Genomic DNA, 72,089 nt, shown 5'->3' with positions numbered 1-72,089 from the left:
GTAATTCGCCTTATCGACATAGAAATATGTGCTTCTTTACGATAAGTTGATACCCATTATGTTTCAGTTACTACCGTATTGCTTTACCAGCAATTTCCATAAATATACAAATACAAGAAGGAAATATTAATGAATAAATTTAAATAATTTCTGTGAATGAAGTGATATGACCCATATTCTAAACAGACATTTTTTGCTATTCTTAATAATGCTAATTTGAAATTCAAATCCGACATAAAATTGTAGAAGTGTATTTTACCTTCACCTATATATAGTCTTACATTTATTCATAAATACGGAAAGTGAAGGTTAAAGTCAAGTTAAAATTACATTGGTCTCTTCCAGGATGATTGCAACGGTTCTGTGTTTAATTTGACAGAGATCTTTGGTACAACCAAACGGTTGCGTGTTTTGTCTTTCCAACAAACAAATAATTGGAAACAAGTCAATAAATTACTTAACTAAAATGCTTATTCTTGATTATTGTCAAAATTCATTTGAAATATAATTAGCAAAATGAGTCTGTCTGTCTATCTGTCTATACAAAGACATGTTATTGTAATAGTGTCATAAAATGTGCTTACTGAAATAACACCTGTTAAGAACGGATGTCATAAATATATAAATTTAAGTGACAAAGACATCTCAAACTTGCACAAAATATTACTTGAAATTTACACTTTAAAACACTGGCATTTCTACATTTAGTTGCATCAAGCATGTCTCCGTGTAATAGGTATCATTTGGTGTGTTCGCTGGAATCATTATTATGCCCTTTTCCGTTGACTAATTTAGAGAAAGATATTTGTTATTGCAGACTACGGTGTCAGGAAGTGCTTATTGAAGTTCAGAACGAGCTTATCAACTTGTTTTACTGTTGTTCATTTTTCTGTGTGTATTTTTTTGTTCTTCATGTGTTCTGTTGTGTTACAAATGTCGTCTTTTGTTGATTGTTGAATGTTGATTCACCTTTGAGTCTTCAATATTGTCAGTACTACAATGTCAGAAAGTCATTATTATTTCCTTTATGACACAGTCAGGAAATGGTTATCAAATCGTTCCCAATATTTTCCAGTTAGTTGCGACGATATGAACAACAATCTGACTGCCTGATAAACTTGGCAACCACATTTTGAGTTATCAAACTTATAACAATATCCAAATTCAAAGGTGGGTTCCAAGTTGCTTACAACAATATCGGCCAGTAGTTATCAAAATATTAACTACAATGTCAGAAATTTGTTATTTAGTTGTTTGCTACAATGTCAGTTCTTTACTATAGTGTCAGTTCTTTACTACACTGTCAGTTCATTATTACAATGTCAGTTCTATACTATATTTAAGATCGCGACTATAAGATGTGTGTTAAATTGCCAGAAAGTGTTCATCAAATTCTTTACAATAATGTCATAAAATGGTTATCAAAATTTTTACCATAACTCGTTATCAAATTTTTCGCACCATTATCAGTTTAATAATTGTTGTCTTGTTATGATGTCAGAACGCATTTGATGTTTATACACAGTACTGTCAGTAAAGGTGTAACCACTTATGTCAGTGCTTCTGTAAACCACACACCCAGAAGAACAGAGAATCTTACAATATTGATGAAAATAAAATTATCAATAATGAAAAACTTCACGTGGAATTCAGGTTGAAAAAATATGAAAAGATTCAATACAATTTTGAGTGACTGCGTTTATAATTAAATGAATCAAAAAGTTATTATAAACGCATTCATCTCCCCTATACGTGCAAAATACATTGCCTAATCTTATTCCCATTTCATTTACCCATCAAACATCCATTACAAATTTAAGGCGCTTAAAAGAGCCTTTTAAACAGTCGTTAAACAGAAAATGTTTCAATTTTGTAAGACATCCATGCAACATTGTAGTTGTTTTTGATTTCGTCTATGTTTCCATTTTTTTTGTTTTGCAGACTGCATTGGGGTGAGAAAATTACTCTGAAGCCCTGGCTTTGGTAGACGGAATAGAAGAGAAGATTGGTGATCCATCATAAGAGAGAAATGCGATTCTCCCGCCAATAGCTGCAACATTGTACCTACAATGTGCATGTAAGCTTTTGACGAAACTAAAGGCAATGACGTCAATGCTCGATTACACGGTTTGGAACAGGAAGTTTTCAGAATTCGAAGTTATCTACACCAATGAAGATTATATTTTAATGCAAAAACATGGTTAAATATAAAACAATGAAAGTCATTGTTAAATAATAAAGATGTTCTGTGAAATTGAGACATTCCAATAAAATCAATAATATACCATCTAAAATTTGCATAAGTAGTATCGCCATTGGTTTATGTGCAGGCAGTATAGTAGCGGGTTTAACACCTTTGATGTCTGTTAATTACCATGAACTTCAATGTTTATGGGGAGCGGAGGCAGAAGTTTCCAGTACGACAAAAAAAAAAAAAAAATACTAGAAGAACAGAAGGTCCTTTGAAACCACGACATTTGCTGGTTGAACAAGTTATAGATTGTCCATCAACATCTGATCTTAAGGGTTTGTGGTAGTGGAGAGCCCGAAGTTCTACAAAAGTAAAATATGTAAAAACCAACGTTTAGGTGGTCAGTTGAAAACTCGACAACTAATTGCTATACAAGTTTTAAAATATGAACTGACTATTGTGCAGAAAGCATTTGTTGTAAAAATATAATCCCATATTTAATCCATTTTGTATTGAATTCTACTTCTTCATAACGGCGTTTATAGACCAATTACGCGTCGCTTGTTATTTCTGCATGCCTTTATCGCTCTAACAGCAGTTTCTCAGACTTCCACATCAATTGAAGCAAAATGAAATAATTCTCAACATTCTGATGCCCATTACGTGTTATTATTGGCAATTTATCAATTTATATTCTTCTTCCTCAGTAAACTTTCAAATCAATAATTTTGTCACTATTCTACAATCAATTACCCCTATTTGATGCGATGCATCGGCCGCCAAATGGCTCAATTAACCACTAATCATAACGCTTGAAGCCAAGGGCTCAACGATTATCAGGAATCTAATGGAGAAATTAGATTATAACAAGTAAGGAGTTAATTCCATGCCTCTTGGGAAGGCAGATAAAAGAATTTGACAGTTTTGCCGCGTGAGCTTGGCCAGATATCGGTTATTATGATGTGGAAATCATGATTTGTGTGTCAATGTTCCTTGCCTGGAAATTAAATGTAGGATGAGTAAGCACGCGATGACTTTTGGGCTTTGAAACTTTTTTCTGTATAATGTTCATAGCGACATACTAGGCACTGACATTACAATTATATCTTTACATTATCTCATACTTTCAGGACAGAACACGATTACGTCAAATAAAATAGAAAAAAAAAACTAAAATTTGATCATACAAAAATGATAGCTTTGAAAATATGAAAGGTAATCAGTAGGTAATATACAGTTTATATTCAAGTTCAATCAAACGATAGATTGCAAACTTTCAGTAAATTTCTAGATGATCTTTTAGGGTGTTTACAGAAGTCCCACGCAGTAAACCAAGTTTCGTTTACAAAAAGAAATGTCGTTCATTAGAGATCACAAATTCATCTTTTTCTTTAAAAATGAATGTTGGTTTGTAATTTGTTTAAGTAGTAAGAAGATTATAGCGGTAATCAAAAGAATGTAATCCAGGGACAAAGACCAGACATGGAAAACAGACATACACAACAAAGAACATAAAGTAACTAAAATCATACATACAAAGTAACAAAAGTAAATGAGCAACTCGGACTCCACTAAAAACTTGGAGCATGGACCAGATGCACCGGTAGGGTAAGCGTCCTCTGCTTTTCTAGAAACACCTGCCGAGTTGCTCATAAAAAGTCAAGTCCGGGATAGACAAACGAGGAAAGGAAAACCATGACCCGTTGAACAAATCAGCCCACATGGTGCTGATGGACACACCATAACGATCCACGAGTTCACGATGACGACCATAAAACTTCTGTAGTGATGACTTCAATCTTGTAGCAACATAACCCTGTTCCAGAAGCCCATTCGTTAGAGTTCTAGCGCGATACAAAAAGTCTGCGCAGTCTCGGCAAGCTCTGGCATAACGCATGAGTTGTGATATGAACACTCCATACGCAGGAGCTGAAGGGATGCTGCCACAGATGAAAGGAAAGTTGACAATTCTAAATGAAAAGTCATCACGTTTGTCGTAAAGTTTGGTCAATAGTTTGAATTGAAATGTTCCTAAGAAGATAAATCTAGGGTAAGGGACATAACTCATGAAATCAGTGATATGTTTGTATTATATTCAATTTCACCAAAGCCTTTCAAGCTTTCGTTTTAAGCAGAATAAAATGAATCCAAGTTAATTAGATGCTTACATAAGATTGATGAAAATGCTGAATATAAACCTTCCAATGATCTTTAAGAATAGTGTCCCTTACCCTAGGTCTACCTCCTTAATTCATATGATTTGTTAGGGAAGTTTGAACATATATTCTGAGTGGTCCCCTTTTAGATAAAAACCTTGCTCACTCAGAAATCATAATGTCTTTAACACCATATTGTGACCAAAATATGATGGGATCAATTTGATTTTTACTCTGTAACGCCATATCATGGAATCTTCCCGGTTTCTACTTGGACTCTTAAAAATAATTTGTGGAAATGCTAGAACAGTGGATATAGTTACATTTACATTGATTTTGTTGCTGCTGAAAAGTAAAGAAATGAAAAACTGATTAACCCACAAAGTTAAATATAAAACGTGGCAAAACGAATCTCAAAAGTACCGGATATAATCCTATTAAATTTATGACAGGTACATGTTATCACTTTTTTCAATTTATGTGTCATACTGTGGTAGGAGCGTCTTCGTCTTCACAGTTGGACTTAAGTTGTGCTTGATGGTCCATATCTTTTTGAAGATGCGAAAAACCTCTTTGCTGCCGGCAAGTGTCAGAAAAACACAGTGATAATAAGATACTTGCTTTTGAAAGAGAACATGTATTGGTTTATGGTAATTTAGATTTGCCATTTCAAGAGGTCAATTTAATTGTGCTTACTTTAGTGTAATCTCAAAGTGGGTTAAAAATTGTACGTAAAAGCATCGAAGTCTTTTTTCTCATGTGTACACCATGCAGTAATTTAATAAAAATGGTGTCAATGATGTTTCCAATGAAGGAGGAGAATATACTGTCGATAAGGTCACTCTGTGTGATTTTATTAACATAAAAGGCATGGTCCAAATGAAAAATATTTAGTTCATGTAGCGAAAAACAACAGTCAAAGAATAAGAGAGACAAAAATATTTATACTATAGACAGTACAAAAAACCTAACCAAACAATCAAACAAAAGAAAACATAAAACGACCACCAGAAATAAAAGTAAATTTAGAAAAAAAGTGGAAAAAGCTAGTATACCAACAATGAAAATATTCCAGTTTTGCCAAAATGAGACCACCAAATTTTGTAAAACAATTATCTAACCGCAACCTACAATCACACCATGGTCGAAGTAATTTGGAATGTTTCTATCTGGATCGAAGTTAAGTTATTTGTTGCTTTTTTCGTTCAAGAGAATCGAAAAAGAAGTATGGATGACCTCTTTAATTAGACTAGCAGGTTGTTTTTATCCGTCATATCAGTCGTAGTTTCGCAGCATAATAATATAAAGAAGGTGAAACCCTAAACGCTCCCGAAAAACATATAAATTCAAACACCCAAGTCCTTTCATAATTAGTCAGTCCTGTTATTATTAGCTTCCAAATAGGTACATGTAAATGGGTCATGACATACGGTTTTAATTGTCATAATGCATTATTCTATTATCGTGGTCTGAAATAACTATGGGCCGATAAAGTCCAGCTATGGTAAGGGACTGTGGGTTGTAATGGTCCGAAATGTTTTTGGGTCGAATTGTCCGGTATTGATTACGCCCTTGGGACAAGAATTTTTTTTTTTCAATCACAAAAATCATTAAATCATGTTTCCATATTTGAGTTATCATATGTCTTCTCAGACATGTCCGCTTGCTATTTAATGCTGTTTATAATATGTCCAATTGGGCATATTATAAACAGCATGATTTAATGATTTTTGTTGTGATTGAAAAACAATCCTGGTCCTAAGGGCCTATGCCATTTTCGTAAACATTCGAATGCCATGTTTTTACATGTACCATACATATCTTAGAGAAAGCCCAGATTCGATTTGTATTTAATCATCGAAGCTACATGTAGTTTATGTTTCCTTGACTGGAGTGGTCCTCACTCGCATTTACCAAGTATACGAAAATGAAGCTGCCATTATACTGTTTCAAGCTCCCGATTTTATATGTACAAACCGGATATGGATGCTTTTTCTGTCCATAAGTGTGCATGACCCAGTTGTAAGCCCCCTTCGGGTAGAAATAATAGTATAGATCATAGCACCTTCCCAATGATACAGCCACTGTAAATCGAATCTACCGTGTAGTTATTTCTGAAATTTATTCTTTAGACAAATACATGACATCGTATTTTATTGTAACAATTATCACGGGTATGCATGTTAAAGTAATACAATGTTTTAAAATTGAGAACTTTGTTGTAGTTTCAGAATTCTGAATTTAGGATCACATCAGAAAATACCGCCGAAATGTAAAGAAAAACATGATTTCAGCCAAAAACAAAATTATAAATTGCTTCGTTTCAAATTCATTTGTGGAAGGAGTGTAATCGTATGCTCCATCCATCTGAATATACGTTTAGAAGCGGTTTACATATAAGGCGTCATCTGTAAGAGCTTAATATCATCAAAATGAAGGTTTAAAAAATACACATTTGTGAAAAATATCCCACGTATTTCATCATTTCCCAATCTAAACAACTATAGATATTTGAAGCTGAGGTCATCTCCGATCTTACACCATAGTTTGTTCAAGGTAAACATGCATTCAACATCAACAGTATCGCCATACCTCACCGTAATACAAAGCTTTGTCAACACTGAGTCCAACAACTCTATCAATGGCCTATAATTGTAGTATCATGTCTAGCGTACGATCATCAATAACGTCTTTAATCCCATGTGTCAGGTATTCCACCCATCTTCACATGCAGTCCAACATTCTTTTCAGTTCTTAACTTAACTTTAAAGGTGAGTTTCAATACAAACATTCGGTATTCTCTTATCAAATACCCACCTGTGGATGGTAAACAATATTCCGTCTTCGTGTTGTGGTCAATTGGTTTTCGTATAGACGATTTTAAAAAAATATTTTACGGATTTGATTTTTAAAGGTACTTTAAAGAAATGAAAGTGATATCAAGGGAAGTTGTCTGGATTCGAACAAAAAACATAATCTAGGTATAACGATTAGAGATAGAAAATAGACACATACTAAATACACACACGTGGAAACAAAGTAAACGAGCATTCCGACCTACACTAAAACGATAGAAAAATAGCCCAATATATGCATAGGTTAGTTGCAAAATTTGAGGCAAAAAGACCTAAAGACAGCTCCTTTTTAATTTGGAAATAATTGCACTTCAGTTTAAAAAAAATGATGTTAGTGATAAAAAAATATCTAGCTGTGCCTAATGGTAAGTTTATCTCGCATTAACTTATAGACCTGGGTCTCGATACAGATGCCTAGTTGAGCATTACCTTCTTCCAAATAAAAAGAACTTAACGTCAAATAAATTATCCATGCCATACGACCTAGTAGCATTTCAGATAAGTACAATCGGTCTTACTCAAATAAATGAATCCAAACGTATTTGTTTCCCCAAATGTAACATCAGTCATGCACTTTTAAACTTCTTAAACTCCAAGGAAAATACCAACTGTTTATAACAGCACCACAGTGTGCATACAACTGCCTTTTTTAGACAGATGGTTGAGCAATATCAAGGGCAGATAATCGATCTCCTGGTTTTGTTTATTGATTGATTGTTTGTAGAATTAGCTTTTGCCGATCAATCATTTTGTCAAGTGGTTAGGATGGATCTTTTCAGGTCCTCACATCTTAGTATGACCCCTGTCGTGCCTTGAAATGGAACTGATTTATGTGCGGAGCAACTTTTTAATCCGGATAATTTGTTTTTGTTGTGTCTTCCGTACATCAATCATTTAATTAACTCGTCGATCGTTTACATTGGTGGTATTTTGATTTAAGGGAAAACATTGATAGGTTTTCATTTTCTTTTTGTCTAACTTTCCATCTTCATTGAGAAATTTAAGGGTTCAAAAATTGATATTAATTAGGTCATTATTATAAGTTTCTTCTTTTTTAGGTACAAACAAAGTGTATTCGTCTTTGAGATTCTATTTAATTAGCAGTCTTTGTAAGAATCATGCAAAATCTGAAAAATGTGATACACCCCAAAAAAGGCTACGTATTTTTATTTTTGTAATTAAGTTGTTTTATGGGTCTACACTATGAAATGAGTGATTATTCATTCAAATCTGCCTGCTCTTAGGAGATAATCACATTGAAAATCCAGTAGATTCTATTATATGTGAGCGTCATTTACAGACTTATCTCCCTTAATTTTGAAATCTACAGTGCATTCTATATACTTTTTATCTCCTAAGAGCACGGGTTATATGAAAAACCACGTGTTATTTTCTGTTTACTATGACATTTCAAACAAAATATCAAAAATAAAAATATGTAGGTTTTTTACCCATGAATCACATTTTGCATGATTCTTAGCTGGAGTCCTACTATTAATAAATAATACTTCTGTATTTATCTCTGAAGAACACCATTTTTTAATAGTTCGATATTGCTTTAAAGTCTCATCATGTGATCCTATGAATTTACGAGAATTGGTGCTAAACTCTGTCGAATTCAAAAGCATCGGAAATTGTCTGTTATTGAGTAAAGAATATATAATTCTATTAACGAAATCCTTAATATGAAGATTAAAAAAGAAACGCTTAAAACGCTTAACTATTGCTACACTGCAAGACGTTAAGAACTGGTACCACATAAACAAAATATTCAAATATTCTGATAACTAGGCACCGTTTTGTGTTACCCGGATATTGTGAACTAAATGCAAACCGGTCATAGTATTGAATGATTTCAACTACAGACATTCCGTTCAAATAGACCGAGAATGAGGCTTACAAGCCTATAATCTTACGACATGCATCAAATCTACGTAAAAACGTCTTAGTACATATATAAGGTTAGGACTACTTGTCAATGCCCTAGTAATGGTCAATGTTAAAGTCATAAGAAGAAAAGCCCAACGGGTGATATAAAACACCGTATTAATTTCCCATTATTTATTCTATATGATCTCCGACCATGCTTAACCTTTGACCCACACCGTTTGACCTACTGCCACTTGTACCATACGATTTCATAGAACTATTAGATATATATTTTTCAGACTCGTTCCTCTTCTGTCAGCTTGAGGGGTTCATGTTGCACATCTACAGTTAATACATTCTATAAAATAAAACAATTACCGGTTTGAAATCAAAACGTACCAGTATCACTCTCCTGTAAATAATTATATCCGCAAATTCAGTATCAGTACTTAACCCGCATTTTGACGCAAATTGATAAAAATTCGTGGATTTGTAACGAGGAGTGCTCATTTGCAAAACACATCTCGGACCTTTAACTTCGTCCTCTACCCTTGATGACAGACTCTGCCATACAGAATATGGGAAAAAATAACTAGGCAAGGGTATTACTCCTAACAAATCTGCTAAGCGTTGTACTGTTCTCATTTGCATAAAGAGTTTAGTACTGAGTGTTGGAGAGGTGATTAAGTTTTGAAATGCGTTGCAGACTAATACAAAGTGTACCAGGAATCGGTTATAGGACATGCGCAGGTCTTTGTACCAACAGTCAAATGAAACTCCAAAACCTGAAAGTCAAGGTAGAAAGACGGACAACGGAAAAATAAAAGTGAAGAGCAGGCCGGAGTCCGCGAAAGCTTGGATCTTTCATCAGATAAATGACATATGGTATTTCAGTACTTTTAGACATATAAGTGGTTTACTGTGTATACTAAACACAAGAGAACAACACACAGAATACGATCATTTACAAATTATGTTAATAATAAAATTCCATTAAAGAGCAACAAACTAGATACAACAACGACCGACTGCAGCGTGCAATAGACATATTCATATTTATATAGTTTTTAATGTATCAGTGTATTAGCCGATATAAATGGACGTATTCTTATTTTATCAATGATACTACAACTAGGTTAACACCTGAACTCGTTTCGGTGCTTTAGTAATAAATATTCATAAACTGTAGCAATGGAAGGCCGACAGAGACCTCCTACAAAATCATATACAAAAAAATGTTGCTTTAATCGAACATTGATTTTAAAAAAAAATTCTAGACTGAAATATTTACCAAATCCATTTTCCTTACATTTTAAACAAAAATTTTAGACATTTCTCACAAATTACATCATATTGACGATTTCCATCAATGAGCTAATGGCAAAACTTGTCACTATTTTTTATATCTGTATTTTATGAATAAACCAGCTGCAACGACAGCAAATGCACATGCACATGCACATTAATGTAATCCATACGTTTGCGTGGAATCAAACCAAGTATTATTGGAGCGGTAACCTGCCCATAGCTCTACCAAGATAATGGTAAATGGTATTTTTAAGTTACTCCTTGAGGACCGCCACTTCAGAACAGACTATCGTTCACAACGTTCAGATGTTGCATTTTTAATGTGTTTTTATCTACCTTAAAAGTTGATGTTGATAGTATCTTGGGAATTCAGTGCATGCAGCGCGCCAATAGGGTCTTTGAACCCTGAAGTCATTTCTGTGGCAGAGAGCGTAAATCTTGTACCAGTTTTTTCCGAAGGCGTCCAAACGTAATGTTAGGTTAGCATTAAACTGTGTATCTTTACATCTAAATATTAAAACCATGACGTATCTGTCTTTACATCGAGCATCGAAAGATTAATGGCGTATGAAATAATATTAGATAAATGTAGTATATTTTTGATGAAAACTTGTGATAATGAAATGGTTTCATGTAACAAAAAGGTAATATAAAACGCAGATGCTTTATTTTCCTTTCGGTCTACTTTATGAGAATCAGATTGGCCATTATGTACAAGTTGGTCTTTTAACTGCTCAAAATTTGGTGTCATTTTTAACTAATCAAGATGAACTTGTTTGTTCGGTTGTTCGGAGTCGAAATACACGGGTTTTGGTTTCTTATCTTACAAGGTTGTAGTATCTAGATTGTAGTCATTTTATTCTACACTGTTCATGGATCTTATTTGAAATCTTGGCGTTTCCTTTTTAGTGTAAATAAATGCAAGAAATGTGTGGGACCTTGATAAGTGGGGAATTTGGGGAGGGTCCATATTTGGTTAGAGTTTTGCTATTATGGTGCAAATAATTGGGCTAAAAATGGAGAAAATTAGAACCCGGGACCCCCATTATTTTAAAATATAAATTCCTGACTCGACCCCCCCCCCCTTTTGTTGTAAATTACCGTATTCGCTGCGCTACGTTTACACGCCAGACAATTTAACGTAAAACACCAAAAATGAAAACCACGACATAGGAAACCAAAGTTTTGTAACTATATATCCTGTTATATTATATCAAACCGTTCGCCATTGCCTAGCTTATCGAACGGGTCGTTTTCTTAGCACAAAAGTAGTACATAGAAACATATAAAATAAATATGATCTCCAGCAATTTTCGAATACAAGATCAGCATTAAATCATAGTATACAGGAGAGGGCATACAATGGGAAAATGAAAGAAAAAATATTCGTGAGTATGATGCAAATCTAGAAACACAGATTGAACCATAAAATTTCAAGCTTCCATCTCTTATTACTGCAAGTTCTTAACTTCGAAATTAAATATCGCCATCACTACTACTACTACTACTACTAATAATAATAAAACAAAACTAAGACTTCAAATGAAAAGTCTATTCCCCTATGAACAGCTTTAATAACCTAAGTTAATTTCCAAATTACGTATGGAGTTTTATTTTGATCTATTTCTAAAAGCTGAAGTAGCTAGTTTGTAATGGACTAGTACACATGTATTTCATTGTTCTCTTTAACTTTACCAGCCTTAACCATTGCGTATTGTGTATATTACCAATACAGTGTACGTGTTAAACGCTTTTGGACATAATCAAACCAAATGTGACATTATACATCTTTCAATGAAACCCACAAGTAACTCCCACACCCATAAAAAATTCTAGCAACATCCCGGTGCAATACAGGTTAAAATAGTTTTAGGCCTTTTAATGTCAATTTCAAAACCTGAAATGAGCATAAACAGAGCCGAAACACCAATTAATCGATGGGCCATCATAAACCTATCCATCTTTTTGCACGTGTATCGAATAAAATCCATCGTGTAATCTTAATTTAATTTCAATTTATCATCAAAACGTCGTTATCAATAGGACTATACTGTGACATATAAAAATACCAACCTAAAAAGGTAGGCGCAAAATGCAACGATTGAGGAAATGCAGGGCAATTAATCATTTTGATTTTTGATAAAACATGCATATAATGTTTGAAATTTTCTCCCGAAGGTAAAATAAACTTTAGGTTTTCTAATTAGCTAAAAGGAGAGTTTTGAGAAATCGAATAAAAATACAGACGCAGATCAATTGAAACAATGTTCAGTGTAAAACGAGTATTGAGCTTTTGCATGGTAAATTGATACTTTAAATTTATGTCATTTATTGTTAGAAGAAAAAAAAAACAGTCATGTCGATTAAAACATCATGGTTCGACGTAATATTTTGTTCCCGTTTGTAATCAGAAATATTATAAACATAAACTTCAAGTATGCAGGCAAGCATGCGATCGGGTTCCCTTTATACAGTCAGATGGACGAACGAATGAAAGACCACACGTACGTAGACCATTACATTAGATCCCCATATGGTATTTAAATAGCAACAGTAGTAACAGAACCCGATCATCAACATTTCAACCGATCTGTTTTAATTACTAGTGAATTGAATTGAAAACAAATTCTAATCATAATGATATTTGAGTGTGTGTAGCAGTTTTAGAAATAAGCAATCATTATCGTAATGATTAACCAAAGAAGAACACGATACAGGTCTGATATTTTGTTGATGGAAAAACAAATTTTTCATGAGCTTGAGAAGATACAATGATAGTATGAATTGCCTCCCTTTTATCGTATGCATAGAAATTCACGAACACAGAAAAATGCTGATTGATTGATTGTTGGGGTTTAGAGCCCGAGCAGAAACATTTCAGCTGTATCCAGGCGAAAAGCACGATTTTCATATGAATGCTGATTCTGAATTAGAAACAATGTCTTGAATGCACCCTTTGTTTTTTTAGGAAAAAAATAATACTGCTCGATAGTGTACAGATCTTTCGACGAATTAAAATAAAGACGAAAACAGAGCAACGACGATGAGTCCAAAGAAATGAAGATGTGATCAAGGTGCTGTTTGTCAGAGTAAAAGTTCAATGCTTTTTAAAGGGTTGCTAGGTAACCAGAAGAGGAAGCTATGATCTATAAATGATAAGTTATTTATTTGAAAATTGCCTTGAATCACTTAATGTTGCAAAGTAAACTTTGAAAATTGAATACTGAATTAAATGTAACAATTTTCGTAGATTAGGGAGAATATATTCATGGATTCTTTAATTTGTGGTTTCGTGGTTTTTAGTATACACATCATTGGGAATCTCCTTTTCGTTATGAACGTTTGGCTCACCCACGAAAACCACGAAAATTAGTACGCAACTTACACAGTAGTAATTAACATCTGGAGAGAGACTAATTCTAATTATTTAGAACAAGGATATCATTTAGAAAGTATAAACATTAACTTTGAAAATATCACAATGGTCAGGTATATTTTGAATTGCCCTGTTAGCTAAGTTAATTTTCTGATTAACTATGCACGTACCACCAACGGGCTGATGTTGCATTGTGCAAGTGTATCTTCTCTACGAAAAATTTCAATTTTTTCCATCTTTTGACGATTTTTAATGTTTAGATGTATCATGCGTATTAAATATAAGATGCAGTTGATGCAGAAACGCCATTTTGAAATCTCACGACCCTTAGTTTAATAAAAAAAAACCCGGATAACGTAAACAAAACAGATGTACACAAACACATGTAATATGTTTTAGATCAACGCGAACCTTCATCAACACAAAATTCTACCAAAAATATCTCGAATCCATCAAGGATATTTTGGGGTTAAAGAACAATATACAAACAGACGGACAGACAGTAAAAAATAACATATGCACGACAAAAGAATTTATAAAGTAACAAAACACTTTCAAAGCAACACATATCATATCTTTCTACCGTGTTAAACTCTATTTGAATATGACAACGCCACGTTTAATTCGTTTAACTGATTAACACTGAAATATCATGATTAACCACTAATTAAAGTCAATAGTGCTTTAGGCCCAACAATTATCGTATCTTTAATGGAAATAAGCTATTATGAAACCCAAGGCGTTAATTAGTGGTGTTGAGGGAAGCTGATAAGATGCTTAGTTTGACCCCAGGGATGCGACCAATAATTTAATATAGATTTATTGTGGATTTATCGTTTCGCGTGAGTCGATTGTCGAGGTTTGCTAAAATGTCTGAATTCTGCATGCTTTAAGGTGTTGACATGAAACAAAGCATGATGTCTTAAAGTTTAAATTATATATTACCAAATAGAAATTAAAATCTTGCAAAAACTAAATTAAATTTATTCATGAAGATAAACTTTTGAAAATGTAGCTTTTGGGACATGCTTAATTTAGAAAAAAATGTTACCGTGCATAACGCTGTTGTAACTAATCATTTTAGTACGATGGGAGAAATACAAATGCAGATCATTCTGATTCCATGGATTAAACACGTTAGGAATTTTTGTAGGCAGAGAACACGCATTTTACTTAAGAAGTTAAAATTCATCTGGATACAAATATAAGAAAAAAAATACCATCATAACGATGTTGAATACATTGATTTTAAAAATGTAAATAAAATACCAAATATATTGAACATATCTACACGTTGCGGTAAAAAGACGTCAAGACGAAGCAAAGATATGGACAAGTTGGACTAAGTATATATCTGACAAAAACATATACGTTTTAAAAATTGATATTAAAGAAACTTCTTATTTTCCAAGAACACCCTTTCGTCCCATTTAGATTACTGTTGTTCTTAACCTTGATCCAGGGGACACGAACGAAGCAGTTTGTACTGAATTCCATTCGAATTTCATAAAGCATGATTTTCTTACCGGAAAACCAGGTTTTTGCTTATCTATTGACAACTGCCTAATATTGTATATTATGTCTATTTCTGTATTCTTGCATTTCTCGTACTGTCTTTCATGCTGTAAACTACTTCTACCTTTGGAAATGCACAGTGCACTTAAATTAAAGGTTATAAGCGACATCTTAAATGGGAATCCAAACGTAAAAGGGGTCTATTTTATCACTAATAAGACAACGGAATTCAGTAGTTTCTTGATGTAGTTGTTAAACATACTATATAAACAAGATGGACAACAATTAGATGCGTACAGCTCCAATATCCAAACATCTGAATGCTACTACAATATGAAATAAATCAGTAGTATTTAGAATATAAAAATAGGAGATGTGGTATGATTGCCAGATGAAGATCTTTTTAAGACATGCTTACCCATCCTGGGCACCTGATGTTATTACAGTTCTTTCGAGGGTGTTCATATCTCAAGTGCTTTATTTTTGATATGTCATCTTTTCTTATCGTCGGCTTGTTTTAATAAACAATATGTGTGAAATGTGTTTTCAATTCAAGGCGTTCATTTCCTTCTAATAATAGTACAAAAGATACTCCTGAACGCGGGTAAATTGCGACGGGAGAGATAGTCAATGAGGCTATATACACTTAAAAAAACCCCAAAAAAAACCAAAAAAAAAACAAAAAAACAAAAAAACTATAAACATTTTTTTCATATACACCTTATTAATAACTATACTCGGTTTCAAGACTTGTTCGTACAAATTTTCTGGCATCCTTATTATTTCCAACTTTATTCATTAATGAAGCTGGCTAGGGTCTTTTACATCTTTATTATTGGTATGAGGTTTGACCATCATTGAAGACCGTATTGTGACCTGTTGATTTTTAATTAATCGTTGCTTGGTTAGTGGTGGATAACTGTCTCATTGACAATCATACCAAATCTCACTGGTTTATATTCTAGACCCTAATGTTAGACATTTGGAAGAGTAATCAAGGGAACCAAGATTATAGCGGTAATCAAAAGAATGTAATCCAGGGACAAAGACCAGACATGGAAAACACAATACACAACAAAGAACATAAAGTAACTAAAATCAAACATACAAAGTAACAAAAGCAAATAAGCAACTCGGATTCCACTAAAAACTGGGAGCATGGACCAGGTGCACCGGTAGGGTAAGCGTCCTTTGTTTTTCTAGAAACACCCGCCGAGTTGCTCATAAAAATCATATCCGGGATAGACAAACGAGGAAAGGAAAATATCCAATCATGATTATTGTCAAAATTCAATAACATTAAAACCTTTGATTATTCCACACTTTATACTACAATTCCACAATTGCCTTTGAAAATCAACTTCAAAACATCATACATTGCTGCCTTTCCACAAAAGAAAGAAAACCAAGTCACAAATATATGGAAATCGACAGAAATGCTTCAAATTGTGTTAAAATTTAGTAAAAAGTAAATATAAATATTTTGATATAGTAAAGTGGAGTTTGTCAATTGTAGTTGCAGATATAGTTTAACAAAAAGAACGGCTCTTTGCTGGATTTTTTTAACTTCAGTTTCCACTTCATAGATGACGTTCTATTAATAATTAATCCGTATAATACGTATACATTGGATCTGTCTGAAAGAAATTGAGGTAGAAAAAAAAAATCAGACATTCAGACGTCTGCCTATTTATTATAGACCAACGCGAAAGAGGAAGACCTATAACATAACGACAAACTCAATAACTTCTCATTTTCTATTTGTTGTGACAACATTCTATCAGCCTTTGCGTATGGATATTTTATGTCACAGCGCTAACACTATGACAGAATATACCGAAGCTACAAAGATATATTTTCCGTCTTCAGCATCTTACAATGAAGTAATGGAATAAAGAAGACTACCTTGTTACAAGACTAGCGCCATCAATTCAAAAACATTAGCATCGACATGAAGAACGTTATGCAGTGCCCATTTACACCACGTAAACAGTTTTCCTATAATGTCTTGGTTGCCTGTTTCTTTTTAACCTGAATCAGACATCGTAAGAGCAAATTGGCAGGTGGTTCTAGAAAAACAGAGGACCTTTTCCCCACCGATAACTCTGGTCATTACTCCCAGGTTTTAGGGGAGTCCTGGTTGCTCCTCTGTTTTAGATTCTGTGTATTCCTTTATTTTATTTATGATATATATGGTGTTTTGCATGTTTTTTGTTCAATCTTTGCTTGCAGGTTATAAATGAAATGTTTCTCGATTTAATCATAGACCTCTTTTTGAATTGATCTGTTCTGATCTATATGTTATAAACTGAAGCATATCTCATCTTTCATTATTACTTCCTTATATTAAGGATCATTACAGTAAACGCAGTTGAGGTTAATGCCAAGTTACGTAACATTCTGTTAAGTTTTCCGTTATTCGGTCATCCCAACGTTTTATCGGTTGTAATTATTATATGTTTTTTTAAATCATAAACAACTATTTATCATTTCAATTTTCACCATGAATTCAGCTTTTGTTGTCGATTTCAAAAACGGCGTAATTGTAATATTGATTAGAAGTTATAACGTCAAGTAAAATTGAATTCTGACGTCATCAATTACAACTAACGCCATTCAAAGAATCCTTTGTGAAATTGACTGCCGATATTTTCATTTTATTTCATTCAAGCTCATTCAAGCAAAACTTTCCTTAAATACTGAATAAAAGTTTACCCTTATTATTGGGTTTCGGTTTCTTTTTTCCTTAATACACACATTACTATTATTCTAACACTTGGTTTCTTAAATATAGTATAAGGATATTTCACAGGACTGGTGATACCAATGCAAACACAATACGTTAAAGCAATTTTGTGAGAAATCCTCATGCCAAATTACCACCTGCGGGTTAGCAAATAGTATTCCCCATCACATTGTTAGCAAAGCACTTTGAAATCCTTTGCAGATCGACGAAGCATAAAAGTTATCCTCGCTGTACGTGTCTGTCCTTTTGTGTTTACCAAAGTGATGAAATAAATTAGAAATGTGTTTATATTTGTTAAGTTACAAAAAGGATACTTTTTTGTCCTTGACTTCTATGTATATGAGAAAAAGATGAATTTGAGTTAAGATAAAATTCGGAATCTCAATTGTAAACCTAACGGAGTCAACACTTTGTATCAAAATTATGTGACGGATGCCTATTTCAATGTTTTAAATGTTAGTATATTTTGTTTTACACTAAAATGCATCCCTAAGTCGATTTGTCAGCAGACAATCTAGGTTATATTCCTGTTTGATATTAAATCTATGTTTATTTGACCTACAGTTTTACTGTAAAAGTAGGCTTATGACCTAGTCTTTGAAAGATACAACTGTTTTTTTATACTTGAAAATTGACATTGAAGTGTAAAAACAATTTTTGTGGGGAAATAAATTTTCGTAGTTCAAATTCAAATTTTCAACCAAAAGTATAATTCCAGTTTAAAACTTAAATGCATAATTTCGAGTTAAAATTCCACGAATTTCGGAAATGAACACCAAATTATGAACCTAAAAGTGATACACTAGTTTATGCTCAGTGGTATCTGTTTATGATATAGATGTCTTAGTTTAAAAGTCACCAACAAACACATTGGAATCAAGAAGCATAAAATGGGTTTTGAAAACATACGTGTTAGAAAATCGTGAAATGTGAAAAAAAATAAAAATAAAAAAAATACATTTATGACATCAACAGTTAAAATTCGATATGTTTTTACAAAAAAAAAGTTTTAAAAGCGCAATAAAAACTTGAAATACATTAGAATTAGGCAATATGTTTAATGTAATCGGTCATAAAACGGTTCTCTGAATTTTGTGCATTTTCCAGACTATAAAACACAACAAAAACGAACTGAAAAGACAATATTTACAACTCAGGTTTGTAAGGATGTATATAGAGCTTGAATAACTTAAAAAATCCCACCCATTACCAACAAACTATATCATTTTGTCATTTTCATCAAACAGTTATTAGGGATTAAAGTAGGTTTAATGCTTTCACAAACAAAAACTGTCTAAATATTTAAATACTGGATTCTAGTATTCTAGTGTGTAGAACATTATTCAATTTACTTTGTATGGTTTTACCTTTAGTAGCGAGTGATAAAAGCTACTATAATTATGAATAAAAAATATGTAAATTGCTGTGTAAGTTATCTTATTACCACAGCTGGTCGTTCAAAAATATTATCCCACCATTTTATCAATAAGAAGTAACTGTTAGTTCTACCATGAAAATGAAAGCAACGTATAGAAATATCCAACTAACAAATAGATACACGAAATCAACCTGAAAACATTCAACTTATAATCTTGTTTATACAAAATTGGAATAAAGTGCACCATCTTCATTTGATGTCGAACGAATAAGAAATATGGACATAATTATATAACGGGTGCAAATTTAACGAATCTTGTATACATATCAAGGACATACAAAAAACTATTAAACTATCATAATTATAAATTAATTAATCAAATGTCATCAGCACTTATACTAACTTTCGTTCTAGAAAAATATATTTTGAGATCGAAATATGTAATATTAAACTGGAAATACACTTAAAAATACTTTAAAAAATATACAAAAATATTCTTAATTGCATGGAATATTTGTGCTCCTGGTGCTCTAAATCCGTTGGAAGCTATTTGAAACCTTATTGCAGTAACATTTGAATATTCAATACTATTACATGCCAGCTTAATTTCATAAATCCTGTTACATGGCAAATTTTGTGTGCACATTTGACATTTTCATCATGACGATTATGCGCACCCGTGGTGCGTTGAATTATGTTGACATTTTTATTGAGCACCATTATATACCTCCCGTGCGGTATTTACCACATTGTCATTGAGAATCATAAAAAAGAAACATTTGAAGCCACAACTTCTTATTGCAAGTTCCAATGTAAGTTACATAGTTGTGTAAAGCATTAAAATATTACAAGTTGTATTTTTTATCTTTTGATAATGTGTTTTAAAAAAGAAATTTAGAGAAGACATAGGATAAAAAGATAGCAGAACGAACTGAGTCAAATGTTTTGCAACACTGATAAGCAAAGTTAAAAAGATAAACGGTAAATAGTTTATATCGTTCGGAATAATCTCCCGAGTTAGGATGAATTGAGACACCGCAAAGGTATTAATTTATCGTAGTTTATTTTAACAGCTTATCTGTCCATGGCGAAAATAGCGAAACTTAGTACACCGTGAACTTGATACGTTTGCAATATCCGGATGTAGACCACAAAAACAAAAATGAAAACAAAACGAAAACAACAACCACATATCAAATCATGTAATGGAAAAATCATATAAATTCTCTAAAATGTGATTACAATTATACTTGTAATGTCTTGTTTTCTAAGGATCGTGTTATTGGTTTTGTTTATATGGGGAAATAAATGTACATCAAGACCAAACAGTGAAGAAATATTTATTAGTAGCTTAGATACCCATAAAGACCAATTTTTATCTTAGCTTGATACTTATCCATCAGTTAAGAAAGTGGATCATTGGTATAATTACTTTTGTACTCAATTAATTACTATTTAAACTGAGCAATGGCTGATAAATGACGAAAAGTACAAAATTGTTTCTCAAACAACATAAAGAGGAGATAACTTCTGCAAAAGCTTACATGCACAATGGTAATAGTTCTATAAAGCTTCGTGGAGTTTCATGTTGAAATCAACCCGTCCTATAGCTGGTGTCTTTTGTTTGAGATTTGTTAATATCAGCCCGTTCTATAGCAGGTGTCTTTTGAGTTAGAGTTGTTGATATCAGCCCGTTCTATAGCTGATGTCTTTTGAGTGAGAGTTGTTGGTATCAACCGGCCAATAGCTGGTGTCTTTTGAGTGATAATCGTTGATCATCATATGTGGTATACTATACTTTGGTGGGTGGATGCCTGAAAAGAACATGGTTTTATTGATAAGATCAAATAAGATATGCATCATATATTTATGAGGTCTTGATCACACTTAGTTGTTCACGATGAAAAGCAAAATATGTGAATTTTGATCTTGTATGGAGTAATTTAACATGATTCCATTGACAAACAATTAAAATGTGTGTAATGAACAGTAAGAATTAATCAGTCGATATCGGAAAGCTTTGCTTAAATGAAGAAACATGTTATTTAGTAAAGCAGTATCAGTTATGAGTTATGACGAAACTGAAATTTAATGACTTAACTTAAAAGAAGACTGCAACTTAATTTTCTTTTACACTATTGTTGAAATGTACTTTTTCATTTTGATTTTTTTCTTGATTCGTTTATTCTGAACGCCTATTGCTTTTTAAGTATCAGTCTCTGTAATAATCAGGCAGTCGGTGAAACATGGTATGAAACAACCAATATTTTGATAGTGTAATTTGACTATTTGCACCATCAGAATAAAAAAAAAAAAACAGACGATATTGTCCATATCATGCTGGATCATTAAGTTACAATTTTATTGAAATGTAAATGTTTTTAAGAATCAGCAAAATTGGGAAAATCAGAAACATGCAAGTCAAACCAACGCACCAATATGACAATGTATATTGCTTCATTATCAGTCGCGATAATACACCTTCATGGCATGATTTTTTCTTTTTAGATAATTAAGGTAAACACATCGTAACAAATCATACTCGTATATAGAACGAACATATGTTTTTCTTTATTTATTCTTTTTTAAAAAAATAAAAAAAAAAAAAATTGCACTGTAATATAAAATGATTGCTTATGACTTTTTGACCAAAATAATCAAGTTTGCAGAAAATGTTTATTCACATAAGTAGAGTTAATTTTTGGTGTTCAAACGACCCTTTTTCAATGTTTTTCCTTCAAATTGTGAGTATGTTTTCGCGAAGAGAATCAGTACAATTAACTTTTACATCAGAATTTACTCTACTTGTTTGAGTTGCCAAGTTACGTTATTGCCACTACCAACAATGTTAATCTCAAGAAAAAACTTCAATGCAGCGAACATTATTATATGAAATAAAACATTACTACACGCTTTTACAAGGCTTCGACGGATGAAGTATTGATATTCATTGACGATGATGTATCTCCATTAAATAACAATAGTTCTATCATTAAATGTCTAATAATGAAATTCAGTAACCAAGGCTGTTTATCTGTTTTTTTGTTTGTTTTGTATTTCCAGTTATTGAATCAAAAAAGGTGAACATAGAAAAAAAAGTAAAACTCAAGATAATAAAAGCAACTTTTAACGTCAGAAGTACACTACAGAAGTAAGCTTAATAAGATTTTGACATAGACTTACTCAAAAAAAAAAAAAACAGCTAAGATAAAATACACAACTAATCTAAAATGTATTAAAGTACCGCGTTTTTTATGTATGTTTTATTTTTGATTATAATCTTCCTACATATTTAATTTTAATGCTGCTGATGAGAGGTTACTCATTAAAACACGTGTACAGCATATCGAAATTCACAATATATAAAACTGGTATTTGTCTGTATTTATTTTCAAAAACTTATTTTGAAGTTTCCCAAATATTTTATGGTAATCAATGAATCGTATAGGTTACGTAGCACTTATTTTATATTTTTATATATTTGTTTTAACTTCTTGTTTTTATACCTTTATAAAAAATATTCCTCCCACAACGCTTTATTTGGTCCATTGCTGATTTATGTTAAACTATTTAGGTCAATGTTTTATAGCCCTATCTCTGCTGTAGATATGTCTGACAACCTAAAAGGTAAGAAAATGACAGTTTGTCACAAAAGTAGAGATATTATTAAAAAGTTGCTAAAAGCTTTTGTGATTTTGTTGTTGTCTTATATGAAATAAAAACCATTCGGAAATGAACATCGTCTTAAAAAATAACAAATTAACAACCGGTTGTCAAATATTGTTTTATTGACCAAAACCTGACTGCTCTAGGAAGATAATAATCACTAATGCAATATTCATGTATGGTAAACATGCATTTGAGAGAATCATTCTCAAAACAATGAAGCGGTGATTGAATCTGTTTTTAACTAATTATTTCGTTTTTTTTTCTCAATATGATTTGACGGGATGGGAAATATTCACAGTTACTGCTTTTACCTGAAATAATAACTTTATATATTGAAAGATAAACGAGAAGGCAAAATATTCATATAGTTAGTATAAGAATTTGAATTACAAAGGTTAAAAAAGTTATTTAAATTCACTTTAATCAACAAACAATCAAATTCTTACCTTTTTCCTGCAATGTCTCTTGCATATTGTATTGTTCCAAATCCGACATTAACAATTATCTGAATTTTACCATTATTTCACGAATGACGTTTGATTATAGAAAATCCATTTTGTAGGAGCTTAAAACTGTATCGTTACAACAAAACGTCCCTTTTTAAAGTTGTTTTCATCATGTTTATATATCTTACACTTTGATTCATAGTGATTATTATTTCGACAGTTACCAAAACATGAGAAAGTTGCCTTAGCCGATCGACTAAAAATCCTGCTTAGTATTCTCCCATGCAGATAACTCAATGACTACAGAACGACTAAACATTGGAGTAAAAATTTACGAAAGAAATATTTCCCAACTGCAAAACTGTTTAATCTGCTAACAACACAATAAAATCACTTATCATGAATAATATGAATGCAAGATGAACCCAACTCTCCTTAGACATAGCCAAAGAGGTTTAATAATGACCAGAATTCTTATTTCACCTTTTGTTACTAGAGAAAGCCAAATCTGAATTTTTATGTAGCAGTCTAGGTTGTTGCATATTAGTGCTGAATTTCATTTACATGTCATTAATATAATCAATTGAAGCTGATGTTTAATATATAATTTAATATAATGATTTTTTTCGCATTAACTGTAAAACAGTTAACGTTCACAGACAATTATTTTGGCGACTTTTCCTGTATCAAAGATAGACACTCACTCGCGGAGAATTATTTTTGCGACTATTACTGTATCGAAGATAGACACTCACTCGCGGAGAATTATTTTTGCAGTTTGTTTTGCTTGCAAAATTATCAAAAATAACGATTGCAAAAATAAATTTATTTACAGTTGCCGCTTGTGTAGTTTGTATTGTTATACTACCGGTTTACATGGTTCAAGCCCAGCATTAGAACGGCATATTTGTTGTTTTTTTTTCTTTTAAGTTTACTTCAGTTTCTTTGGGTTCATATCTATCTTGTGCAACGTTCTCTGTTTTTGCTTTAATTTAAACATATTCTCCAGACCTGTTTTTTACTTGACATAAAAATAAAAATGCCTATATAATTGTTAACAGGTGTAAACTCATGCAAAAATGATAAAAAATTCTAAACAGACAAGTGGATACAAATAAGAACCACAGGCTTATTGTTGATTTAAAGAATGATTGATTTATTTCTTTTTGTGTCCATGTGCAGGAAATCGCAATTTAATGATTCGCAAACAAAACAACAGGTGTTTTGCGATTTCGTTAAAAAACAGTATTGGCATATTTGACCTGAAGTCGACGAAAAGGAAATGATTAATTCGGATGAAGCTTGCCAGAAGTAATGTCATTTGATATTTATTTGAGAATGAACGTAAATGAACCAGCAGGGAATATGTCAGGTTGATGACTGTGTTGTAATCTTCCAATTTATTCAATGTTTGTCAATTGATTTCATGGATTAACTATCGCGAAAAAATCCATTGAAAGGTTCTCGCATTTTAGGGCTTAATATATGTTGCAACATACAGACAGGTGTGCGCATTATCTTACATCTTAATAACGTAACAGTAAATTGTATTGTTTTCTTAAAATATTTTCTCTTTAGTGTTTAAAACATGCCTTTCTGGGTTTCGTTCACTTATATATGTTTACTTTGTATAACCCTGTTGGTGACTGTGAAATTTCTACGTCGATATGTCTGCAAGAGTAATCAAGGGAACCAAGGTTATAGCGGTAATCAAAAGAATGTTATCCAGGGACAAAGACCAGACATGGAAAACAGACATACACAAAGAACATAAAGTAACTAAAATCATACATACAAAGTAACAAAAGCAAATGAGCAACTCGGCCTCCACTAAAAACTGGGAGAATGGACCAGGTGCACCGGAAGGGTAAGCGTCCTCTGCTTTTAATGCGATTCAAATGAACAAAACAAAGTAACATTTTTTTTTTACGAAGAATCAATTTATAATACTATGACTTGAAAGTCTTCAATTCGTTTTCCAATTTTAGAGGTCAATCAAGGAAAAAGTAAGTTGCTAAGAGTTTCTCATTTGCATTTATGTGCTGATCTAAATTCAATTATTCTAGAATATTTGTAATATTTATCAAATGTCTATGTTTGAACTCGTCCAAGTACCACACAACTTCAAAAGAAACAATTTAAGTTTGAAAAAATTCTTTACTATTTGTGACGTCATCAATTTTAAAAGCTTTTGATTGGAGTTACCATAGAAGTGAAGAGTTTATGACTGGTCATTTACTCATGAAGATTCACACTAAGGAACTACCTAGTGTGCATAAGTTGCATAACTGGCCGACAAATTCCAGATCGTTTTATTTGTACCTTGTTCACCAAATTTTATGTATGAGTGCAAAATTACTTCACCCTTTTATTTCATTCATTCATTTTAAGCTTGCCAGACAGATTTATTTCTGTACATTGCTTAAGGCACTGAAGACAATTTTATCGACGCACCTCTTAAATCAAGCCAGTTGGACATAAACTCGGGTTACGTAAGGTGAAACCGACTTTTTATCGACTTTCATTCAACAAATAATAAGGTTCAATACTAACTTTTGAGTCCAATACTATAGTAATGAAAATCATTTTGCCACCAGTGGTTATCTGTCGTTAAATATAATATGTTAAAAACCCACCTATCTGATAATTTATCTTAAATTTAGATTTTTCACAAGGTTATCTGTCCCTGAAATGGTCATATGTATTGCATTCGAAATAGTCTAATAACGTTAAATTTGTACATTATTTCATACTATGTTCCACTATTATCTTGTGTTTACAGAAACCGCTACACGAATGTTACCTTTCCTGGTATAACAACTGCTTGTTTAAAAAATTTACTGTGTCATTGACCTGATAATGTGGTAACACCCTGACAATATTTAGGATTGAAGGCTTAAGATTATCATTTTGTACAGAAAACTAAAGTTATAGACAGATAACTGTATGGGGTAAGGCATGTTTCATTGTTCCAATACAATCCAAGAAAAGAGATTTGTAAGACTATAAGGCATATATCTATATATATATATATATATATATATATATATATATATATATATATATATATATATATATATATATATATATATGTGTGTGTGTGTGTGAAAATAAAGCAAGAGAAACGCTTTTGAATTTGACCTTGTTACCTTAATCAGTGACCTTTATACCTATAAGGATTTATCAATATCATTTGGGTCGAAATCATTTTGAAATGATTATCCGTAACACATAATGGACGACAGAACGGGTAAATAGACACATAGAAATTATTGTGGTTTTATATTTGCCCCTTGCTACAACTGAGTCGGAGCACCTTTCAATGTCTTATGATTGAAAAAGAAGCTTCATAAAGTGTTCAGTATACATTTAAATGATTTACATAAGACAAAGCTAACTTGCAAACAATTTTAGCAAGAAATCTTCCATTTGGATAGTCGTTTAAACGTACACAAGATTGCAAGATTGTCATTGAGCAAAGTTGTAGACGTAAAAACTACAAAACAGAAAATGCTTTAGATTTTTACCACTAATAAGTTTGTCCACAAGCATTACGTGTAAAATGTTATGATTTATTACTACAAGGAAACACAGATACTCATAAAGTGTCCATCAATGTTTTAAAACCGTCATAACATTGTACAACCTTTAAGAATTATTACAACATACAAGAGTTCTCTGACATGATGTGTTATTTGCCGTGTTTTGAGATGACAGATAAATACCTTTGTCTTGTCTCTTAATAAGCACCATATCTCGTTTGTGGTTTCAAAATTTTAGTGCTTTAACTTAAACAACAGTTTCTGTTATATATACATATAGTTTGATGTGTGAATTAGGTCATTTGTTTTGTAGTGTCCATAAATGTCGATAAAATGATGAACAGAGACTGAGAAACCAACTATGCAGCCTTTTGTATTGTATTTATCACCACGCTCGTCATTTAATCAAAATGAAAAAAAAAAAAAGTTAAAATATGAGTTACTCTCAAATAATGAAATACATACAAAAATAAATACTTGTATTTGCTAAAAAGTCAATGTCAGATATACGAATATTCCATATTTGAAATTAACTGACAGTCTAATTCTTTTGGCGAAATTTGTTTTGTTCTTTCGTGTATTAGTATGGTTAGATGTGTAAACCAGTTCATTTCCAATAAAATACAATTTGCTATCATTTCCATCTGCAAAATAATGCTTAGATTAGTCAAAGTAGACGTAATGTGAAACCAATGCATTATCTATTTTCCTCATCATTGTTACTTTAAGCCTTCAGTAAAATATAATAATCGTTATCACATATTACAGATTATTTATATCAGAGTACTAGATGTAAAGTACGATACGTCATAATTTTAATATCCAGATCTTGGGATAGCAATCTTCACTTTTTGGCTGCAGAATACCCTTCAGGTTATCTAGTTTCAGGTGTATTATCCAGGATATTTACACTTAACAAGATATGTAAATCTGATAAAACTTAGTTCATAGTTTCCAGTCCCAAGACAAGTATGAAATATTTGTACCTTTAGGTAAAGATTGAACGATATTTCATTTTACCAAGGCAGATGAAACGTTAGTATTTTTTTGCCCGATGAAAGTTTGACCTTTGATGAAATAACGAAACAAATCTAAACTGTTTTACACGATAGTTACATATGTACCAACAACTATGATAATATAAAACAACTGTACACTTCTCCTGTACTCCAAATGACCACGATTTTGTATTTTCAGAAATCAAAATTTAGATTTGGAAAACTAGAAATTATGTCTATTTGAAAATGTGGACTATACAAAATCTAAATAGAATAAAAAATTTTAAATTTTAAAAATAAAAAAAAAAAAAAATAAATAAATGAACGCGTTAAATAACATTCATTTAATGTGCAATTTTCAACGAGTAACGAACGACAAGACAGGGACACCATATCTGTAAGTCTCCATTGGATGAAATAAGATAAATGAAGTTATGCCCCTTTCACCGTTATCATTGTTCAATATTCAAGATTGTTTCGAATTTTTGGAAAAGTTATTAAAAAATAATTTGGTTTGTGGCCGTTTACGCTTATACATTGCAAGGCAATTCTGAAAAGACATGTCCTTTGCAAATCGAATCAATTTTTAAAACAAAAAGGCAATTATTTTGCTGCTAAAAATAAATCAAACTAAGTCAAGAAATATAATACTGTTCACAGTAATAAAGCAATTATAATTAAGGGATTGAGGTAGACCAACAAGTTTAAAGGTGAATTGGTATGTCAATCTTGAAAACCGTTAATATAGGCTTAGTATCATGTTCCACTATTTTGGAAATAAACCAAACGAATTTCATTTTGGCCCGTTCATAAAATGACAAAAAAAAAAAAAAAAACAAAAAACCAAAAAAAAAAAAAAAACAAAAACAAAAACAAAAACAAAAACAAAAAAGCAAAAACAAAAATGCCAAACAAATACATAGTGGTATAAAAAATTTACAGGTTACTGGAAATTTGAAAAAACAAAGCCTTCACTATGACAACTGTGAGAATTCATGTCATATATGTACATCTATTGGGCCTGTAATTTACGCCTGGAAAGGTTTTATTTAAGGGTCGACAGTTAATTTCATACAAACATGAATCCCAAGAGTCTACAAATCAGAATTAGCAGTTTATGGAACCATTTGGTGCCTAATTGAATGTATTTAATGGTTGAAATTCGACATTACTCCGTCTGTTAACATTGATGAAACCTTCACAGATCTGATTTCATTTCCTTAATAACTTAGAAATCAATTTCAATTATCGCTATAAATACGATAGAAATACCAAGAACTAAAGAATTTTATTATAACGTCAACTCATCAAGGTGTCTTGTTTTACTCTATCTAAAAAGGAAATAATGGGAAATATTGTAATACATTTTTGTAGCAGTGTTTGAATATCATACTCAGATCCGACAATAAAGTTGGAGGTTGGTTTTAGTACAATAGTAGAGTTGAAGCTTTCTCCTTGTAAACATAGGCCAGAAAGGTTTTACGTTAAACCTTTAGAGGTGGGTTCCAAAAAGCAGCAGCTACAAGTATTTGTTACATAATATAAGACCTCTTTTGTTGATATATTATATAAAAAACCCCGAAAATTTACAATGCATATGATACAAATCACGGCTTTTAGACACATACTAACTAATAAATAAAGTCTCATCTGAGCAGGATATGGTAATAGTATCATGAATCATTGAAGTCCTTGCTAATTCAATTAGCATAAAGTCACAATTTTATGGGTATTGAAATAATGCATTTCTTAAATACGAATAATAAAAAGATCATATAACAACCTACACTATGTGGCCGGTTTGGACTTGTTACTGCCATTGCATATATTCGTTTACAGTCAATAAATACAGAAAAATAGGAATAAATTGGATAATTGTAGATTTTAAATTATGCAAATAAATACGGTATATTTTTGTACAATGTAAGCATTTTGTTACTTTATTTAACTTTCATTCATAAAATTAATTCAAATTTATTCATTGATTTGCATATTTTCTGTTTATAAGTATATCAAAAATTTGTCCCTAAGATTATTCTGAAGAATGTTAACTATCTGGCTTAGTTCTGAAATATTACAAAAACTCATAATTTAATTATTCATACAATATTTCCAAAAAGTAGTAGTCATTTTGTAATTGAAAAGATTCAGATGCAAAAAATTAAATTTGTTTTTTAGCATAAAATGTGAATGTAACTATAAAATTCAATACGCAACGTCCGAGGAAGTATATTTGAGGAATGACTGTAATATGTTTTCGGTCTACGGGAAAATAACCCCAATAACGTGGTACACACAAAATAACTTGTGTAGCAAATTATTTTCAAGTGTGCATCACTGGCATTGAGTTTTTTTTTTTAAAAAGACCGAAAAATATATAATAGTCATTCCTTATAATTTAATTTTAGTATTAAAATTTAAGAAGCGATTCAGCAAAAAAAAAGGTTGAAGACGTCACAGTCACTTTTACAAAATTTGGTGTGTGAGATGATGGATATTTTTTATCTAATCAGAAAGCGTGTTACATCTCAAATTTAATTATTTTATCATATTGATTATGAATATTTCAGCAAGTGAGGAAATATGATTTGATTATAGTTATCTTCCTTTCGATTTTTAGCATGGCTTTTATATAGTACTTATTGATTCTTTGTTGTAATGCGTGCATTTTATAGTGTCCCCTCTGATGTCCCCGAAATTGTGTTGTCTTTCGATTTACTCTCGCTGCTTGAACATTCTCTGATGCCACTAATTCTATATCTAGCAAGATTTAAATTTTGAAAATAAAGTCGATACATTTATCGCAATAAGTACTTTTAAATGACATATTGTATAGTACACAGACATGTTTTACTATATATTTTACAATATCATACACATATATCGTAAATGTACGTATATTTACACGTAATCGTAAAGAGTTTCTATAGCCAAGAGGCTAAGTCAATAAAAGGACTTTCCATTTGTTATGAGGTTACTTAAGGTGAGAAGGTTGACATTACTGTCGTAAATAACCCGTATCTATATAGTTCTCTCGTTTGGAAAGTAAAATGTAAAGCTCATTGCATAGGTCACATGTCAAATTTATCTCATGTCAGACAAGGACATATTGGTAATGTTTTGTTTGGCTAAGGGATCACAAAACTACATATAGTATTCTTTATAATTCCCATCCTTCAGAGTCGATCGTTTATTTTGGTCGTTCTCAATTGAAAAAAAAAACATATCATTCATGGTTTGGTCTGGTATGAATTTGATAGGACGATCAACACACAAAATTGCGTTTTTGCCACAAAAAGCAAAGAACGCTAAACTATGTATCCTGTTTAATGCCGTTTTTTAATTGTTTTTTTTTTCGTATTAAATTATTTTCTTACGAAATATGCAATGTGTTATTATCATGACCGACTGTACTGGCTTTTACATAACAATCTATTGGTCGTTCCAACTCATTTTCTATTACTTAAAAAAGTATGTCAATTTGTTTTAATTTTTATAGATATGAATCTATATTTTTGGCGATACTTATTTTATCAGTATTATAGAACCATTTCTGATCGATTCATGATCGACATTTACTCAATAAAAATCCATAAGTTTATATTGTACAAAATACTGAATTGAATATTTGTTGTTTTTTTATTGGTTGGTTGGTTATGCAACTACAACTTTGACTCTTTTCGAACACTTTTGTGAACAAATACAGAACGCTTATAGTGAAAGTATTAAGAATGTTGTTCAAACTTTTTGCCATTTCAGTGCGTCTTGAATTAAGAAAGCGTAATCATGGGAACCAAGGTTATAGCGGTAATCAAAAGAATGTAATTCAGGGACAAAGACCAGACATGGAAAACAGAAATCAGAAACCAGGCGAGAAGGTCGTCCTCTGAATTCATATTTTATATTTATATTTTTGATAATTTTGCTTTACTTCGATAATTTTCATCGATATGTATGTTATATAATTACTTGTTGTTTCTTTTATTTTCTGTTGTTCTGTAACTTGTCTGCGTAATAAAATCACTGTAAACGCAATAATTTTCGCCGTGTACTAATTTTTACTTTTTGAGTGGAATACTAAAAATAGTAATCGCGAAATTGCTTTTTAAATCTTTACAATTTTAATAATTTTAATACCGCGTAAATAGATACTCATGAATATGTTCACTGATCAGAATCCGCGAAAATAAATAGGTTAAGCTTCAAATAAATCTATTTCTATAGAATATTTCGTTTGATATTGGCTTCAACAGTTGTCGTTACCGAACGAGGACTAGGAATAAAAAAAAAACTGTAGACAATTAGTGTGATGATTAAGGTGTTTACTTCGTTTTGGAAACTTTATCTTGGTATTTCAACTCAATTTATCCACTATTGTGAGAAATATATTTCTCTCTAAATGACATGTAGGACTAAAATCAGTTTGAATTACATTTCTGTCATTATAATTAATGTAGGTTTATTGAAAGAGCATAACATGAAAATAAATGTTTACGCCGACTTTAGTCCTCCATTTTACATTGAAATTTCACCTTGAATTTCACAAGTCATTTAAGATCACATTGACAGTACAATGTATGATTAAATTGATAAAATTTATACATATTAATTCTATCATTAATATGATATCCTTGATATAAACACTTTTCCCGCCAATTATAAGCAACGTGTAAATGATTTAAAATGATTAAGTGATAGAATGTGATGTTATCATTCTGTCCTATTGTGACTTCTACACTCACAAATTGTTTATAACCTACTTTGGGTCTATTTACAAGTTCGTAGATCAAAATCTGAAAACGTCCAAAAGAACATTAAGTATATTGTAAACGAATTAAATTTCGCGGATTCTGTGAACTCATTTGCAGGTATCATTTTTAGCGGTTTGAAAAACTAATTAGTGATACACAGTGTTAAAAATCAATTTCACGGGTACTATATTTAGGGCATTTCAGTCCACCGCGGAAATTAATACATTTAGAGTATTTGACCAGTAATATAAAAGGAGTAGGCGCATAAGGCTGTGAATATTACCTTAAATTATGAACTTTGATGAAAGAACATATAAATTGCTCATTATATGGTAAAATATATAAATATCAGGAAAAGTTTTGTTGCATTGATTCATTGAATGGTCATCACAATGGTGCCACGATTGTAACTCATTTAACAAATGCTGATAAGTTTTGTAAACTGTGTTGTTTGTCGAACTATATTATTATGATTGTTTTCATTAAATAAGAAGTTGTTTCATTGACGTGGACACCGTCCCCTTGCCACAGATATGACCAGAAAGTTTTAAAAAGTACAAGATTGACTGAAAATCTGATTGTGGTAAACTTGCTTCAAATTATCGCCTCTTCTCTTTCTTATGAAAGCCCCGTGCAGGTCCGGATGTCAAAATAATAGGCCTGCAGCAGCGCTAAGCTTGTCGTAAAAGGCGACTAAATAGTGCTCAGAACCCTAGCCGGGGGCTATGGCGCTTTGCCTACAGAGCAACTGGATTGTGTGGCCCTGGTGGTGGAATGGGGTACCTCTGGTATCTTACATGCTGGGGTTGTCAGGCTATAATACGGAAAACCTGACCGCAAACCATAGTGGTGCACCGTGTTGGGAAAGATGCCACGTTCCTCGAACGTTAAAAAACCCTACTGTGGTATTCTCCCGGAGTAGACACTATAAGGCTCAGCCACAGGAGGCTAAATTGCCGACCCTACCCACCTCTCCCTATTTCCGGTGGCAATCAAAATTTGTCGACCATTTTTCTTGTGTCCCATCCCATTTTTCATTTCATCATCATTTCATGTTCATTTTATCATCCACTTCATGTTCATCGCCTGAATATAGCTGAAATATTGCTGCTTGGGCGTTAAACCCCAGCAATCAATCAATCAATCAATCAATCAATCAATCAATCAATCAATCAATTAATCAATCAATCAATCAATGCTAGGAGTGAAAAATACTTTTTAAAAAATAATCAACTAATTCAGTACGTTTTCACGAGATCAATATTTAGGAGTCTTACATATGATAATAAGTAAAAACTATTTGCTATAAATCTCAAACTTTCTATCCTTAAACTTAAAAACATGACTTATTTCGTTAACTAGTATTAAAAGTAAAAACCTCTGTTTCTGGGATATATCATATATTTTGATTAAAATAGACCTTTTTGTACATGCATTTTTAGTGTTTGTTTAAACCCTATATCGTTTATCCTATATTGCGTACCCTATATCACACCCCTAGACCTATATCGCACCTCTACATAGATCACACTTGAAGAATATTAAGAATATATGATATAATGAACATGACACGTTAAAATCTGTATCTCATCTGGTATCAACTCTCAACCTATTTTACCCAGCGAGTCGGTGGCCTTTGGAGTGATATAGGAGTCAGTATGACATACAGATTTTGACATGTAATATTCAGTATATAAATGATGTTATAGCAAATTCAAACGCAAAACTGTGTTCGGCATTTTATTGAACAAATTGAATTACAAAATTAAAGACCATTTGCAATTACAGTTTTATTATAGTTTTCACCCTACCGGTGCACCGGGTCCATGCTCCCAGTGTGTAATGGATTCCTGGTTGCTCATTTGCTTTTGTTACTTTGTATGTATGATTTTAGTTACTTTATGTTCTTTGTTGTGTATGTTTGTTTTCCATGTCTGGTATTCGTCCCTGGATTGCATTCTTTTGATTACCGCTGTAACTTGGTTCCCTTGATTACTCTTTCAGAAGATTTCAATAGTGTTTCATGAAATATCGATTGATAAATCCTGTGTTTACTACCAATTATACTCTCCAAAAGAGTATTGGTACAAGGATTAAAGAATATATAAAAGCAGTTATATAGTTCTATCCAAGGTGTAAAAAATACATACTGAACACAATTCATATGAATACATAGTAAATCAAGATTTGTTTGCCTTTAACTAGTATTTATGTGTCTTCCATATAATAACTACACTTAAATTTTTCTGATTAATAATTTTTGTTTAATTAGTTTTCTTATGCACTTATTAAATACAATGTTTCCCACTATAGATCATCTCGACCGTTGTTGGTTTATAGCCCTACCATTGCTGTAGATATGTCTAACAACATAAAATGTAAGACAATGACATTTAAGCATTCTTAAAATGACCCAACTTCCTTTATGTAATCAGTCTTCATAATGTACGTTAAAATAGCTTTATCAATCAATTAAAATAAAAAAATACACAGAAAAAAAAACCAATACAAAATCATAACCTTCTTATTTATAAAAAAAAATATTTTAGTATTTTTGTTTCTGTTTTTGCATTTGATTTTGTTTTTTTTGTGTGTGTTTTTTTTGTTTGTTTTATGGCCATGTAATTTACAAATATAAATAGAACATAGTGGAATAATCGTTACAAATCATGCCCGATAATTTGTGCAACGAGTATTTGATAGAATATCACTTTGACCAAAATATATCTTTGTTGCTAATTATTAAAACACCCATAGAAGTAACCATTGAATGTTGCACCGAAATCGGATACAATGCTCTATATTTAAGATATTTAGGGTTTTGATGGAAGGCAGCAACAATTTTTTTCGGGGAGAAAGTGTCCTGGAGATGTAATCTTTATTTTAGGTTTTCATACATTTCATCATGGATAAAGGATAGAAATTCAAGTTGAACAAAAATATTTACACTCAACATATAAGAATGACATGATTTAAATTCCCAGATGGTGTGTGTCGTCAAGAAACATAAGTACACCATATGAAAGGACTCGTATTCAGAATGTCATGACAAATTTATGTGTCACAGTGATCCCTGAATAAGTATAGTTTAATGTCAAAATAATGCAGCTCAGATTATGTTAGAAATAATTATTAATTTCATGGCTGGAGTTTGTAATTTGTTACACCGATCTGATAAATGCCTTTACGTATTTCCCACTAGCTTTAAAGTTTTAGGTGAAAAAAGTTGAAATGATATATGGCGTCATTTAAATACAAGTTAGTCAAAGTTACAAACTACTTCGCCATAAAATAACATCTTGACAAATAGTTACATATAAAATTCTTAAACTACTTCACAATTTTTTTCTATGTTATCAATAATAGGCCTCTCGAGTATTGTACAGTGGATTTAATCTTGAATATGATGTCACCATTACTTTTAAATATGAAAAACAAAACGAAATTACTGTTCAGCAGGACAAAATTATCTGATATATCTAAAGTATATGACTCCCAACGACAATAACTGGCTGTTCGGAATTTGTACGTCAAAGATATTCGAAAGCTTAGAAAGACAATATGTATTACCTAGTTGGTATTTCAGTGGCAAGGAATAAGTTAAATAGACCTAGATATATGAGAGAAAGATCAGTTTAGACGGTCTTTATAATACAAGTATTTTCACAGGAGGGTTAAGAATCAGCTTCAAAGAGTTATAATTTAATACTGTTGTAGAAATATCTTGTATATCCTTATGCAGATGCAGTACTTTTAAATTCAAAGACCCAAACTTCAATCACGCGTCACACCTCTAACAACTATTACCGAAACATGTAATCCGTTGCCGACCTGCTGGTTAGGAAAATTCATAATCAATTGCTTACGAAATCATTTATTTGTGCATTTCGTGCAACAGTAGAATCATTTCGATTCCAAATTAATCTTCTAACGACACGATTGTACAACTGTATGCATGATGAGTTGAGATAACAAGAATTTGTAAGTTCATTTAATGCTTTTCAAAGCGTTTAGTAAGAACTTTAGACTTGTGTGTGGCATGGCATGAGATTAGCACTATTACAATTAGGCGATACGAAATGCGATTAACAAAAATAATAAAATTAAAAAAATAGAAAAAAAATAAAATAAATAAAAAAAAAATAATAAAAATGTGGATGCAAAGAAATACCATGTATTCAAAGAGTGTCAAACTAAAAAAAAATCTTTACAAGGTTTTATACATAACTGCTTTTGATTCAGCTTGTGGTAGTGATGTCTTTTTAATATTCAGAATGTTGACACTATAACGACTTAAAATCAATAAGACTCAGCTCGAAACGTGTTGTCGGAGGTAAATTCTGTCTCTGCCAAGATTTAAGCATTGGCATGCAGCAACGTAATGCTTTTATTAGGGTCGACTCTTATGAAATAAAACCCCTGTTATTTGTTGTTGGTGGAATATTAAAAATGATGTGTTTACCCAGTTACATACTCTTTACAAGAGCACTACAAATAATAATCATTTGGTAGGTATCAATTAAAATATAATTATTTACTTAAGTAACAGTCTTTGTAAGAATCATGCAAAATCTGAAAAATGTGATACACCCCCCAAAAAGGCTACGTATTTATATTTTTGTAATTAAGTTGTTTTATGGGTCTATACTATGAAATGTGTAATTATTCATTCAAATATGCCTGCTCGTAGGGGATAATCAGCATTGAAAATATAATAGATTCTATTGTATTTGAGCGTCATTTACAGACTTATCTCCCTTAATTTTGAAATCTACAGTGCATTCTATATAATTTTTATCTCCTAAGAGCACGGGTTATATGAAAAAACTAAATGTTAATTTCCGTTTACTATGATATTTCAAACAAAATATCAAAAATAAAAATATGTAGGCTTTTTACCCATGAATCACATTTTGCATGATCCTTAGCTGGTGTGCTACTATATGGTCTTTCAAAGGATTTTATAAGGTCACTTAAATAACGAAGAAACTAGAAGCCCTCTTCAAGCGTTTGTCTTTGTTTTAAAAGGTAAGCAGTTGTATTTACAAATGCATAAAACATTTAGCATTAATGTTTTTAGATCTGTAAGTACACAACATAAAAAGTTAATAGTCTTTGTTCGGGACTTCGCGTAGTTTTAAAGAGTCTTTCTGGTGGATATAAACAAACGTTTTATTGTGTATTGTTTTGATATTTGAAAATAAAATTCCTTAGGAGAGTGGTAACACTAACATTAAAACGAATGGTTACAATATTTTCAATTGAAAACATAAGCAACTTCATATAGAATAGACGTCTTCTTTACAAAGAGCTTCTATATTTTAACTAAAATACAAGTTTCGATAACATTTACAAGATATATCTAAAGAAACTTTATAACCCACTGAACCACCTGGTTTGATTTGCACGTAATAAAAATGAATGGTAAGGCATGAATACAGCGTTATAATATAATACTTTTTATAATGTCTAGATGAGTATATAGATCTTTAATTGTTTATTAAATGATTTTATAAAGTCTTCAAGTGCAGTTTTAGAAACATAAGGGAATAGCGATTAAGAACATTGTACTTGCACAAAAATGTCACAAACTGAATCTGAGTCAGAATAGTGGTATTAGACACATTCACGGCTTGCCTATAGCTGTTGGTAGTCTATTTGATAACTAGAAAAGTACATTTTTCCATATGAACTTGACTTGGACTCCAGTCATTGAACGAGTCATGATTTCGGATGTAGATCGAATACGAAACAAAACTTATCATAATAAAATGAATTCACGTTTCTGATTCCTTAAGATACTAAAAAAGCATATTTTCTTACTGTAACATTCCATGCGTATTAGAATCCGAATTATGTTTTAAATAAACTATATCAAAAGCATTCAACGAATGAGACACTAGAAAAGGAAGTTGTTACTCACATTGTATCTACTGCATTAGAATTGTAAATTTATATATGCAAATAACAATTGCTTGCGTCGTCCTTAAATATGAAGTCAATTACTATATTACATTTTCATTCATGGAATAAATTCAAATTTTGTCGTTTAAATTTACGACTACTGCTTGTTTGTTTCATTTTATGTACTTTTATTAAATGCACTTAAAGTGGATTTTCTTTTGACATTATCATCTATTTATACTAAGGACATATACATAAATTATCATTTTCGTAATTCGTTACCAAGGAAGTTTTCTAATTTAGAGGAATTGTCATTTGTATAAGAAAACTTCCTGAGAAATGGATCTATAACGCATCTAGTACAAATATTGTTTTGACATAAATATGAACGAGTATTCAATTTTGTTTCGTTTTTATTTGGTGGAGTCACTGTGCTGTCTATTTTCTTCATTTCATGTTTCTAGTTGTTTTTTTTTTTGTAAGGGAGTTTCCCCTATGAGTCAATTTTGTAAGAATAAGGAAAAATTGACTCGTATATGTATCAATATGATCACTCAATTCGTTTTGCCGAGGGCAATTAGTCATTTTGTGGATACGGTTTCCATAAAATCAGAACAATTGAGACCACCAATCACTCATTTGTTCTTCGTTTGACATACGAATACTCTATTGATAAAACATACTAAACTACCGGAATTCCTACAGCCAGCAGGAGTATCTGGCTACTAGCTACTTGTGAAAGAAAAACTTAACCCTGAAATAAATACATTTTTTACCCATTCTGTATAATTTGGTGCTTACAAGATTTTGCTCATATATATATTTTATGGATCGTTGTGGTGTATCCATCTGCACCATGAAAACTGATTTATTCAACGGGTCATAATTTTCCTTTCCTCGTTTGTCTATCCCGGACTTGACTTTTTATGAGCAACTCGGCGGGTGTTTCTATAAAAACAGAGGACGCTTACCCTACCGGTGCACATGGTCCATGCTCCCTGTTTTTACTGGAGTCTGAGTTGCTCATGTGCTTTTGTTACTTTGTATGTATGATTTTTAGTTTCACTACAATTGATGTTACTCCGTTTTTACGAGAGTTCACATAGCAGGTGTTTTTTTTTCTGTGTGGCATTTAGTTTTCCTTAACTTATTTTTTTTCTTGCAAATTTATATTATTTTGTGTCTACCTTGGCCACGTACTTGTATTTTGATGTTTCATAACTGTTATTCCGTCTTATTCTATTCATCTAAAACAATCCATATAAAGCCACTGCTCACAAATTGCAACTCGGAATTAAATAACGTCATACCTTCTATTCATCTAAAACAATCCATATAAAGCCACTGCTCACATATTGCAAGAATGAATATAAGCAGTATCATTGTCGTAATATAGGATATCATTGTAGATTGTTAATAAATGAATACCATCATTGCACTAAAGATATTTGCACAGACAAAAAAATTGAATTGATCTGAATAATGAAAAGTAATGTAATTTTGCACCCCTTGTATTGTGTTATGAGACTTTAAGACAGAATAAATATAATGAGAATACAATGTAACATGACAATATTCAGTTTTCTTTCAAATATTATGGCATTACTGTTTTTCATTGAATACAATTTTTGTGGTTTTTATTGTTCAACAATACTACGGAATGAAACATAATGTTATAACTTTGGGAAAACCAATGAAAAACCGAAAGAACATACAAAGTTTCGACAAATATCAATAATTGATATCTATTAAACTATTTTCATTAAATCATTTGATTTTTGTTTGACACAAGAAATGAAATGGACGCTCTAAGTGCGTAATTCTTGTGTTAGTAATGTTTGTTATTTTGTTGCTGTGTGTTGACCAGAAAACAACCTACCAATTTCAGATTATAATACAAGGACATGAACATTGACAATATATTTATCGTTATCAAGGTTTATATTGCTACGACTTTTATCATCATTTATTAAGTAGCACTCCAGCTAAGAATCATGCAAAATGTGATACATGGGTAAAAAGCCTACATATTTTTATTGTTGATATTTTGTTTGAATTGCCGTAGTAAACAGAAATTAAAATTCAGTTTTTCATATAACCCGTGTTTTAGGAGATAGAAATTATATAGAACGCACTGTAGATTTTAAAATTAAGGGAGATAACTCTGTCAATGACACCCAAATACAAGAGAATCTATTGGATTTTCAATGTTGATTACCCCCTAAGAGCAGGCAGATTTGAATGAAAGATTACATATTTCATAGTATAGACCCATAAAACAACTTAATTACAAAGATAAAAATATGTATGCTTTTTTGGGGTGTATCACATTTTTTAGATTATGGTGTCACCATAACTTCATGCGCCAATACGGATTGCTCGTTTCTTATTATAAAAACAACCTCTAATTATCATAAATATGTTTCCTCTTTAGCCTGATATGACCATTACTCCGCAGCAGAACGGTCATCTTGCAAAAAGTCGAGACCTCAGCTTTACGGAGAACTTGAGGGTAATCCCATTTCTTATGAAGGACAAATCTTTTTTTTTGATCGATCTCGAAGAGTAGGTCAAGTAGGTATAGTTCAGCTAGGTAAACATTTAGTGACAAAATCAAATAGGACAACTTGATATACTATTGACAGTGTGCTGGTTGATTATATCAATTTGTAGATATTTCATGATGGACATTAAATACAGGTCACAACCCCATTTCACTTACATCCATGTGACGTATTCTGTTTATGGTCATTAACCTTTTTTAAATTCTTAAATAAATCAAACAATTCTTGTTATGTATGCATTTTCTTTTCAATATTTATATGTTACTCAGTTTTGCAATAAAAAAAACACTCATTTTGCAAATAGTTTTTTTTAATATATTGTTCTCAATTTAGTCTTAGTTAAGTGACTTACTCATGAATAAGAAAAATAGCTAATTCATCAGGTAACAACTTATTTAAAAACTGAAGATTGACAACTGATTGAAAAACAGAGGCTCCTTACGTAAAACTTTTTACTGTGAAGTGATTCGATATTTTTTTTTTACATATAAGGACATGTGTTTTTGCCGCTTCAGATTAAAATCGAAGTCGGTGTTTATTTGAAATTCAGTAAGTCCGTTCGGACATGTCAAAATATTGCTTGATAAATAGGAATTTTCGAACAAAATTACTCCAACAGGTGTACAAAACACAAATGCAATCATGCAGCAAAAGGATGAAAAGCTTCAGTTGAACCGCAGTTCCCAAAAGTTCGGGCATTTTAAGTTAACGGTCTAAAGCAGAATAACCTTTAAATGAACTCAGATATAGATCTTTGACTTGTTTTTGTCTTTGGTGGCTGATGTGTATACTAAAGTATCTTCTGCAGTAAAACTAAATGGTTTTCCTAGGACAGTGTTTAAGTAGTAGTTTTTGTAAGAATCATGCAAATTCTGTAAAATGTGATACACCTAAAAATGGCTACATATTTTTATTTTTGTTCTTAAATTGTTTTATAGGTCTACATGATGAAATGTATAATTATTCATTCCACTCTGTCTGCTCTTAGGAGATAACCCACATTGAAAATCCAACAATTTCTATTGTATTTTTGTGTCATTTACAGAGTCAACTCCCTTAATTATGAATTCTACAATGCATTCTATACAATTTTTATCTCCTGAAAGCAGGAGTTATATGAAAAACTAAATGTTTCCTGAAGCATTTTAAACAAAATATCAAAAATAAAAATATGTAGACATTCCAACCATGTATCACATTTCGCATGATTCTTACAAAGACTGCTACTTTATTATCAAGCTACAAAAAAAACTGATTTATATACAATCTCATGTTGAATGTTTGTAGGTCAATTTTAAGTGTCAATCTCTATGAGAATCAGGTAGTGGTTGAAATATGGTATAAAAAACCCACAATTTTGAAAATTAATTTGAGTATTGCATCTTAAGAAACAAGGAAAAAAGGCAAGGGTTTCCATATCATTTTAAATTGAGTTATGCTTAAATTGAAATGCACTGATTATGAACTTTTCAAGGGCAGATATATTTGTCAAAAACCTCATTTTTCTAACATTTTATTGAAAAACTTTCTGGGCAAATTCAGTGATGCGGAGATGAAATAATTGCCTTTAATAAAGTAATCAAGGGAACCAAGGTTATAGCGGTAATCAAAAGAATGTAATCCAGGGACAATGACCAGACATGGAAAACAGACATTCACAACAAAGAACATAAAGTAACTAAAATCATACATACAAAGTAACAAAAGTAAATGAGCAACTCGGACTCCACCAAAAATAGATAAAGCATCATTAAGTGTAATCATATTTGACATACAAGCTTCTGATTTTTCCATACTGCCCGATTCTTACAAAACGTAAACTTAAATACTGGTTGCTATGACACCGGTACATCTTTTTCAATTGGCTGTGCCCATCTGCCCTTATATTCAATAAAAGACGTTATTGTTACACTAGCATTGAAGACGAGATAACCTTAAATTGTACACCTTTTTGTTCAACACAATGTTAATGACAAAATATCCTATTACCTTAAATTAAATTTGTTACCTTAGGCAATGAAAGTCCTATCCTTTTTGTTCAATATATGTCATCATGACAGTTGGGTGTAGCTGTTACAAAAATGAAAATTACATATTATATAAGGTCGGTGGCCTAATAATAGATAAGAAATAAGCAAATAACGTAAAAGTAATCGAATTCAATACTTTACAGCAACTTTGTCTTTCGATTTTTATTCTGTACTCGGTTTGGTTTTTGATCATTGCAAAAAATAAAGATACTGATTTCCATTTACTGTGTTATCATTTGAAACTGCATCTTTTGTAGTCATAGATTTGAATGATGGGATTGAAAGTAAACGATTTATATGAATATAGGTTTACAGAAAATTTATCTACCATTTAACATACGTCATGATATACAGATGAAGCAGGCTAAAATGTGATAAGAATATGTTTTACGTTTTTAGCTCGAAATCTTTTATACTATTTCCTAAAAAAGAAGGAATAAAATCAATATTTTACGATGCATCTCAGAAGCGTTTAAGCACGTCTCATGTATTTTTTAAGATGAAACTGATGCAAAATAATAGTTATCAAAAAGAAGAAAGTATTATTGCGAAGGATTGCTCATCCTTGTCGTCACAACTTAAAGTCATACCATATTATGCTTATATATTTACACTTTAGTCAGATAAAAATGGAAAACATCATAATTTTCAGGTAGCTTTATTATGTTCATCATTTACACTTTCCGTGGATTAGTACTAAATTGAAAATTGGATTGGACTAAGAACTGTGGTTATACGGCTGACTATATTGACGTTGGAAAGCTTAAGACTTTTCCTGCTATACAGAAGAATATAGAGGTTAAGTATTAATGGCTGTTTGTGGTATGACATGTTTAATTGGTCCGTTGCAATCTGTAGAAAGATGAATACGTGTCACTTGTCGACTGACCAAATACCAAAGTGAAATAAAATTGATTAAATCTACTGAGAAATATCCAACAGAGCCAATGAAAATCTGACAAAAAGCGATGTATATATGATTGATGGTAACTTATTTTCTTAATTCTTGTATCTAGACGTGAGACATTGTGAGTGTAAGCTGTTGGTATTCACGATTTTCGCTTTCAATGACATTATTTTGACTTAAAAAAACGAATTGCATTTTCAATCCCTTTCTTAAAATATCAGTTATCAAACTCTCTAAACACAGGTTTTGCAGATTTTAAGGTAAAACAAGTGAAACTTGTCTAATACAAGCCATTTTTGGACTTTAAAAATGGCTTATGTGGCAGTTGATTACCATACTTAAAAAATCCTTAAAACTGATCTGACGGGACTTTCAAAATTTAAATGTCTAGCTTAGAGAGACTTGCAGATTATTAAGGGTTCGATTTGGCCTAGTTTTTTTTCTGTATACACTACAAACAACGCTTAACATTTAATATTTACATTTACATTTTAATCTTGATACTAAGTAACAGTCAATATAAGATTCAGCCACTGCCAATGGTTAAGCGATTCGTGGTGTAGATAAATAGAACGAACGATGGTTTATCAGTCTACATATGCTATACATTAACACAATAATAATGATTTCCGTTTCAAGATCTTCACTTTTGAAAAATTCATACATCTATCCCACCTGAAAACCAAACAAATGGAACCGAATCAAGAACGATAACTCTTGCAAAGTGCCAGTTTCATGTACAATCTCAGGCTTGCTACAAGTCCCTCTTTATTATATATATATGACAGAAAATCTATGTAATAAACCTCTCTGATAACACTACTACTAATTTATATGTAATAATTAGTAGACTTGCTATCAGAGGAATACATGCAATCAATAAACTTTTTCATATATTCTTTTATATCAAGAGAGGAACTTGTAACAATTCTAGTACAAGCTATATATTTTTTCTATCAAAAGCGCAACAACCAAATGAAAAACTAAGACTGGTAATATGATCAGCAGTAACTCTTTCTGAACAAGACGTAAAACTGAATTCGGTTTTTGTTTACATGCATGAATCACCTTCTGTCTGATTTTTAGAAAGACTGCTACTTAACAAAAAAAAAGTTTTTGCAAAGACATAGCATTATATTAAATTTTCAGATAACTTGTAAACTGTTATAATTAATTGCTACAAGGAAACATAGAGATTAATAAAGTGTCCATCTATGATATAAAACCTCACAACTTTGTAAAATATGTTAGTAAAACTACAGAATACAATGCTGCTTTGACATGATGTGTTTTACACCGTGCTTTGAGATGACAGCTATAAACTATTATTATGTCTTTTATTAGGCATCGTCTTTTGTTTGTGGTTTAAAAATCAAGTACATAAACTTTGACTGTATTTTGCGTTATATGTATTAGATAAAGTGTTAAAACTGCCAAACATTCAGTCTAATTATTACAGTGAGGTGTAAATAAACAAACAAAACAATACATAGCTACCCATGATAAAGTAAGAGTTTTATAATTACAATTTATGTCAATTGCTGTATTTATTTTAACGATTTTTTAATACCTTTCGTAAAAGAAAGCAGACCTCAGCAATTTCGTGTTTAGTGGTTTATGGGTTTCAACAGAAGTGGCTAAGTGCCATTACAAAAATAACAATATGGCTAAGACAGACTGATCCATCTATTGAAATGACATGAAAATATGTTTAAAGTATTTATGTTGATACGTGATTAAAAATATGTATTTATTGTTTTGTAACGCAATATGAACAAATTAATTGACAATGAAATAGTAATAATAAAAAAATAATAATAAAAAAAAAAACAACAAAAAAACAAAAACAAAAAAACAAAAAAACAACAACAACAAAAAAACCAAAAAAAACCCCAAAAACAAAAGACAGATACGAACAAAAAACCAAAAAAAAGAAGAGAAAACAAAACACAACAAAAAAAAACAAAAAACAAAACAAAACAAAACAAAAACAAAATAAAAAAAAACAAAAACAAAAACAAAACGAGCAAATGAGTATATATCAATGTTCAGTTAACATATTGTGTTTTTTGTTCGTCGTTGAGAATTTTATTATTATCTAGTTTTTTATCAGACCAGTGCCGATTTTGAATCTTATAAGTGCCCTAATTTAACAATTAGTTTATTATATCCAATTCTATTCAAATTGTTTTAAACACTATATGTAACTGACGAACTAAAAATATGTTCAAGTAACATTTGTGTGAAGATGAAATAAAGACAAAGAATATGACTCATAGAAGGTGTCTTATGCAAAAAAGAAAAAAAACAAAAACATAAAAAACATCTGAGCATATGTTGTGTGCTTAAAGTGACGATTCGATTTGAGGCAATAATCATAAAGTTCCAACGTTTACTGGTTCGACTTCATGTGTTAACCAGTGACCTTAAGATGTGTTATCACCAGCATCTTCAGAGCTCAGCATTAGAGAACCAGACGTTATACGAAACCGATGCATTATCATTGTGTCATATCATTGTTACTTAAAGCTTACTATTAATGTAATAAATCGTTATCATAACATCATAACAGGTTTTTATTAAAAACTCTAGATATGAAATGAGATACGTCATATTTTAATGACCAGATTTTGAGATAGAAACTTTACTTTTTCCTTCTTAGCAACAGCCGTCTTTAGGTAAAATATCCCAAGGCAATTTGTGACGCCTTACATGACTTTCACGCCTTATAAGATTTTTCTTTTAATGATGGAACATTGAATGTTGTTATCATTTATAGAATAAAAAAAAACAATCTGTTTTAAAAGTGAACAGGGAAAATACAAGTTTCCTTTTCTGTTTGTTTTGTTTTTTTTAAGGAAAATGTTAAACTGTACAAATTAATCACTGATTCAGTTTTCGCAATGAAGATGACGTATTAAACAATACTAGTTTCGGGGATTTTATACATTGCATCTACCTTTAAGAAACAGATAAAAACATTGCAGTGACTATGATGTAAGCCTTATATCATGAGGTACACTAAACGATTGATGGTAATAGAAAATGTATGACAATACTAAATGACAAAAGCGATGACTTCCCATTCCATGTTGTCAACTTTCCTTTTATTTTTTTCCATCAAGATCTACGATCCCGTGCGGTGTCTGACGAATAGGCCCACAGCTGCGCTAAGCTTGTCGTAAAAGGCGATTAATTTGTGAGTGTTCAGAACGCTGGCCGGGGGCCAGGGTGTTCTGTCTACAGAACAACTGGTTTTTGTGCCCCCCAGGCGGTGAAATGGGATAAACCATAATACGGAAAATCTGACCGCAAATCATAGTAATGAAATGTGATGCACGTTAAAAATTCTGTGTTCTAGTATTCTATAGGCGTAGAAACTTTTGTGCTCCGCCACAGGAGGCTAGATTGCCGACCTTACGCTCCCTCTATATTTCCAGTCGCAATCAATGTTAGTCAAAACTACTATCATTGTGTCCCATCGTATTTTTCATTTCATCATCAATTGATGTTCACTTTATCACCCATTTTATGTTCATCACCTGGATATAGATGAAATAATGCTGTTTGGGCGTTTAACATGAATCAGTCTATCAATCAATCAGGATTTGCGCATGGAGTTTTCATATCACAAGGCATTCGTTATGCCGGAGCTTGCTGTATCTACGCAAACTTTATGACCCATTCTAGACTTCTTACAACGAGGCTTTTTGAACAGGAATATGTTGCTACCACAATATAAACATCACTACAGAAGTTTTATTTTTAAGTCTTGAAGACGCTGAGTCTACCGGTGCATCTTGTCCATACCCCCAGTTTTTGTCCGAGTTGCTCATTAGCTTTTTTTTCCTTGTACGTGTGATATTTGTTATTTCATGTTCCCAGTTGTGTGTGCCTGCTTTTCCTGTCTGTTTTTTATCCGTGGCTTATATTTTTATATCTGCCAGAATCTTTGTTTGTTCCCTTGATTACTCTTTCAAATCAATTTCCTCTCAGTTTCCATTTCTTTTTTCTTTTTGTCTAGACATTATATTTAGTATGTTTCTCATGTGTTGTTACAGTCCTTTGAAATACTTATTCATGGAATTGACTCTCCTATTTATTTCCTTTTATATTCCATTTGTATTTGCTCTAAAATTATAGACAAATGCGAAATGTTCTTAAGGCAAGTAATAATGTGCATTCATTTCTTTAAAATTTATTTTGAAAACAAATGAACCAAAGGAAGCGTGTAATTTCTTACAACACGATGTTTGATCTGTGAGTAAATTGGATTGTATAGAATATATTATGGATTACTCCCCTTTCACTGAATCATTTCAAGTCTAATACAAAACCATACTAAAGCACGCATTTTTGTCAATGAAAGAATCGGTACAAAGGGGAAACTTTTTTACTGTTTACTGTTACATTTTGAATTGTAAATCATATACTTTTGTGAAAAGAATATGATATATTCATTTAGTATTCAGTCAATAGAAATATTCATATCAGGGTAAGAGTTCGGACATATTTAGTATTCGGTCAATAGATATATTCATATCAGGGTAAGAGTTAAGACAGTTTTGATTCTGTCAGATAATTGCTGTCCAAATCATTATTGTGCGACTAGATTTTTACGAAGAAATACAGAAATAATAGAAATAAATGCACAATTATGCTTAGGGGTAGATATCTTTATTGTGTACACATATTAGAGAGCTTATTATTACTTTAATTTTAAAGATGAAAAGGCGATAATAACCAATCATTGCAATTATCAAGTTTAACATTTTTTCATCTAAACGGAAGACAATTGGTCTAGTAATCAAACTGAATAGTTGGGGTATTAAAATGCAATACACATATTGTACCTGTATTTTATTTGCCATGTTATTCAGATAAAATTGTAAAAATATTTGTATGAGTGTGATTCCTGAAAAATAGAATGTTTAATAATTTTACTTTATTATTTCTACCAAAGATTCAGATTTAAAATGTAACCAACAGAATAAACAAACAAACAAAAATTAAAAAACTGATTTCATATCTTAAATATTACAAGACCTGTCAGAAACCAATCATTTCAAAAGTTAAGCTAATTATAACGGAAACCAATACTCATAAAAAATATGCAATTCTACACTTTTTGGAATCATATAATAAAAAAATGTTTTTAAAGGACGTTCGCTCATGTTTGCTGAATTTATAGCATTGAAATTTCTGTGCCCACTGATCCCCTCTCTTGTTTTCATCATTCCATTTATGAAAAATTTTACACTTTCAAATGTTATTTTAGAAGTTTTTTTTTTAGAAATCCTTGCTATTTATTCGGGTTTTGAACACATAAAACCTAGTAACACAAACCTTATGAAAATTCAGGAAAAATCCTTTTCTCGTGATAATAGCAAATGCATATACCTAAATATTGAACATACTAAACAACTATTTTTGTTCTTATATTGTTCAAGCGTGAAAGATCTTAAAAGATTTCACAACTCTTTGAAATCTTTGTTATTTTTAAATAGAGAAGCGACATCCTTATGATGACTGAGATGTGTGTCGTTTTGTTATTGATCGTACTGAAAATAACACCTCTGCCTTACACATGTTTATATATATTTTTTTTAAAATTTAAACACAATATAATACTAATGTGTAGCATGCTATATTTATCAATATACGATGAAACTTGAGATGAGTATATTTTAAATTATGTATATAAATTCAACCTTTTCTTTGCTATTTTACATTACAAATTTTGCATTACTATATTATTTCATTCATAAAATTAATTCAAATTTATTCATTGATTAGCATAATATGTGTTTGTTAATATATCCTTAAATTGTACTTGAAGATATCATATACGGTCTTTTGATAAAAAAGTATACATGGAAAATATGGAGAAAATTACTTATGGAAATTATTCAATATAGATATATTAAATGATTACTTTCATGATTGGCGTTTTATCTTAATCCATTAAATCTAAATTGTGAATATACAGTAAGAACGTTGTCAACCAAACCATAAATAAACAACAAAACGTATTTAAGACTAAATTATTTGGCAGCCAGGATAACAGTTTCAATGCATTGTTTACCTGTGTTACTAATAAAATTAACCATATAATTTAGCTTTAATGGTGATACTCAAAGTGAATTCAAAGTTTACCGTGGTAAATTCCAATTTCTAAAAGTGTTCTAATTAGAAAAAAAAATATTTAACGATTTTAGTTTTCCCATAAGGTACAAAATCATATACCAAAGTATGTTACTATCCTTTAATCGGAGTTTTAATCATAATTTTGTCAATTCTTAAACTACATGAACTTAGTCCACTCGGATTTCTTTTAGTGCCTTTTGACAGTCAGAGTCATTAATTATCTGATACTTTATACAAGAAAACATTATTTAATTAATGTTGATTATCATCATCTCTTGCACTGATCGCCTCTGAAAAATGGGAGTTTACATTTATGTTTTTTTTTCAAAATCATATCTGATCAACACTTTTATTTTTGACTCTATTTTGTCCGGTTGGTGTGTGCATGACTTGTTCTTCGTTAGCTTCATAAATGTATCGGCTTTGTATTTTTCATAATTTTGTCCTCTATTTTAATTTTGTTATTTGAAACATACACGTATGTCTTTTTATTTTTCAAATATTTATTCTAACATAAAACGTTTTTCAGATAATTTACACTATTGTCAAAATGAATAACAGAACACGGAATTGTCTGAACATTGATTCGCATTGGCAATAATCTAAATATGTAATTTTATAGGTGTTCGGAATGTGGTATTAATATGGTATCATTAGAAATAGTGTCACACCAATTATCTTTGGTCTGGAGTTTTTGCTACTGACTGTAATGAAACATGTAGGGAAGGCCCTTTAGAATAAAGATATCATGAAAAGATGTATTGTTTTACAAAATTGTTTTCAAATTGTTTTCTAGATATAATTCATAACACATACAATTGTTTGAATTAAATACTTACATAAGTGTATGCGTTGATGACTTTAATGGCCATTTGAAATGGCATGCTGGACTGTAAAATACCATCTGTTGTAATATTGCATCAAGACTAAATTATATATAAATGAAGACAAACACTAAAGCTTAAAAAAAACCACAAGATAGTATTTACATGACGAAAAACCCCAAATATAATGTATTTGATGCCTTAACCACATACTTGTATTTGTTATAGCCTCTTGAATTTCAAAACCCCATTAAAGCAGTAAATCTACTAATATGACAATGCAATGTATGATAAAAGACATATTAACCATAAAGTAAAATGAATGCTATGATATCCTTGATATCACCATATAAATCCTCTCTTACATGCAAAGTGTTAAATGGCTATATAAAAAACTGGATGCTATTATATGGTTTATTCTTTGTCAGTTCCTATTCTCAGTAGTTGTTAATGGTCTTCCTTTGTATATATTTACAAGTTCTGAGATCTCTATCTTTAATTTATAATATGGTTTATAGTTTCAGTCTTGAAAACATGAATTATGCATCGTCAGACTCCATTATTTGTACAAAAAAAGAAACTGAATGCTAAGTAAAGAATAATCAATTATTCTTCCTTTTGCTCCCTTTGAATGGTTAGTGTTCAGCTCTATATGCTTTTCATCAGGTTCTAGTCACGTTGAGAAATATTCGTGAATTCTGTCTTTGTCAAAATCAATCGCAACTTCTCGGCCAATCTCGTTGATTTCGAGCATAGCCGGGATTGGCCGTGTATGTACCGATTGTGTCAAAATTGACGTAAATTTAATTCTACAATATCGGAATGTTTTTCGTAAGATCCGTTCTCTGTTATTACGATAAGTTCACATTTGTAAAAAAGTATTGCACACTTGCAAACGCATATTCAAACTTTAACATGACTAGGAAAATGTTAATTATTTCACTGATTATTGAATTAAAGGATTGAAATAATGTAATTGAATTGTTGTTATGTCAGTTTGTATTTCGGCCCCGTGCAGGTCCGGGTGTTAAAAGAATAGGCCTGCAGCAGCGCTAAGCTTGTCGTAAAAGGCGACTAAATAGTGCTCAGAAACCTAGCCGGGGGCTAGGCGCTCTGCCCACAGAGCAACTGGGATGTGTGCCCCAGGTGGTGGAATGGGGTACCCCTGGCGTGTTACATGCTGGGGTTGTCAGGCTATAATACGGAAAACCTGACCGCAAACCATAGTGGTGCACCGTGTTGGGAAAGATGCCACGTTCCTCGCACGTTAAAGAACCCTGCTGTGGTATTCGATAGGAGTAGGAACCTTTGCGCTCCGCCACAGGAGGCTAAATTGCCCGACCTTACCCATCCCCCTTTTTCCAGTGGCAATCAAAATTCATCGACCCTATTATCCTTGTGACCCATCCTTTTTTTTCGTTTCATGTTCATTTTATCATCCATTTCATGTTCATTGTCTGAATATAGCTGAAATATTGCTGCTCGGGCGTTAAACCCCAACAAACAAACAAACAAACAAGTTTGTATTTCGTCTATACGTTATGTAGTTCAAACTTTCATAAAATTCAGATATTTAACTTTCACAAGGCTTTCCTCAGCAGTGAGGATGGTTTACAAAAATACAAACCTCTTCCATAATAAAAATTTTACATAGTACGAACAATTATTTCGTAGTTCTTTTTGACTACTATAATAAAAAAAAATCTGCAACCCTCATAATTTCATTGTTTATGCATCTACTTTTGCTTCTTGAAAGTAAATGGTATACTGGTCGCTCACATGTTTTGTGATTTGTGTTTGCCGGTGTCGACTTAACAATAATTAATTTATCTCCTATCCCACATTATACGATTTGCCACTGGAGCTGACTTTGTAATAAGCTTGTTGAATAAATTAGTCAAAAACAGTTGTAATTGACCAATGGTATGAATTATCTATGCATGTATCGATCCGAAGCAAAACTAAAAAGAAACGATCTATTTTGCTCGCATAAATTTAATATATCTATTAACAATTGATGAAACCGTAATATCTTTTTTCTTCTGTTCATGGCATGATATGTTCAAAGTTGAAAATTATTATGATAAACTGAAGTTAAATTGTGAGATATGACTTAATGTGATTTTAATGCTTAACTTAAAAGGGGCAGGTGGAAGACGCATTTGAAACTTTCGTTAACTCATTTTTGACCCCATCAGTATCGTTTCTTTAACGCTTAACGTCTAATATTATTGTCACTAAATGATTATATGATTATTAAATGAAATGAAGCGTACCAAAAACTCGTGAGAAGCTAATTGACCTTGTAGTTTAAACGCGGTATGAACTGATTGGATTTTAATGGTGATTTTTACAAAATAATAGTCACACGTTTAAATAGATTAGTATCATTCATAAGTTATACCATAGGATTTGAAGGATATTTCCCTTTCCAGTACTATATTCTGTAGTTATGTTCTATATCTTATAAAACAAAGGTATCTTAATATCATATGTTTTAGTTCATGCAGGACTAAATGGAATATTTTACAAATAATCAAATTAACACTTAAATGCGGTGATCCTTATCGGTTTTATGCATAGATATAACAGAAAGATGATACTTCAAATTGTTTTGTCAAAAGCATGAAGCTGTTTAATAACAGAACAATCTTATTTTACATCATTCGGGAATGTTTTGTAAGACTACAATTTTGTAACACATTCATTATAATCGTAGAAAGTAAAAACCAAGCTTGTTTTTTGTCACAATTAGGTTATCATAAAATACCTTGAAAGTGATTCTTTTTCTTCAAAATGTAATTAGAAATTTGCTCTGATTTTTAAAAACTGCCACATGACTTAATTGTCAGTATTTGCAACATAAAAAAAAAGAATTGTGTTGGTTATTATTAATCCTCTGCTGGCCGTATAATTTGCTTTTGTGTCTGACCATAAAACAGTTAAGAAGCTCTTTTATGTAAAGTTGCGAGTTACCATACTTATCCGTAAATTGTCTTTTTAGATGTTCAAATAATATTTACCAGTTGACAAAAAAAAATCGAAAATAAAACGTCTGTTAATGTCATTAGTTGTAAAACGATAACAGGTCATCAAATATCTTTTTGTGGAAACTCAACTAAGTTTTTTTTTATTTAAGGCAGTAATCATGTATTCCATACTGATAACGATATACTTCTGACCAACTATTTTTGTGTCATTTCTTCTGAATATCAGGCAATCTTTATTGTTCTCCACACTGAAAAATACACCGTTAACATTTTAAAATTATTTATAAACATAATTTATTGTCAGCGATTTGATTATTTTGCGATTTGTCTTGATTTCTACTTTTGCCTGTGCATGCAGTACAAACATATCAGACTAATATTTTTCTTTTGCATTTAGGTTTTAGTGACTTATTTAACGGAATGAAAAAAAATATTAAAATATCATGGCTTGAAATCAATATTCAATTCATGGTATGGATGTGTTGTGTTTTTAACAGTATGTGTTGTTTTGATAATTTTTATGTGCAATCATCATTTTATTATTGCATATCTATCAAAATATTCTATGATTAGTATCTGTTCAAACAATGTTATATTCGATGCGTTTTTCCCAAACAGTTGTTACTTTAACGCCGCGCGCCTTTAATGAGGCGTGTATAAAAACAGAAATTGAAAAAATAGTTTTAAATAAAAATTAACGTTGATTAATGTCAATGACGTTATGTTATCTATACCATTCAATGCGTGGCAATCAGGCTATACAAATAAAACATAGATTTATTTCTTTTATATGTAAACTATTATCTCCAAAGCTAAGAGTATTTATCAACTCGGCATTGTTAATACTATTTGTTGGATATTAAGTTTAATAATGATTTAGAAAACCCATCCGCTAAAATGATATAAAATTTCCAATTTACGTAATACTTCTAACTTTGAAGATAAAGATAAGCCCTTACACATTACAAATTTCAATAATCATTAACCTAGTTAATATTAACATGAAATTTCCTTAAGGTTCCTAAAAAACAAAACAAAACAAAAAAAAAAAAACAAAACAAAACAAAACAAAACAAAACAAAACAAAACAAAAACAAAAAACAAAAAAACAAAAAAAACAAAACAAAACAAAACAAAACGAAACGAAACGAAGAACAAATAACAAGAACAAAACCAAAACAAAACAAAATTAAACAAAAAAGCGAAACAAAGACAAAAACAAACGATTACGCAATGTATAATTAATCTGTAAGTTAAATACTAATCAAATAACTATTTTCACATTTGTTAAGGTTATTGTATTTGTAACAAAAATTACAAGCGCGTACACTCGACGCTTTCAATTTCAGGAGAATTTAATTGGAACCGAAAATAATACACTGCAGACTTAAGGGCTGTGGTTTTCAAATATATACTGCTTAAGATTATAATATTAAACAGTATTTTTCATACATACCTTGATGAATTACGAAGTTTGTTCAACTGTTTTTGACATAATTTTGTGGTATTCCTTACCAATAGTCACAACATTCCACACCTTTTTTTTGACATTATATGCATATTCTTTGATGTATATTTCTTTGCCATTTTGCAAACTGAATAAATGCAAACTACATGATTAAGTATATCCAACTATTCGATTTGTTTTTCGCACATGAAAACTAAAATAAAACATTTCTTTCGAAAATTCGAATATCGAATTCGTATTCCATTCCACTGTATGAAATATCTTTGCTTGTACGTCTTTAGGGATGAGAGTAAAATTTAGAAAGAATAATTTGTGAATTTGCAAAAGCGTTTTAATCTGCTAGCGGGATAAAATAAATCACTTATCATGAATAATATGAAAGAAAGATTAACCTTATTTTCCGTAAGATAAAGCTTGATAGGTTCAATAATGGTCAGACATTTATTTGCATTTTCTATTAAGCGGAAGCTAAATCTGAATTTTTATGATTCAGTGTAGGATGTTGCATATACGTGCTGAATTTCATTTACATGTCATTAGGCAACATGATCGATAGCACATAATATTCCCTACATGATATACAATATAGCGAAATCGAAATGTGGAGATTATGATAAATCCAATACTAAAAACAGAGCCTTGACAAGAGAGGACCGCTTGGTGAATAATGAAACAAAGCAAAATCACCAATACATGTATCAGAAGGGAATAATGAACTACAGCCTGTAGCATGATAATGGTTAAATTCTGGGGTGGAGCATAACCCCAAATGAGTCTATCTGTGATTTGCTTTACCTTTTAATTTTTTGGGGCAATGTATTCTATTTCTTTCGTGAATTTCTTTATTTTGTTGTTGTTTGGTTAAGTCTGTTCTGGATTTTATAGGCTATTCTAACCGCATTCAACACGTCACGGATGTTGCATGGTTTCTATGAACTGAAGCCCTTTCATTTTTATTCTGTTTTTATCCTCTTTTGTATTTGTTTAAAACATTTCTACAGTTAAACAACTGAAATATCTATTTTACTTTCCTTAAAGTACAAAAAAATGTTAATTTCGTAGCTACTTACCTTAAAAATCTAAAACTTACAGCTATAAATAATAGAAAAAGAAAAAATGCTGTGTCATTCTGACACAATTTGCATTTTGATAGAAGAAGCACCATGACTGCACGTTTTACCTTTTTTGTTTAGAATGTTTAGGAACAAAATGTACATTTTTTTTGTGTTAAACAACAAGAGCGAAAAATGAGGTTGATGAATTTGTCCAGATGTCTTAAATCACAACATTCAAATTTTACATTGTTATCTGTAAAATCCTAAGATGTACAAAATTATTACCGTAATATAAAATAACTTATATTCATATCTCAAAACGATCCAAATAAGTTATAAAATAAAGTATGTTGTCTTCATGAACATCACAAAAGTCATTAAAAAGTTTACAACAGCTAAAGTAACTGTCAATTTCGTAAATATTGTCTCCCCTAAAGTTCAGCATGTGCAGTATAAAAGGTGTAGATGTAAAAGTTATACCATGATATTGTCAGTATTTTCAATTCATTCATTATACATTTAACACTCGCTTATGCTCCATGGCAACATCTTGTAAAACATTTTTGAAGATGCAGATGCTAATAAGGATTTGACCATCTGTAATGTGCAATATACCTTTTAATTAAGCGAGAAAAAAACAGGGTCTCATTTGACCTTTTAGTGGAGTACATGCACGTAAAAAATGATATGTATGTGCAAAGATGTTACTATGCGTTTCCTATTATTTATCATTTACGACAGCCATGCTTAGAGCAATAATAATCTTGTGATTACAGGGACGGACAAATATTCGATATCATCCAAAATAATTAACGCTTCAAAGTTAATGGAAGCTGTTTGAAACCAAAATTGACATGCCTTATTTGTCTAAAAAAAAACCTCTAAAAAAAGAAGGTTGATATTTTGAATTCATCGTCATAGATAGACGTTCCTTTACCAAAATCTAGTTTATGATATTGCATTTATATCAATCGTCGTTTGATATTTATTTTTTCCCGAAGTACGTTTAGTATATGGGTTTACTTTTGATTCGGAAGTTCTTATTTCTTATTGTAGTGTTAATGTGTCACTTAACATTCTCCTCTCCAGTTTCCGATATTGTCATTGTTACGAAATGCTATTCCCTAAGCACAGAGGCATCATTCCTCGTATAGCACATGGTAGATTTTCCTAATTCTCGACGTGTCAATTGTTGATATGTTTGGGGTTTAGTTCTTATTGTGCACAGGTATTATTTTTTTTGGGATCTTAATATTCCTATTTATATGGTTCAATTGCTGATGATTTGTGATTACTCCAAACGACATGTGTAAAGGACACAAAAGTCTGCATTATTTATGGATGAATATGGAATACTTTTATGTTATATACTTATTCAATCCAATGGTAAATGGCATTGTAGATTAATTTTAAAAAATAAATATTTGTTCTATTTCCTGGTAGTGTGAAGCTTTGTGTTGAATTTTGGCAATAAGAAAAATATATGTCTTTATTTAGACATAACAATATTTTTGATCATTGAGCAGCTTCAATTTATGATTTAGAAAAAAATTATTGTTCCGAAACATTTTAATTCCGAAATGACAAGAAAAACTAATTGCTACAATGATATGTTGAAGAGGTTGGATGACCAACATGTTATAAAGTAATCAATAGTAATTAAATATTCAATAAGGTTATTTTTAGACCACAGTTGGGTAATGTATAGATACCTCGAACATTTCAATACCTACGAGACTATTAAATTGTGATTAGTCAATATTGTGCATGATTTTGTGAAAGAAAAAAAATTAAGTCCTTCAATAAGCACGCACACACGCATGCACGAACGCGAACACACACACACACACACACACATCATAAAAAATGAATGCATTATACTTATTTCTTAGTCTATCATTCAAAAATAAAATGTATATCGGTGTATGCATATTTTTGTTATTCTATGTGTTTACAAAACTCTTTGTATTCCATTTCTTATGAATGGGTCATTTTTACAGGAAAAGGCAAAGACTTATTGGTTATGCACTGATTGTTTTTGCATGTATTGTACACGTACTGTGAAAATACTTGAATTCGTGTGTACCAATTTTCGTGGTACAGAGAAGAAACACAAGTTCGTGGATTATTGAATACGTGGTTTTGAAGTTGTCATCATACACATCATTTGGATTCTCATTTTCAATGGGAACCAAATTTTATGGTGTGGCCTAGCCACGAAAACCACGAAAATTGGTAGCCCACAAACAATATTAAAGTATATGATTTCATTTCTTGATTTTGATAGTTGATGTGTTTTCTGCATTGATATGCATTCTGAATCGGAAAGATTCGGCGCATTTTTTCATTCCAGTTTTGATAAAATATAAGGTAATGTGATTAAGTAATGAAATATGAGGAAAGTTTTAGGCATGGACTTAAGGAGGTAGACCTAGAGTAAGGGACATAATTCTTGAAATCAGAGATATGTTTGTATCAAAATCAATTTCACCAAAGCCTTTCAAGCTTTCATTCGAAACAGAATAAAATCAATCCAAGTTATTTTGATGCTTACATGAGATTTATGTAAAACGCTGAATACAAGCGTTCCGATAATTAATAGGAGTTGTGGCCCTTACCCCACATTTACCTCTTTAATCACATAATAAAATAAGGGGAAAAAGCACTGTATTTCATTTTAAAAACATTTTGATGAATCTCCTTCTATGGTTTTTATTAAGCAGAACTTTTTGACTAAGTTCAACCAGGATTTTTTTTTTCAATTTCTATCGTAAACTGCGTCAGCAATTCTTCATATGCAAGCTTCTATCAAACATTTAGTGTCAACATCTTTTTGATGACACATGGCAAACTTAGTTACACCGTGTACAAAACGCTGCATTATTATTTATTGTAAAGAAAAAAAAACACAGATATGAACATCTACAAATCTCTGGCTGAGTTTATTATAAATCAGAATAGAATCAGAGGCATGGATTAAAATCCATAAATACATGTTATCATTTATTAAGAATGATATAATTTGACAATTGCACTGTATTCCATGCTGATAGCACTAAACATTCCTACCAAATGTCAGTAATCCCTTTATGTGTTTCCGTTTTTAGAAGAAAATGAGAACTAAATGTACTTTTTTACGCGTGTTGAGTATTGTGAAGGACAGAGGTATGAAGTAACTCATATCTTTTGAATTGAAGAAAATAATGAAATGTTGAAATTAAAAACTGCATGTCATTTAGTGCATAGGCCATTTTTACCGAATGAAATCACAGAATATTTTTAAACGCAACGAAAAATAAGGCATTGGTGTTACCAAAAGCATATCGACAAATCTCACAGACAAACGAACAGGATGAACCTAAATAACAATAATAATAATAATATTAAAAAAACTGGGTAAAATTTGTATGATGTTGTCAAAATGTTGCTTGTGTAGGTCATGATAAGTATGCTGAGATATAACTCATTTTCAAAATAGGTAATTTCCATAACAAAAGTACTGAAACTACTATTTTATCAATATTAACAGTGCTTCTCTGCTATCTATAATCCAGGGATTTTAGAAGGCTACAGTGTTTGCGTTCCCTTTTTTGCAAATTGGAGGTGTATCGTTGGAAAGGCATAGAATTAAATGCATTAAACTGATCATTTGCATCACTGGTAAATAGGGAACATATTGGTGCAGGTCGTCTCTGTGCCTCTCCATATTTTTTACGTTTTTACTCATACTAGGTGAATATTTTTCAATATTACAATAATAGCTTCTACAATGCTTTAAATACAAGTGTAATGGTGACTTTATATTTTTTGCTATAACCTTTCCGTTTTTAACGTTTGATCCGTATTTTTACATTTTACTAGTTAACCAATATTAAAAGCGGCTCTCTATACACTCTATAATCAAAGGATTTAAAAGTCTACAGTGTTTGAGTTCAATGTTCTGCAAATTTAAGGTCATTGATGGAAACAGTAGAAAGTCATGGAATTGAATGTACAAACTGATAATTTGCATCACTTGCTAATACGGAACATTTACGATCAGGTCGTCTCTGTGCCTTTCCATATTTTTCACGTTTTTAGTCCCACTAGGTGAATCATTTATTTTACAATAATGGCTTATATAGCGCTTTAAATAGAAGTGTAATTGGGGATTCTTTATATGTTTTACTAAGGCCATTCGGTTTTCAACGTTTGAATCGTATTTTGTGTCGGTCCATGTCGTATAAAAGTATTATTATTTGTCTTCCACTAGTTACGCATTTCGGTTGCTACACTTTTACACCTTTGGTGATTTTTCATTTGTAAAGATAGTTTGAAACATTTACTTCTTAAGTAATAAATGCATCTAAAACACAATTGAAACAAAGGATACAGTTTTCTCGTTTACCTTATTCATCGTATTCACATCAAATCTAGGTCTTGTAATTTTCCCATCATACTGTTAGCTTGAAATCGTCATCAAACGGGAAAGAAAATCTTTTCACTGTACGTTCCATCGCACAATGGGACCATGCTGTTTTTTTAAATTAATCACGTCATGGATACAGAAGCCTAGACCACGCATGACAAACATGTGTGAATGTGGTTTATTGATTATTGGCTGTGTGTGGCATGACATGTCGTTAGGTTTAACAACATATTTAGGAAAAGGCAAACACGACACTTTCCCACTAACAAAAGAAAGAAAAAGAATTTAAGTGAATACCATCAACGGTTTTTAAAGCAAATGGTTCCAAATTTTTATTTTTCATTTTATTTTTTTATATTGAATTGCTCTGCATCTTTCATTTTGTAGGTTTCTATGTTCTGTTAAAACACTACTTAAGTATGCTATATCCCGATCAATTTAGATTAAAACAACTAAACATGTACTGATACGATAAGAATTTTAGTTACACAAAATACTTCCCGTTTTAGTTATATGCACCTTGAATAATCTTAGATCCACGGAAAAAACGAGGCTGTTACGAGCACTAGTTCTATACAATTTATTATTTGTGACGTCACAGCAAAATTTGTAGCTCATTCAGTGACATTTTTTTCTTTGTTAACATACGATCAATGATTTTGAATGGCTTAATTTAGTAGCAGAGTTGCAGCATATATTTGTATAAAATCTTTACTACTTTGCTCAAAACTTTGCTCTAGTATAAAGGACATTTTTGTGCGATATGTCCATAAATCCAAATACCAATGATTAAGTGCAAGTGTTTGTAAGAATCAGGCAAAACGGAAAAAATCAGAAACATGCACGTCAAAACTCCAACGATCTGACAATGTAAGATCACTCAAAAATACTTTCTCTATTTGAAAAGACTATTGTTTGATCTCTGATTCACTGGCTTTGTGTAGAAAGTTTTCAATATAATCTTAGAAAAATGAGGTTTTGTCGGAGTTGTCTGCCCTTGAAATTTTCATTTTCAGTGCATTTGAATGAAATTGTAACTCACTGATCCAGCATGATCTTGTCTGTTGTCCCGGATTCTGATAGTACAAATAGTCAAATTGCACTATCAAAATGATGTTTTTTGTACCATGTTTCACCGATTGCCTGATTCTTACAGAGACTGACACATAAGGTCTTCAATCTTCCACTGTAATTTTAAACAAGTATACATATGTATCCTATCTACCACACTTAACCAACAACAACACCAATAATAATAATAATAATAATAATAATAATAATAATAATAATAATCAGAACGAAAAGACCAATCTCGAAACTGTGAAACAGGCGTCAAGACCGTAAACCCTTTGTTAGACACGATATCTATGTTTTCATATGTCCCTACACTTATCGTCAGGGAATTATGAATGCTTAGGTTTTAAATCACAAATGTATGCTGATTTCTTAAAGAAAACCAAAAGTCAGAGACTTTAGGGTTTAGGTTAGGGTTACTCACAATGCTGATTCTTATTTTGACGGCTTTACTTACATCATTTTTACAGTTTTCAGTTTGTTTTTGTGAAATCACAGACATACAAACATTGCACTGTCTTTGAAGGTGATGTGTCTTCACATTTTCCATGTTTGATATTCATTATAATTATTGAATGGTTTCAACTAATGTATTTGAAACAACTAAATACGAGGTAACAATTTAATATAATTCATATGAGAGATATGAAGGACTTGGTTCATGTATTACCAGCAAAATTAAACACAAATAATATGAAATGATGATATTTCAATAGTTGGCTAGTACGTTAACTATGACGTCCTGGAATTATTTCACACATTTGTTGTAACTGTAAAAAAGATGTCTTGCATCGATAATTACATTAGAAAATTCTATGTGTAACAAGTATCTGATATGATAAATATATTTACATTTATAATTGGTGCAAATTTTCACATGTTATCCTGTAGCACAAGCGAGACACGACGTTCTATAAAAATCGCGCTAATGATCCATTATAGTTCACTTTAGGGTAGAATGACCAAGGAAACAATTGCCAAAGAAATGTTATGATTTTTATCTTGAAATCTGGATATCAACAACTATGAAGAATATAATAAATCTCTAGTAATATTTGATAAAATATATGTATATTTTACTGCAAGCTTTAAATAACAATGATGAGGAACAAAGATAAAGTAACAGTTTCACATTTCGTCTGGATAAAAAGTAGATGGTAATGATATCAAAGTGCGTTGTTACTATTGTACCAAGTAACACTAAAACGAAAAAAAAAAAACTGCCTTTAAATAATAGCAAATAAACACCAATTAGCAATACCTAGGAGAAAAGGCAAAACTGTTTTGTTGGTTGCGACGTACTCATTTTTGTTAATGGTTGCCCTTGAATTAATCAATGATTGATAGATGGATTATAGTATGTTTAATGCACGAACGCATATATTTCAGGGAAGCAGACCCAGAAAGTTGAGTTGAATAAGATATATTCAAGATGATAAGTTAAAACCAAAATATGAAAAAAAAATAGCAAAGAGAAACAAGTAAAGCAAAATTTTGATTGAAAGCAGAAAATGTGAGAAATTGGCGGTGGTTGTAAATATTGGAAACATAAATGAAGCTTACTTTTCAAAAAGCTTTACATTTACGGCTGTTATGATGTTTTTTTAATTCAAAATTTTAATTTGGTAAAATATTTGTTAGTCGTTTTCCCTATTCTCTTTTTATTTATGTAAAAGTATGCTACAATATTTCTTACAAAAGGTTAGATTATCGTTGTTGCTAAATACTTCTCTCATTTGTAATAGAGAGTTCGCTTAAGTAAAACTTTGATTTCTTTCAATGTAACTTGATAGTCAATGTTTAAAGAGGTAGACCTAGTGTAACAGACACAACTCTTAAAAACCACTGGAACGTTTGTATTCAGCATTTGACATCAATGTCATATAAGCATCAAAGTAACATGGACTGATTTCTTTCTGTGTCAAATGAAAGCTTAATAGGCTTTGGTGAAATTGAATATGATACAAACATATCACTGACTTCATTAGTTATGTCCCTTACCTTAGGTCTACCTCCTTCAGGATGACATCCACAGCAATAACCAAAATCCACAAAAAGAAACAAAATACATCCGTATGAGGGTATTGGATCTTATATATCTAACATCACAATGAACTAAATGGGGTATTAAATCAAAGTGTGCATAAGGACAAAGGTTAATATAGTGAACGAAGTATTCACGTATTTAATGCGAAATAAAGTCATAGCTGGAAGCACTGAGAGTCTGGTTTCAGTCTGTTATGACGTCACGTCTTAAGGAGCTTCCCATAAAAAGTTCGGTCTTTTCGTATCTTCTTAATAAAAGGCGTATTTATATGGTGTTCAATAATTATTTAAATTCATATATATTTTCAAACCAGAAAGGCTAAAATACGAGCACTAAGTAACACCGGCTTCACTAATAAGCGACAAGACGTGTCATGAAGAGTCAAAATGACTAAAAACAGCGACAAGAGAGGAAAGATTTTTAAATATATTTAATTTTTCAACTTAGCCCTCTTACAGGTTACACCTGCCTCATATTGATAATCAACCTGAAGGAGAAAATGTCATTTTGAAACTTGACTAATTTTGAATCTCGTCTCCTTGATTTACATAATGTTTATAATATTAAGTACTTTTTATTTTTACTTATTTTTTCTTTATATCTCCTGTACTCCTGCATTGTTTTGGCTACTGATTCTACTGATTATAACTGATAGCATTTTATGCTGCTCATTTCAGTAGAAAAATACTGGAGAAAAAGAACGTAATTGAAGCGGATGGGGTAGAATGCTATAAAACATGATATTACCGACCTATCATAATGGAAATACATGTACAAAGACAGGATCCTTGCTTTAATTTCCAACATTCCGGTTATCCCCCTGTTATTGCCATTTTTATACGGACTTTCCTTTTGACTTTTGAATTTTGACTAGATCTTATCAGTCTTGAATATTTATTCTACCATTCTTTGCCAAAAATGTGCTAATTCTTTTTCAACAAATGATTGATTTATGAGTAAAATTCAAAGGACGCGTACCTTATTTCAAATAGAAGACAATGGATGAAACTTATTTCAACTTAAAAAACAGGCAGACAAATAATTTGAATTAAACTGGACTCATTTCTCTTTAAGATATATTAAAGAAAATGCGTTTGTCTTATAAAATAGTAAAACAGAAACTTAAAAAGATGATTTGTGATATTAATGTACTTTTCGGAAATGTAATTTCGTCCGATGAGTGTTGTAACATGTATTTCTCTTTGAGTAATAAAAACATACAGCTTTTGTATAATGAGAATTTCCTATTAACATATGTTCATGAGCTTCCAAACCAGGAAGTGTAAGCATTTCATCCTCGTTTGCACTAATATGAATTAAACACATACTGTACAATAAACCATGTTCGGTGTTTCAATACGTAAACGTTTTTATACAGTTATGTGCACAAATACGAATATATTATACGAATCTTTGTTGTACTGAAAACACACTTGAACCTAACCGCCACGGGCTGTGTATTCTAATTTATGTTGTAATTAGTCTACGTTACACAAAACACAACGCCTTTTTAGTTAAATATTCAAATAATTTAAATACAAAAATATCAAAGCAAACATTTGAATACATTTGATGAATGAGGATGAAGTAACCGTGTGTTTTATTCATAGTAAATAAAAAAGTTCTATTTTCATAATTATGTATTTAAATTCTAAATATGTAGTGTTACTACAGGTAATTCAGTAAATATTTAGTTTTAGTTTTATTGCTCTGACTGTATTTTCTAAAATAAACCCATACTAATTCAGTTATTGATTTCAAGGCATTGAATCCCAATCAAAATTAGGATAAGACATATTCATCATATGAACATAGAACCAAAATGTTAGTATTATCAAGGACATACATGTTGCTTTTACCAATACAAAAGATAAATGTTGAATTTTTAATATACATTTACTCTTTGAAAAATGAAATATTGTGTATACGATTGTCAGTAATAGCTTTTTCCAAGTTGAATCTGGTAATAAACGCTAAACAAGCCATCATCAAAACTGATTAATATTGCTTATTTTTCTCAAAAGGTTTGCCTGATTTGTTATTAAATTGTATTTTTTCATTGATAAAATTATTTATATGTAGTTTGACTATTGGACAATTTACCTTTCAATGACAACAATAAGTTGGGTTTACAATAATATGTTGGTTTGAAATCCAATTAATATTTCTAATTCACTTTCTATTCGATTGCAATCAAAATAAGAATTTTATTTTTCATTAAGAATTTATTTTAGAACAAGTGATTTGAATCTCAAACTGCAGGTGGTAATGACCCTATACCAAAATGGTTTTCAAAAAACGATTTGGTACTATCAGTTACTAATCGATTAAAAGTAACATAACTCATTTCTACTGAAATCATGTACAAAAACACAAAGACAAACACACAAGCAAACACACAAACATAAACAGTTGTTGTATTTTTCGAAAAAGTCAAGGTAGTATCTACCAGCTTGTTGTCGAACTATTTTTTTTCTACACTAGTAGGGAATGCATCATATTTATCCAGTATAAAACTTTTATTTCTATAACAGAATCTCAAGAACTATGATAAATCATTTATAAAGACGATAGTCCTCCTATGTTGTGTACATAAAGATACTAAAAGGTATAAATAAATTGTATTTTATGCATTGGTAAATACAGTTGCGCGCCTTTCAAACAGTAAGAAAAGCTGAAAAAGGTCGTCTAGCTTCTTCATCAAATAAAATGCACCATTTAAATCTTTTGAACCTGCCATATACTATTGTAAGTAGGCAATTAATTACTCGAGTATAGTAACTGGTTACAATTGATGGACACATTAGTTCTGTGTATAGCTCTATGATAAATATTATAATATAACAATGTACAACGACACAGTGAGCTTAAAGTAGATCTGGTGTAACAGTTATTATACTAAAAGAAATGTACAAAGTCCACATAAGGATACCACCACTCTCATCTCCAGTAAACATATGGCAAAATATAAAATAAATAAATGAATTAATAAAAAAAATTAATAATAATAAAAAGAAAAATTAAAAAAAACAAAAACAAAAACAAATAAAAAAAGGCAAAGGAAGCAAAATTGGACGGACGAACGTCATGATCACTTGATCCCAACTCAAAGCAGGTTCTGTTTTTTTTCAGAAAAAAACATTGTTTTATATGTTTATGTAAGACATCATCAGAAACATGTTTTTTTTCAATTTATTTTCCGTCTGTATCCTATATTTCACCAATGAAATCAATCATACATCAGTTTGGTTGATATGACATTGCACAAGTTAAACAAATGGAAAAACATCAGGCTTATGAAACGTAAATGGTAGTAAATGTCTTTAATCAAAAAGTTACATTCGCTCATCAAGCAAAGACAGCTCATACGCACCAAGAATGTTGCCTAAATCATAGTGAGAAAGTGCAGGAATGATTAACACTAAATAAAGGTTAAAAAAAAACATAAAAGATGTGAAATTAAATAATGTATTAAATGATACTATAACAATAATAAATAACTAAATGGTTATATATAAAAGGCTTATAATTTAGTTATATGAATGTATTTATTTGAGGAAACTCCACCATGATTTCAATGATCGAGCAAAAAGTACGTTAAAAGGGAAACAATTCTGATAATAATTTCATTCTTGTTAATGTTAGGTATAAGTTATTTTGTCAAACTTGATATAAATGAAAGTACATTTTAAACAAAGTAAAGTCGTCTGTAACCTACAAAGCAATACTTACTTCTCAAAGACTTGGGGGGGGGGGGGTATTTGTAATGAACGTAGCATATCTAGAGTGTCTTCAAGTAACAATGTCTATCAATCAGAAATTCCGGTAAAGAGGCAGGACCATTGTGCCGGTTTCCAACCGTCCGGTTTTTACCAAGATATTGGACTTCCTATTTGGGTTTTCCTTTTGACTATACGGAAAGTTTTCCAGTTCATTAATTTTGTATTACCCTTCATGATGTACCACATTGTAACTTAAATCCTACACAAAAGCACAATGTTTAAAATTTAAAGTGTTTCTAAAATCTTGAAAACTCTTGCAACGGCGATTGTCACTTATTGAAAATATCAATACATTAGTTGCACTCTTCCAAGGCAAAAGTCACTTTAAACAGCATGAATATGAACTGAAAATTAATTGAGATAAATATGTGAATAAAAGAATATCAAACATCGTACAAATCGTACAAATTAAAACCGAAGGAATACTAATTCAATTTTTGATCGTCACCGTTTTATGCACCGTAATAACTGGGTGAATTCAAGAGTTCGGCTGTCGACAGAAAAGACCAACAGAAGCCGTAAAAGGCAACTAGATAAAGCTTAAAACCCTGGCTCTGCCCAAGAGCAATTGGGTTTGCGACCCAGGTGGTGGAACGGGCATGTTGATAGTGGGGTCGTCAGACCATAATACGGAAAACCTGACCGCAAACTATAGTGGTGCAACGTGTTGGGAAAGATGCTACATTCTTCGTACAGAAAATGAACCACCATGCATTGATTTTTTTTAAGTAGCAATCAGAATTTGTCAACCCTATCATCCTTGTGTCCATTCACATTTTCCATTTCATCATAATTTTATGTTCATTTTATTGTCCGTTTCATTTTCATCGCCCGATATATCACTGATTGGTGTTAAACACAAACAATCAATCAATCTTCGCCACACCGTTTAACTGTCTCAAAACCATAAGATTATACTGATCTACATTAACATATATTTTGGTACTGCTGTAGTGTTTGATGATAACTCTTACTTTATTAAACGAAATGCGACACTATTTGTACTAGTTAATATATGCTGTGTAACCAAAACAACATTACAATACTGCATATACTAATTATCATGCTTTTGACACATAGTACGTGGCATAAAGGTTTTAATGTTTTTTTTTCTAAAAGCAAAACGAAGTAGGAAAATTTAGGACAATGCAAACGAAACTTTTAAAGTACATTGTATTCATGATTTCGTATTTGAAATTGATGTCATCCAAAAATCGGACTAGACGATAAACTAACCAAGACGCACTTTCTGATCCCTCTAAATAGTATTAGGATTTATGCTGCTGATGAAATAAAGATCGCATGCAGATTTGTATGTAAGATAACAGCCTATAGAATCTGTTAAAATCGTTCATAGAGGATTGCGAACTTCATTGTTACACGTTAAAAAGATAACAGTTGCATAGTGAAACTTCTTTTGATTAACACAGCATCTTGACAGAAGTGTTTGATGAAGTCAAATTAGCATGCGTACCAACATGGTTCAAACCTGGTTGTTTTACAATTAAAATATGCATATTCGTGGTGATATACTTTTCTGTGAGATTACTAAGCATGTGCCAAAATGAAGTAAGTATGCTTTCTTTTCAAACTTGTTGGTTAAGCTGCATGTCAGATTGTAATTAAACGTTACATTATCAAAAATGGCAACGCTAGCTTAAAAGGTTCCGACCAGACCCAGCTTTTGATGCTGCACAATAGTTTTCTTTGATTTCAACGACTAATGCTTGAACACATGTTCACTGAGATAGGTGTCTTACTTTAACAAATACGAACAAAAAGATGTAGTTGAATCAAAACAAGCATGACGGAAAATCTGGTGTCTTTTCTAATACATGCAACTCAAGAATAATCAACTGTGGTCTCAAATGAAAAGAAAACCAACCACCATAAATACGAAAACATGCTTCAAACTGATTCAGTAATTAATCATGGATAAATTCGGATTTTACAGTATATGCCACGGTTTTGATTAAAAAACTACCGGATTTCATGTGTCTAAATAAGACAACTGTACAAAGCAGTGATTCTGAAGAGCATTATGTGTTGTAAAACAGATGATTCAAATTCCCTTTGACACATGAATATATATATAAGCACATTAAGACTCTATTTAAGTTTTATACCATGGACCTATGTTTAACTGTAGAGATGCAGCAAACTATGAATTTTACTGAAATAAAAAAGGCTTTTCTCCGTTTAAAAATTGATCTATATGTGCATTGCACTCATTAAAGAAAAGTATAAATAATCATTCATGTGTCAAATCAAGATCTTTATAAAAATATTAATTGCTACTGAGTGGTTATGGTGATATGCACGACCAAAAGTGCCATATATAACAAACATATGATAATTTACACATGATACGATACTCATATGTTAATTTAGGCTTTGTAACCAACGATGTTTGTTAAGAACATATGATTTCCATATGATAGTCATGCGATAATCATATGTAATCTGAAACATACGATTATCATATCATACTCGATTCATATGATTATCATAATAGTGCAAGCCATATGGTCAATGTGTGGCTTTTTTTTTGTTTTTTGGTGTAGTTGGACTTACGAGAAAACACGTCCGAATAAAAGGTTTCAAATTTTACATCAAACGTATATGAATCTAAGCATTACATGTAAAATACTCTGAAACCTGTCTAAACTGAACCCCTTCTGGGCTTTCTCCTGTTAATACATTTTTTGTTTTTACAAATGCATTTTATACGGTACGAAGGGTCCTTAAGTGTCTGGTTTAGCCAGGATCCAATATATTGCTACCTATTACGACAAACGACAAGAAAATAAAGATGTCCATCAATAGCTTGAAGTTGTAATAAAATGTACGCGGTTGTAGACTAATTACAAAAATACACGGCTTTTGTTATGAAGCAAAACAGCATTTATTTGCTCATTAACAATAAAAGTTTAATGTTAAAAGTAACAAAAGAATAACTATACTATGCAAATGTACTTTCACTAGGTCCATAATGACAATGGTGTAACAATATTGTTTCACGTCTTTGTTCTGTGATGACAGTGTTCATTAATTTCATTCAAGTAACTTCAACATTATCAGCTAAGTTGCAGTTGAGAAAAAAGATGTATTACGTCCATATTAAAATACGGACTTGTGGCGGCAGGTGATAAATTTTGTTTTAGTTTTCTCTTAAGAAATGCATCCCTAATATTTAATGAGAACACATTGCAAAAAGTGATAACCTTTCAAAATATGATTTTTTGCTACAGTTTAAAATGACAAAAACTGTTTTTTTGTCTTATCCATTACTTAGGTTCTTTTTAGATATTTCTCAAAATCATCGAATTCCATTCTTTGTCGTTTTAATCCAAAAGTGTTTTGTGTGAGCAAAATAAATTGAATGCACATACATGCATTAAATTAAATATTTTATTTTTTAACAAAAAATCTTAATAGAAAGATAAAAAAAGTCAAACTTTTTTCTGTATCTGGCCTAAACCAATATATTTCCATCAATATTATTGAATGCTCATTTTTCTATTGTCCTCGTATGTTTGCAAGCTTATAACATTTTAATAGCTGAGCGAAATGTTCAATGTATCTTAAGTGTATATGACAATTATATGATTAGACAGTGATCCTCAAACAATAAACCTTTGCGGAACATGACAAAAGATGTATTTTCCGAAAGGTAGTCACCACCTTGCGCTTTACTAGGTAACTCAAAATTTGTCAAAAAAAATACCATATCTAGAATGAAAATTAACACAAATAATTTATGCCTAAAAGGGTTCTCGGTTAGGAGGTTACTTAAAAATATGTTTCCACCAAGATAATGATGTTGTGAACAAAACAACGTTTACATTAGTTGATTGTTTGGTATTTGCAGCTAATGAAGGGAAATATATTCATTTTTCCATGTTATATCTATTGTAACAATAAGAACAAAGAAAATAGATTTTGCAGATTCATTTTCATATGATGTAATAATCCAAGTTGAATCGTCTGTTACTGATCGCGATTAGTTTTTGACCGCTTAAAAAGTTCTGAATAGTGCAACCCGATTCCGCACCGATTACTTCTGAAGTAATGCCTGAGCTACATGCC

The 72,089-nt window shown here is 31.2% G+C and overlaps 2 long non-coding RNA genes across 4 annotated transcripts; both read right to left on the bottom strand.

The window, feature by feature from the left end:
• Positions 1 to 20,720: 20,720 nt before the first annotated feature.
• On the bottom strand, positions 20,721 to 24,003 carry LOC148613967 (uncharacterized). 2 transcript variants are annotated; one of them, XR_015923521.1, is made up of 3 exons: positions 23,510 to 24,003; positions 22,901 to 23,014; positions 20,721 to 21,208 (listed from the first exon to the last, which is right to left on the bottom strand). It is a non-coding gene; the product is annotated as an uncharacterized LOC148613967 (long non-coding RNA). The 2 variants fall into 2 exon arrangements; XR_015923520.1 differs by lacking the exon at positions 22,901 to 23,014 and having other exon boundaries at positions 23,510 to 24,002.
• A 25,047-nt stretch (positions 24,004 to 49,050) lies between these two features.
• LOC148613966 (uncharacterized) lies at positions 49,051 to 55,994 on the bottom strand. Of its 2 annotated transcripts, XR_015923519.1 has the most exons (4): positions 55,623 to 55,976; positions 53,947 to 54,414; positions 51,192 to 51,242; positions 49,051 to 49,120 (listed from the first exon to the last, which is right to left on the bottom strand). It is a non-coding gene; the product is annotated as an uncharacterized LOC148613966 (long non-coding RNA). The 2 variants fall into 2 exon arrangements; XR_015923517.1 differs by having other exon boundaries at positions 51,192 to 54,414; positions 55,623 to 55,994.
• Positions 55,995 to 72,089: the final 16,095 nt, after the last annotated feature.

The sequence above is a fragment of the Perna viridis genome, chromosome 6 (assembly GCF_037379345.1).
Source record: "Perna viridis isolate PV_CMFRI_1.1 ecotype Kerala chromosome 6, ASM3737934v1, whole genome shotgun sequence".
Taxonomy (NCBI): domain Eukaryota; kingdom Metazoa; phylum Mollusca; class Bivalvia; order Mytilida; family Mytilidae; genus Perna; species Perna viridis.
The sequence above is the reverse complement of the archived record's forward strand: the minus strand, read 5'-3'. Positions and strand labels throughout refer to the sequence as shown.